Source organism: Gordionus sp. m RMFG-2023, chromosome 3 (genome assembly GCF_954871325.1).
Source record: "Gordionus sp. m RMFG-2023 chromosome 3, tfGorSpeb1-WG-v2, whole genome shotgun sequence".
Taxonomy (NCBI): Eukaryota; Metazoa; Nematomorpha; class Gordioida; order Chordodea; family Parachordodidae; genus Gordionus; species Gordionus sp. m RMFG-2023.
Genome location: NC_088777.1, coordinates 3,927,618 through 3,999,706, shown reverse-complemented (window position 1 = coordinate 3,999,706; position 72,089 = coordinate 3,927,618). Strand labels below are relative to the sequence as shown.

Below are 72,089 nucleotides of genomic sequence, written 5' to 3'. Positions count from 1 at the left end.
ATTTCGATTACAATTACAAAAAATACGATTTGCAGTATGACTACGATGCCGAAGTCTTACACAAATTCGATTGGCGACACGTGTATTACAGGAACGAATTCGAAGATGTAGACGTGATTATAAGAAAATCTAATAGTGAAGGGGATTATTATTTTGACGAGTATGATTATTATGAGATAGATTACGAAATTTAGACTAATACGAATAATTTCCAATTTTCGTTTCTACGAATATGCTGTAAAAAGGAAGGTTTTTTTTATCGTGAAATTTTTTTTTTGGATAAAATCATATAATACAACATTTCGGCTAAAAATCATTGTTTTAGTAGATTATATTCTACGAATGTTTCAATTTTTTATTAAGAGCTTTGTTCCAGTAATTATACTTTTATTCTTCATGTAAATGTTTCAATAAAAAATTTAAGAAAGCTATAAAAAATGTTTAATTATGTTATTAGACTCCTGGTAATTATGGCTATTAGCTGGTGAGGTAGGCTCAACCCCCCTAATAAAATTAATGGTTGAATTTGGTTTATTTTAAATTAGAAAAACTAGGTTAATGTAATTTTAAAAAAGCCATAACAAAGTTGTAAACTAAGAAGGATAGGGAATTAATCAATATGGTAATTAGTAAACCATGCAGGAGAATGGATAACATGAACAGGTATTACTTCGGTCAAAAGTTTATACCAGTTTTATGCGTTAAATTTGTAATATTGAAAATGAAAGCCAATTCATGTGTACAGCATTTCGAAAAACGAATATAGAGAATATTAAAATAGATAGAGAATATCGGAATTCGATTTTAAATTAAGATTTTAGCATGGATGATATTACCTAAACCTCGAGATATCGTTAATAGATGTTCAAACCTTTATAGCATCTATGAAAAAAATCTTCAGGTTTCCGTAATATTTTTTGGTTAAAATATAGAGCTCCTATTGATTGAATATTCATTTGTGAATTAGAAACCTAACTTGTTAAAAATATTTTTTAAATTTAGGTATTTTAGGATATTTTATCGGTTTTGAAAGTAAAGCTTGAGTTTTATTTTACACTTGTGTTAAATATTATATTGTAAATAAATCCAGCCGAAGTATAGGCAAAAGCGACCCGAAAGCCCGCCAAAGGAGACCTAGTCCCTGTAGTAGCTGTTGAAAAAAAGAAGAAATAAATTTAATATAATATATCAAATGTCAGTTATTTTTTGACAGGGGAATTAGTGTTTCCTTGTGGATGGGAGTGAAACGAAATCATCACATGGGTTTTTTTGGTAAAGAACAATAAAAGTTTTATTGTGTGCGGTTTGGAGTGAAGAAGACATTATATTGGATGAAGACGGGATTGATCGGAAAGATTTAGCAATTTAATGATTATCGTTTACGATACTTAGATATTTTTTTTAGATTTTTGTATGAATAAATTGGATTTAGATATTTGTATGAATGAATTGGATTTTTAGACTATATGGGATGAGAACTTGGACTATTTCTAAATGGATTGTTTTGAATTGATAAGTTTTATTTATAGAGGGGATTGAGAGTAATGGGCATTCTTCCATGGTCTCCTGAAAAAAAATATAAATAGAGTCAATAAGTAAATACACATTTTTATAAATAAATTAGCAACTTTTAGGACCACATATTGTAAGAGGCTATCGACGCCCCTGGCAAATTATCTTAAATCTCAGCACCTCATCTTAGATAATAACATATAGTCTGCCGATTCATTCATTTAAATATGTCTGAATAGAAATAAGAAGACGTCACGCCTTTTCCAATTAAACAGTTTAAAGTTTACATTAAGATTTTGTAAAAATATTTCTATATCAGTTTCATTTAAAATAAGAAAATTTATACGGGAAGTCATGGCGTATCATCAGTTGATATTCAGAGACGCCTTATAAATAAAAAATTGAGGATTATATTAAAACCTGTCACTATTGTGTAATATCAATCTTCTTTTTTCGTATATTTAGCCAATAATCTTAATTTTATGAATTTCAAAAATAAATATGCTTAATACAAATTTGTCAAACATAATAATTAAACGTTTGTTAAATCATAAGTTAATAGATTTTAGATGTAAAGAAGATATAAAGGAAAAGCTTATAAATAGCTTATTCATACATGAAGATTTTATATCTACTCTAGAAGAAAAGTCATTGTTTCAAGAAATTGATCCATTTTTGAAAAATTTAATATATGAAAACGATCACTGGGATGATGTAATATAATTTATTGTTTAATTATAATCATAACTAGGCAATAATTGGCTATCGGGAAACAGAGAAAAAAAGCTGGAATAAAAACAATACTAAAATAATAGATAAAATTAAGGATACTGCATTTCTAGATAAAAATATGATTATTCCCTATATCCATATTTTAGATTTGAGTAAAAATGGATATATTAAACCACATGTAGACAGCATTAAGGTAAAATAAAATTTATAGATAATTAATCATATAATAAGTTCTGTGGTAATATAATTGCAACCTTAAGTATATTGTCTGCCTCCATTTTAAGGTTATCTCATATAAATGAAGATGCCATCATAGATGTTTTAATACCTCCAAAATCACTTTATATTATCAAGTAAAATTTGACAATTATTTATATATTTATTTATAATCTTAAGAGATTTTGCAAGATATAATTTTAATCATGAAATATTAGCAACAGGTAATTTATTCAAAGGAAGTACAATAAATAAAGAACGTAGGATTTCTATAATTTGTAGAAATAAAATATAATTTTAAACATTTATTAATCCATTTTTATTGATATTGAACTAAATTCTGATATAAAGCTTTTTGCCTTTTTACTCATAAATGAAGATGTTGAACGATCTGTAAATAATTATAATTTATATTTTTTTAATAAAGTATTTATGAATAAATTACCTGGAATACTCACTAAGTAAAATAAATAACTAGTCAGCTAAGATTAGAGCTAGAAGGCTGCAATGTGGTGATTTTAGCCAACAAGCCCATTCACTCGTATAAATGTTTTTACCCTGCCAACCCACTACATTTTTTGAAATCTTTAAACATGCTTGCCAACTAACCACCCAATGTTTTATATTGTAGAACATCCTACTCAGAGAATGGAAGTTTTAATTTAATTAAAAAATTACTTTTGCACCTAATAAATAATATCTACTCAATCCTTCAGTTATTAAATTCAACAAGATCTCGTGATATGCTGCTTCTTTATTTGTCTTAAAATAATGTATAGTTAAGAAAATCTATATGCTTATAACAAATGTATATCTAATGTTAAACAGCTCAATTTCACTAATTTCAAATAAAGATTTAAGCCTTAAGAATTTTTTAATAGATATCCAAACCTTTCTGCCATCTATGCTTATATATTGTTTAAAATATTGGGTTAAACTATTTTTAAAAATTAAGATGTTTAATGAATTCCGTGCCTATTATTGTATGGACACTTCATCGTATAGTTTTGTCCAATTCTGTGATTGGTCCATTAAAGTGTGGCATAAACAATATTTTAAAATTATTTTAATTTATAATCATATCAATATAAATTAAAATGGAGTCAAACAACATCAAAATTCTTCTTGAGAGAAGAATTAATCTATAATTCAAAGTTAGCAATCTAACTAGATATAATCAATTTAGTGATGGGTAGTTTTCCATGACAAATCAACCATTGATTTGGCTGACCATCTCAAAAATGAATGAAACTTGGCATGTTAGTTATTTATGTAGTAAATGCTAAAAAAATAAAAATTTTAGAGTGCTAGCTCAACCAGATATAAAAATATACGCCTTCAAAGTCGAAAATCGCGAAGTGCTGTTTTTTTTAAAAATACTTAAGATAGAGTTACAAATATTATATCATTTTATAGCCCTTAAAATTTTAAATTGGAAAATATCGAAAAATAATAGAAAATTTAAAGTGTTTTCTTATTTAAGGTAAAAAAAATTACCGTTGTTAGGATGGGATTTTTTTGGGTGTTGATATGCACTAAAAACCTTTATATTAATCGATTTAATAAAAAATCTCGATAACCATTTTTGTTTTTTTAATTTTATCCAAATTTTTATAAATAAAAAAGACAATATAGATGGCGTTATATTAAAACGATTTTATAATATAATATATTTAATAATAATATGTATTATATTGGTATTAAAATTAAATAAATCGATAAAATATAACCAATATGATATCCTGGGACAATAAGTAAGGTGGCAGCTCAGATATATTTTTAAATAAACATATTTATATACAAAAATTATTTTAAAAAACCACTTGTTTTAATCTTATCCCATTTTAAACTCATTAATAGACTTTCCTGATACAATAATTTGTAAGTACGCCCTGTCACTGTTATAGAATTTATAATCGTTATTTGAATAATGGGCAACCATATCTTTTCCTCAATTGTGGGATATAAACATTTTTAGAGAATATCAACACCCAAAAAAATTTCTTCCTAACAATGTTAGTTTTTTTATTTTTCACCGGAATTGAATTTTATAATTTTTTTCGATATTTTCCAATGTAAAATTTTAAGAGTTATAAAATGATATATAATTCGTAACTTTATCTTAAGTATTTTTAAAAGCAAGATTTAATGAAATTACACACTTCGCGATTTTCAACTTTGTAGTAATCTGGATGAGCTAGCACTTTAAATTTTGATTTTATTCACATATACAACACAATTAACTATCATGCCAAGTATCGTTCATTTTAAAGATGGTCGTCCGAAAATCTCGTTTTTTTGGTCGATTTGACGTGAAATGACCCTAATGTAATTTTAAATAACAAAATTACTAATAATACAAAAGATGACATGATATAATGGGAAGTAAAAACACCATTATATTTCATATAATTCATTCAAAAATTAACAGAGAAATGGTTTATAAAACAAATATAAATTATTTAGAATGTAATATACAAATAATAAAAATTATATATCATCAAATACATTTGAATTGTATATTAAATTAATATAAGCCAATTTATCAGCAAATTCCAATTTATTAATGATACAATTATTATAACAGTCAGCTTATCCAAATTTGTTTTTTTAAGAATCATTCCTAAATCTATTTGAACCTTCGTTAGCATGAGGTTCCTTTGATCCAATTGTATAAGCTTTATAAAAGAATAGATATTTGGATGGGATGTTTTACCAACTTATTAAAGAATGAATGCCATCTTTCAAGGCGATTGTGTGCGGGGACCACCCTTTGCATATCTACTCCACATCTATAGAACATTGAATTGTGCCCTACAAAAAAATATAAATATAGTTTTATTTTATCTATCCAGGTTTTACCCATAAATAGAAACAAAGGATTTAGGTCAATATTATTTATACAGGTCAAAGTTATACTGATATCTAGGACATCATCAATATCCTCAAGCTTGAGAAGAGGTAAAATGCACATCCTCCTTACAATTTTTCTGGCTATAAGATTTTCATGGTAGATTTTTTTTATCAGTAGAGAACTATCCTTTCTCCAAGCCCTTTGAATAAAGTGGAAAAAACAGCCTAATTATAAGATAAAAAATGTAAAGAATATTATCAATTAACCTTTGATTTGTGTATTTTTATATATATCATACATGGCATCTATTGCTGCCTGTTCAAAATCTAATTTAACATATTTTGGTATTAGTATAAAGTTATAGTCTTCATATATCTCTTTTATTATTTGGAAGAGTTATATATATGTGGCTTTACTTTTATTTGGCTCTAAAGCATATATGGTACTATATGCTCTTTATAATAAATATGAAAACTATATAATTGTTAGTAAATTTTTGGGGGAATAAAAATTAACATATATCATATATAATTCAATACTCAAGGATTTCTGTATATTTAAAAATTATTCTAGGAATTTTGTCAAAATTTATGGATGTGCAATATTTAGAATCAGATTTAAAAAAAGAACATACATACAAAAAGGAAAAGGATGAATTCTAAAACCTTAAAACAAGAACTAGCCTCAAAGCTGCTATGAAATCGAACCCACTTGAATCAAGAAAGATTATATAACAAAATTTTAACAGAAAGGCTTCTTAGTCCTAGATATTTCCAACTTCCCCAATGCACTTCCACGCTGTGCATTTCAATAAACTATGCTAAATGATTAAGCAGTCACGTTCATCCTTGCCTCAACAACAGATGAGCTAATATTGCCTTTAGAATATACAACGTTTGAGAGCAGCCATTCCTCTTAGCTAATCATAATAATGAGATTCTAATATTCTCTTCATATGATTTTATTAGAATCATTGCAGAGGCTGAAACCATCTACATGGATGGTACCTTTTTTATTCCCCCAAAAATTAACAAACAATTATATACTTTACATATTTATTATAAAGAGCATATGGTATGCTTTATTGCCAAATAAAAGTAAAACCACATATATAAAACTCTTCCAAATGATAAAAGAGATATGTGAGGACTATAACTTTATACTAATACCAAAATATGTTATTAGATTTTGAACAGGCAGACATAGAGGCCTTGTATGATGTATTTATAAATATACAAATCAAAGGTTAATTAATAATATTCATTACATTTTTTATCTTATAATTAGGCTGTTTTTTCCACTTTATTCAAAGGGCTTGGAGAAAGGATAGTTCTCTACTGATAAAAAAAATCTACCATGAAAATCTTATAGCCAGAAAAATTGTAAGGAGGATGTGCATTTTACCTCTTCTCAAGCTTGAGGATATTGATTATGTCCTAGATATAAGTATAACTTAATTCTGTATGAATAATATTGACTTAAATCCTTTGTTTCTATATATTGGAGCCTGGACAGGAAAAATTAATAATATATTTTATTCTTTATGGGCACAATTCAATGTTCGCGATGGAGATGTAGACTAAATATGCAATTGGTGGTCCCCGCACAAACAATCACCTTGAAGGGTGGCATTCGGCCTTAAAAAAAGTAGGTGAAGGCATCCCAACTAAATATTTATTCTTTTATATACAATTGAATCATAGATATCTCAAGCTAAAGAAGGTTCAGATCGATTTAGGAATGACTCTTAAAAAACAAATTTGGATAAACTGACTGCACAATATAATAATTGTATCATTGATAAATTGGAATTTTCTGATAAACCATCGATTTATATTAAATTAATATATAATTCAAATGTGTTTGATAAAATATAATTTTTATTATTTGTATTTTACATTCTAAATAATTTATATCTGTATTTATAAACCATTTCAAACCTGTTAATCTCCATTTTGAACGAATTGGACCAGTTGGACGATAAATACGATAAAGTGTCTTAATATCAAAGGCATGCCTCTAGAACAACACTACTGATATTCATACAAAACCGATCCAATAACTGATGAAGATATTTAAATTGATTTTTATATTAATCTTTGAACAAAATATCTATAAATAAACTCCATGTCAAATGAGCTAGAAAATCAAGAGAGACCCCTTACAATTTCGATAAAGAGGCGGGTTATATATGTTCGCATTAAACCATTAGCAAAATTTTAACATATTAGCAACCATATTATTGGAAAAAATCGGGGTTAAAGTCTCAAAAATCCTCTTTTTTTTTTGCTTTTAACTGATATTAAATAACTAGTTTTTAAAACTGAATGAGATTGAATATTGAATCTAATATTAAAAACTAAGTCAATGATTTTTTTAAGATATGGGCTATCTTATGGTCAGTAGAAAATTTTCGATTAATATTTTGAAATGAATATAATCTCCATTTTTTATATATTTTTTTAAATAATTCCTTCAACAATTAGCGTGGCTTGATATTTATTTTATAAAATATTGCAATTTTTATATTTATGCTATTTATAATAGTTATTAATATAACTAATTAATATAGTTAAAGGCGATTATTTGATCAAAAAATGCATTTTTAAACTATAATAGCAAATATATTATGAGGTGATATTTTTCAGGGTTTAACACTTTTTATTAGGGATCCAAACCGAATCTAAATAGCTAAACCGGTATTTTTTACTGAAGCTGAACTGAACCGCTAAAATAATCGTGAACAGGTAACCTCTTGATTTTGTGCTTATAAAATAGTTTAAAAGATTTTATTAGTATATTGCTAAATTTCTAATTTATATTCGAGTTGTTTAAGGGTTATTATCGTTCGATTTTGACTGATATATGTCAGCCACAATTTTTAATTTTAAAAAATTTTTAAGCTTATAATGCCTAGAGAAAAATTGAATCCAATATTTAAATTATTTATAGATAGTATTATATATGACACATCAAAATATGGTATTACTGATTGTGACACCAATATGAAGGGGCACAACGGAGCAAATCTTGAATGTCACTAGAAAAAAACTAGAACTCGATAAAATCAAAATGCCACATATAAAACATAATTTGAATTTAGATTTGTATAATGTTCAAACCGGTTTTAGATGTTCGAATCGAACCGATATTTTTAATGAACCGTTATTTTTATCAGAATCTAAAACCGCTATTAGTTTCTCTTCGGATCCCTGCCTTGTATATGGCGCATAACTAGTGATGTTAAACGGCTCATAGCCGAATTTTAAAAACGGCCAACTGAATATTTTATCCACAAAAAAAACAATACGCAAGGCTTAAGATAGCTTAGGCAATATTTCCTCGCTAAAAGCCGTTCAATTACACTATGTATAACATTAATTTACAAACAATTTGTTAAATTACAATTTAATAATATTTTTTTAGTTATTTAGAGTTTGACCAATCAAGATAGCCCTTTCTCACTCATTGTGCTAAAATTTTCTACAGGGTTATATCATCATGTAGTTAGACATCATAATAATTATGATAAATATTTTATCTGGTTTTTTGGTTCGATCCAGATTTATTTTACCTGACTCAGTCTATAAAACAATTTAGTTTTCCAGCCCAGCCCATACTAATTTTCAAGGAAATAGTCATATGCCTAATTATCAACTTTAAAAACATTTACTTGTCTTACCTGGCTCATAAAAATTTTTGGTTGTCCTGACCTCAATTTCTTTGCAAAATATATTTTTTTTAAAATCCGATCATCTAAATTCTTAACTCCAAATTTATGAGTTAAATACCCCAGGGTTAAATAGAAAGTTATTTATAAAATTGAATAAACTATAAACATATATATATAATTCTTATATTCATTTTATGGAAATCATGCTATTACTCTGGGCTTGAGATAAAGCAGCAAACAAATGACTAAAAGGTTCAACATAGCTTGTTGTATCGTTTAAATGCACAATATGATGATTGACTATATAATAATAATAAAATATGTTGCTAAGATAGAAAAAAATAACATTATATAAAAATAAATTGCTATAATCATATTCTGAACATAATACATTAGAATCTAGCTATATAATATCTTAATTTTAAGAGTTTGGATTAAACTGTGGTTGTTGCAAATCCATTCACCAATTTGATCCAATATTACACAAACCAATATGCTACTTTTACTTTGAATCAATGGCATAAAAAATAAATATTTTTGATTTTTTTAAAAAAAACCAAGTACCTTTCCTGAATGATTAAATATTTTTTTAATCATTTCAATTAAAAGATGAACAATATTTATGGCGGATTTTTTAAAAATGACTAAATCAGGGATTTTAAAAAAATTTAATTACTTTATCATACAATCTTTCTGCATTATCCGGGTAAAATATCCTATAAGTAATTATTTTTGGCTTAGCCATTTAAAAAATTAACCAAATAAGCTGTTCAACAACATTAGCTAATTGTAACCTGTTCTATATTTTTAAATCCTTTTATTTGTAGAAAAGAAAATATAAACTTAAATGAGGACCGTAAAGTTGAAGGAACGACTTGAAGATCAATTACCGAACCTTATGTCAAAGTTTAGTGCGTTAATTGATCCTTCAGAATCTTTAAACCGGATACCAGCGGAATCAACGGTTCGTGAGTTATAGGCAAATTAGAAAAGTTTTAAAATTAGAGCAATCATTTTGTAGTTAAAGCCAATATTTAGTGCTTTAATTGATCCTCCGCATTCTTCAAACGGTATGTCAAAAAATTAAAAGAAAGTGAGTTATCACATAAATATTTTTAGTGCTCTGTTGATAGCAAGTGTTTTAAAAAGTTTAATAGCTAAAATTAAAATGTAAAAGTAAATAACAAAAAAAATGGCGGTACACCAAAGCAAAATCTAGAGCATCGACGAACATCCTATTTTCGCCATTATTTAGTGATTATAAATTTTAAATGAGCTTAATAAATGTTTCAAGGTCAAATTTTTACTTCAGAAATTATGGATGCACTACCCTTCTAGAAAAATTATATATTATTTAATTTAGCCAAGTATATCGGCTTTTATGGCTTTTGTACTTGTCGCTATATTTTAATCTAAGTCCAAGATTTTTTCTATAATATAATAGTGAAGGAATGATGAATAATAATATGTGCCAATAGCAATAAATTAATCAGATAAGACAACAACAATGTAGCTAATTTGTTATAATCTAGATATATATTTATTATAAGCGCGGGGATGTTGTGTTTTAATTAGTAATTGTTGTTGGAATTTTTCGACTTAAGTATCCTTTGGAATTTTATAGGAGATATGTAAAATTGATTGCGACTTAGTATCATACAATCGTCAGGTTGTAGTTTCTATGGACAGGCCCGAGATCAGGGAGGGGGTGTCTATTGTTTCGCATCCGAAGAGGGATATCTCTTAGTTGGCTTGGTCACTAATGTTGTTGATATGGCTGGTTTCGTTGGCTTTATTCGAAGGTATTTGCAGGTCAAAAAGCGTGAGAACAGACCTATCTCTGATATTATGGATGTTGGAGACCCATATATTTTACGAAATGCCTGAAGTTTGTTCTTTGCTTTGGACGTACCTTAATCATGGTAGATTATAACTTTAAAATACTTGGGTCGTAAATATCTCATTGAAAGCTATCGTTTTCATTTTCAGTATTTATCATAATTTGTATTTTTTTAATTTTTGTTTTTTCCATAATTTTCATTTTTTTTTATTTGTAAACAGTGTTCAGCTTAAAGGTGTTATGGATTAAAAGAATATATACTTATGTGTGAATTATTGATTTAAAATGTTGCATAATTATGGTTATAAAAGACCGCTTACCGTGATAAAATGGAATAAGTGCTAAGTCAGATTTAGTTCGAAACTGATGTGTTGAAAACAAATGAAACCATGAAATATTGAATTCGAAACCAGTAATCTATATTCCTTAAAAGTCATATGAATGTGCAGGCAATTTGTATCAAAATAAAACTATCATTAAATCGGATTACAGTTATATCAATTGATATATCTAAAATAGCACAACTATATTTACCCATTATAATCAATTTTTCCTATATGAGGAATATTTGTATACTATTGGTTACAAGAACATATGATAACTTTAAATAAATATTACCGATATTTAATTAACTATACTTAATACAAATAGATTTCGTATGAACCTTAGTAAAAATAAAATGACCATATGATCAAATAGTAGGAAACTATTGGAGGACATTTATGAAAGAGATAATCAATTTAAAAAATGTAGTAAGTAGTTAAGACCTCGGAGTAAACAACCATAATTCATATGGTATATAAAATCGCATGGTATATGACTTCTTCTTGGCCTATCATTATTCTTACATATAATTGATTTTGCGAGATCATTATATATTTTTAATGTTCCATTAAACCTTTTGGAATAATATATATAATGACCAATCCCTGAAAAAACAGCAGGAGGTATACATACTATAAGAGCTCTTAAAGTATATAAAATATCTCCTAAATTTATAAATCTAGGGAAATTAATTAATTTTAAACTTTCACATCCAGTAGTGTCTATTATAATTTGTTCATGAAATTGGTATTTATAGACTAAAGTTAAAAAATCCGGCATTTTACACGATTTACGGTATGTTAAAAGAGGTAAGGCATCTTGAATTGCAATATCCAAGCTTTTAAAACCTGTATTATTTATTATATCTAAATTTATTGGTAAACATATGATTTCTAAGAAATTCTCCGGTCGTAAACATTCTTTATTATTACATTTAAAAATATCAGTTACACTATATGTATCTTCATAACATTTTTCTATAATATAATATATTGTTGATTTGTAAGACAAACTATACAAACCATTACTAACCTTAGTTTTATAGAATAATTTTAATAATAAATCACACCTTATCTTATATGTATTATTATTAGCCCCATGCGAAACAAAATATTCTATAAACTATTTAATTATATTATTCTCAAAATTGTCAAAAAACGCTTTATATATTGTGCTATCGCAGTAGGTTTTACTGCTACTGCTTGTGATAAACTATCAATAGGACATGTATTACTTATTATATATCTATTAGATCCAAGTTTTAAAGGTCTATTTATTGTGGTAAGATTTCCATTTTTCAACATGCCTATCCTTCAATAACATGTAATATTTCAGGGCAATATGCTCAACGATGGTCATTGGACTAATAATAATACATATAAGATAAGGTGTGATTTATTATTAAAATTATTCGATAAAACTAAGGTTAGTAATGGTTTGTATAGATTGTCTTGCGAATCAACAATATATTATATTATAGAAAAATGTTAAAAAGATACATATAATGTAACGGATATTTTTAAATGTAATAATAAAGAATGTTTACGACCGGAGAATTTCTTGGAAATCATATGTTTACCAATAAATTTAGATATAATAAATAATTCAGGTTTTGAAAGTTTGGATATTACAATTCAAGATGTTTTACCTCTTTTAACATACTGTAAATCGTGTAAAATGCCGGACCCTTTATCTTTAGTCCATAAAACCAATTTCATGAACAATTATAATAGACACTACTGGATGTGAAAGTTATAAATTAATTAATTTACCTATATTTATAAATTTAGGAGATACTTTATATACTTTAAGAGCTCTTATAGTATTTATACCTCGTGCTGCTTCTTCAGGGATTGGTCATATGTTATTCCAAAAGGTTAGATGGAACATGGAAAATATATAATGATCTCTCAAAATCAATTATATGTAAGAATAATGATAGGCAAGAAGAAGTTATATGCCATGCGATTTTATATACCATATGAATTATAGTTTTTTACTCACATGTGTTAACTACTTTATACAATTTCTAAATACCTTATCTCTTTCATAAATGACCTCCAATAGTTTCCTACTGTTTGGTGCTATTTTAGATATATTAATTGATATAACTGTAATCCGATTTAATGATAGTTTTATTTGATACAAATTGCCTGAACATTCATATGACTTTTAAGGAATATAGATTACTGGTTTCGAATTCAATATTTCATGGTTTCATTTGTTTTCAACACATCAGTTTCTAACTAAATCCGACTTAGCACTTATTCCATTTTATCACAGTAAGCGGTCTTTTATAACCATAATTATGCAACATTTTAAAATCAATAATTCACATATAAATTATATATAAAGTATATATTCTTTTAATCCTTAATTCCTCTGAACTGAACACTGTTTACTAATAATGAAAAAACAGAAAATGTAAAATATAGCTTTCTGGATATTATACATGGAATGTGATATTTACGACCCAAGTATTTTAGTTATAATCGACCATGATTTTGGTACGTACCTAGCAAAGTCCTCGAGAAAGTAGGGCTAGCAAACTTTAGAGTCATTTCGCAAAACATCGCCAATCCAGCCGACGAGCCGTCAGGAACTTGGATCGGAAATAGGTCTGCTCTCACGATTTTTGACCTGCAACTACCCTCGTATAACGCCAACGAAACCAGCGATATCAAAAACATTAGTGACCAAGCCCACTAAGAGATATCCATCTTTGGATCCGAAACAATAGACACCCTCTCCCTGATCTCGGGCCTGTCCATAGAGACAACAACCTAACGATTGGATGAAGTCGCAATCAATTCCACATATCTCCTATGAAATACCCAAGACTTAAGCCGAAAAATTCCAACAATTACTAATAAAAATAAAACAGCCCCGCGCTTATAATAAATATATATCTGGATTATAACAAATTACCTTCATTTTTGTTGCCTTATCTGATTAATATATTATTATTGGCAAATATTATTATTCACCATTCCTACACTACTATATTATATAAATCTTGGGTAGGATATACTTGGCGAAATTAAATAATATATAATTTTTCTAGAAGGGCAGTGCATCCATAATTTCTGAGTAAAAATTTAACCGTGAGACATTTATTAAGCTCATTTAAAATTTATAATCACTAAATAATGGCGAAAATTGGATGTTCGTCGCTGCTCTAGATTTTGTTTTGGTGTACCGCCATTTTTTTGTTGTTGTTAACTTTTGCATTTAAATTTTAGTTATTAAACTTTTTAATGCACTTACTCTCAAAGGAGCACTAAAAAATGATAGAAGTTTCATCTTTAATGCGTCCATAATTTGTCAGGTCTAAATTTGACCCCGAAATATTTATTGTTGATAACTCACTTTCCTTTAATTTTTTTGACATTCCGTTTGAAGAAAACGGAGGATCAATTAAAGAACTAAATATTGGCCTTAACTAAAAAATGATTGCTCGGTTCATTCCGCTGGTATCTGGTTTAAAGATTTTTGAGGATCAATTAACGCACTAAATTGATTCACACTTTTTAAAAAATATTCCTCTAACTTCACGCTTTTAAAACGGTTATAATTCTGTTACGGTTAGTGATACCGATATCCGGTTTGGTGATTATTAACCTACATATTGAATACTATGCCAATCAGAACATAATATTTTATATTTTGAGTTTTGGCAAAGTGCCAACACTATCTTATTTTGCTTATAACTCAGTAGCAGTTCATTCCGCTGCTGTCCGGATAGAAGATCAATTACCGGGCTACACAACGGTATAAGTTTCGGTAATTGATCCTCAAATTGTTCCGGCAACTTCATGGACCTCCTTAATGATATCCAATTTTTAGCTACTCTAGCTTATAAAAAAAAATTCTTATTATAAGCAATACACATAAATTATATTTTGGTCATTGCTTTTACTAATATAATATTATTAAGAAATTAAATATAAAATAAAAAAAATTGTATGATTTGATACGCAATAATAAATTAAACAAAATCTTGAATCAGATTGATTTTTTTTTTGGAAAATATCAACACTGATATGGTAGTAGATATATGCAGCTCTAGACTAAATGTATTCACATAAACTACGATACTTACTATATCAAATGAAGAAATAAGTGAAATTATTTTTAATTTTTAAAAAATTTAAAAATTGCAACAATTGTAAATATAATAGAGAAAATTATAATATTATAATAATTGAGGAAAAACATAGTTTATGTCTATGAATTTATGGTAGTTTTGTAATAATAAGTTTTTAACATTTTACCTGTTTTATTTTCAGAATATAGAGCCTAGACTAAAAAAAGTTTAGGTTCTATTTCTGAATATTTTTGAATAAAATTGGTTATAGTCATTAAAATTAGAAAAGTGAGTTTTGATTTTGGTTCTTAGATTAGTGTGCTTCCAAGTAAGTGGGGGTTCTGATTTTGAATTATATTAAAGCAATGAAAAAAATTATAATTATAAAAAAAATTCTAAAATAATCACACAACATTTTGAATGTATAAATCACTATAAATTTTTGTTAGAACTGTTTTCTGTAAATTTTTGTTAGAACTGTTTTTTGGAAATTTCAAAATATGGTACACTATCTATAAATTAAGAGGGGTTCCAACTTTTTATTCTTAATATTTTTTAAGCTTGAATTATCATTTTATAGGCTAAAATTTTTATTTTTTAAACATTAATCAAAATTGTAAGCATGTAAAACTTATTCAAATCTTTTTTTATAATTCTATTTGTTATATTTAATTAATATAATATGTTACATTTTACCTTTATCTTTAAATACCCATAAGGGAATATGGAATGTTTCTCTGTTGGAAGTTAAATTTGCTTGATCTGCGCTTAAAAATGTACCAATAACAGTCATTATTAACTTATACTGTATTTAGAATCATAAATTAATGTTAAAAGTACCTCCTTTTTATTTTTAATGTTTTCTAAATCTTTTTTGACATATTCTAAATTATTATTATTTATACCAATTGATGGTGTTATATCCCTTATAGATGCATTATACACATAAATGATAGCCTTGATGTTGATGTAAAAAAAATATAACATTTTATTTTACATCAGCAAATGATAAATAATATTGAATAAATTGTTCATCCATATTCTCCTAAAAATTTTTGGTATACAATATATTTTAAACAATAAAACTAATCCTCTTGTATCATAAATATGGGTGCGATCTTTATTCCCTTTTTCATACTCAATATAGAATGGATAAATATCATCAATTGTAGGTCGATACTTAAATAATATTAAATTATATAACTATATACATATATGGCAATAAATTACATTTTTAATTTTGTCATCAAAACTGTTATTATAAAATAAGGATTCTATTAATAAAGTTTTTCCAGTTTTAGAACGCCCAAAAACAACAATTTTATAACTTTTACCCATTATAGTAGGGCATGAATGATATGATATATGGCCTAACACATGTATTTAATGAGAGCCATTTAAGATATAGTATTTTCTAAACTACGCCCGGTTTTATTAAAATGTTTTATGATATGTTTTTAGTATGTATTATCAGATGAGTTTCATAACAATCACCACCATCACGACTATCGTTACAACTATCACCAAAAAAATTATTTAGGCAACGGTTTCCTAAGATTTTTTCCAAAATATAAGCACGGAGATTTAAGATGCAATCTAATATTGAATTACAATGTGCGATACAATCAACAAAAACTATGATAGCAACACAATCCAAATCTTATAATAACAGAAGCCAAGCTCGATATTCTAACAAATCGTGAGTATTGAAGAAATTACGGATGATGGTAATGAATAAGCTTCTAAGAAGAAATTCAACTTATTGAGTTTAGACATAAACAATGTGCATGATGGCATTGACAATCACAACGCCTATAAAATTACAGTGAACAATAACAACACCAGTAGTTATGAAGATCGACCGAGGCATTAGATTTTCTATCTTACTAAGATACATAGAGTTAAAACTGGCATTAGAGTAACAAAAGAAACTGCTAAAAAGTTGGGATATGATGGCAACACGATTAAAATTATAGGTAGCTCAAGTTAAAGTAAGCTATAAAATTAACTCAAATCATGAAGGCAATCCCAATGACATATAATAATACCTAGACTGACGATTCATTCATTAAAGTACGTATGAATGCAAATCAGCTGGAGACGCCATTGACGCCATGTTGGTTACATCGATGATAAAATTTATAATATAAAAAAAATATAATGAATATCAATTAAAATATCCTTTCAAATATTCTGGATAAATTATGATTTTACAATAATATTTATAATATAAAAATATATGCTTAGCTTCAGATATATTCTTAATAATATAACATTTTTTTTTACATATAAATAAATATGTAGTATTTATTAAAGTATTATAGTATTTGTTTAATCTTCTTAAAGTCCAATTCAAAATGATTTTTATATTATTCATAATATTTATTATGATTAAAGAAATGAAATACTTATGAATTTAATATTTTAAGGAGTTATTGAATCTTATTAACTATTTAACATTTAGCAACCATACCGCAGTTATGGAGAAAATTTAAACCATTTTTACTTTTATTAGGATATCCTTACCCATGTAAAATCTTGATCTCTTGGTATTTATTTTTTCCAATTAGTTTTATTTTATTTATTATTTTTAATAAGTTTTTATCATTCCTTTTTGTAATATTCAATTTTTTATGTTTATTATATTTATTATTGATTTACTATATTTCTTAGGATAAATTCTGTATTGCAAACAAGAGATATATCGCATACAACTTGTTCTTCCTTACATTATATTATGCAGTTTATTTTATCAATAAAACAATTATCATTAATATATTTTTTTTTCAAACAGATAAAATAAAGATTAATAAAAATAAAATATGTTAAGACCTCATTTATAAAAAATGACCTTAATTTTAGATCAATTTAGCTTATTACTCTTATCTCTTTATTTTTAGAAGAATGGACATATTAATTATATGATGAAAATCAATAATTTTTCAAGATACTAAAGCCTCTAATAAGATTACATGTTGTATCATTACAAGAAATAGTTTATTATAAATTAGAAAATAGATATAATGTACCATAAATTACGAAATTCATTAATATAGCATCCATATTTTATTATAAATTAGAAAATAGATATAATGTACGATAAATTACAAAATTCATTAATATATAGCATCCATATTTAAATATATACAGTCATAATATGAATTAAAAAAGATCATGTGCCAATATATTTATTGTCCTGCGAATAGAATGGTTTTCGTCAACTTCTTATTAGCAGCCCTTAGCTTTCGTTATCCTGTAAATTGTGAAGATTTTTTATATATTTCCAATTTATTATCTATTTGTAAAAATAACATTTAGGAAATATTTTAAAAGTAATTACAGCTCCATTATTATTATTGATTAAAATTTTTTTATCACCGAGCAGATTTCTAAGTAGCTTCATCATATGGCATACATCCAATATAACATACACTTTTGGATAACTGGTAGATGTTTTCTTAAATAAAATATTATTTGTATTGTATAATAAAAAAAATATATTGCTATCCATAAAATCAAAACATATCACTGATGTATATAGTAATGTAATAAATATGGCTCACTGGGCTATTATCTCTAACAGGCTCTTCCAAGCCTTCCACTTCTAGAGTATTAATAGGTATTTCTAATTTTTTCTTAAATATTAATATTAAAATTTTTATTGATCTTTTATAAAGTAATAATATTTTACCTTTTTAGCTAAAGAGTAAATATTAGTAGCATAAGTATGATCATTTTTTTCTACATAGTTAAAACTTGTAGGAGTATTATTTGTATTCGATGGAATATTTGTTATCTTAAAAAAATATAATATTTAAAATAAATATATATTCAATATTTATACATCCTGAAGGGGTCTGGAATTAAAAATGGATGGTACAGATCCTTCCTATAGAATAGCATTCCCTGAATGTGAGGGCATAAAACATTCAGGTTTGAAATGGGCTCCACAAAGCTTTGAAAACTTATTAGGAGTGAAATTTTCCTTATTCATTGCCTTTAGCCATTTTGATAATAAAATTTCATTCATGATAGGAAATCTTAAAAAAAATAATATTAATGTCTTAAATTAAGAAAAGAATCTTATAAAATAATAAATTAAAATATATAACCTATGAAAAGAAATTTTTTTATTAGAAGTTAAGCTTGTATTCTTGCATGAAGTACAGCGACTCATATCAATCTATCTTTAAATAAAAAACGATAATTATTAATTGAAGATATATACAATTAAGGTTAATTTTAGATGTAATTTTATCAAATAAAGGTAGGGCTGGCCAATTAGATAAATATATATGGGTAGACTAGACAGATAGATAAAGTATAAATATATTATTATTTTTTTATAGTTATATTTATTTTCTTATATAATGTTAAATAAAAAAATAAAAATAATAGATATAAATTAACTATTATTATATGATATGATGAATGATAATTATCAAAAATTATATAATTTTATTTTATATTTTTATATAATTTTATTCCTTATTTAATATAAAATTATAAACTTGGGTAACCATTTCATAAAATTTTTTGTCAGCCTGGACATTTTTAAAATTTCTAAGGGAGCTGAGCAGATGTTTTCGCCACATTACACTGATGGGGACAGTGACCCGGATCCTACAATAGATAACAATCATACCCCTGTGTGCAATAACCCCAACGTTAGCCCTCAGTCAGAATCGGATATCCCTTCCTTCCTATCTGAAGACTCTGGTATACCCGAATGGTGGACAACAAGCCCCCTTTCTGACTCGCTACCATCAAGTAGCTCTGCGGACAATAGCGAAGCCCAGTCAATCATCACGGCGTTACAAGACTCTGTCTATAGCACCGATGACGAACCTGGTATGCCCCAGGAAGGAGCCTCTAACACACCTAACGTACCTGGTATCCTCGATGGTATCGTCGTCGGGGGTCCTAGAAGCACCTTTTCCGATGAACAGTTCGCCACCCGTCCTAGCCTCAACATCAGCAATGCAAGACTCACCGTAGGACCACTTATGTCGCCCTTCACTAGGAGAGTCGCTGAAAGAGGTTTTCGCCCGCGCATTGACCACCTAAAAATAAACAACAACAACAACAACATATACTTTAAACACAATATTCGCGCGGGCGTGCATAACAAATATCATGACATTGTCAGACAACTCATCGTTGCCGACGTCATAGAGCCTGCCGACGAGGATCAAATATGCTCACCATTATTCGTGATCCCAAAGGGAAACGGCGCACCACGGGTTATTAGTGATTTCTCAGAAGTATCGAAAAACTTCTTACACTACCCCTTACGGCTCAAATCAATTCCACTGATGTCAGTTAAACTCGAACAAGCGTCATACGCCTGTAAAATCGACATCAGGTCAGCCTTTTTCTCCATCCCTCTGTCCAGCAGTGTAAGGAAGTTCTTCGGCTTCAAATTTGATAACAGTAACTTCCGATACAAAGTCCTCCCCATGGGGGCATCCTTTAGTCCTTACTGCCTCCAATCCATCATCTTGGACGCCTGCGCCAAAACGGTTAGAAAGGCCAATTATAATGTCTACCTTGATGATATCCTAATCTATGGGCCCAACGAAAACGACGTTAAATGGTCGACACGATAACTATGCTGCACCCTCGAGGGATGGGGTTTACAAATAGCACCCGAAAAATCAGTTCTGGATTCTACACCTCACATTACCTTAGGAGTCCCCATCGATCTGATTAACAAAACAGTATCAGCAGATACAGGTACGAGAAGAAGACTCCACGAATGCTTGGAAGTTTTCCGGCGACACTCCTACCAACATCTGGAAATAGGGGTACAATTGGCAGATAGAGTCCTAGGGGTTGTGAACCACTATGCCTACACCAGGCATGTCCAGACTCTTTTCCCCTTACTACGTTACAATGAACAACAGACAACTAGCACCTATAGTGGACACTTTCTTAGCCTTTACCAAAGCACGATTAATTATCGACGCACTAGCTACCCCGTTACCCTTACATTACTATGCCAACTCACCTGTTTACGTCGATGCATCAAATTCCCATATGGGAATTAACTTCTGGGAACCCGACAATCTTTCAGTGGCATAAGGCCTGTCTACTATTCAATATCCCTATTCACGCGATATCCCATAGAATGGGAGCCATCATGGCCATCCACCGCAACAATGAGCATCCTATGATATTCACGGACTCTTCGGTGGCCTACTATACCTTCAAGAAAGGAGGATTACGATCGCCCTCACTGGAGATAATCATTACGCAGATCATGATCAAACTAGGATTACCTAACTTCACCGCTATATCGCAAAACATACAATGGATTCCTACAGAGGACAACCCAGCCGACCTTCCGTCAAGAACTTGGATGGCAGCCAGGGAGCAACTCAGTCTTTTCGAGGGACCTATTCACAACAAGATGATAAATCCTTATTTGTACACCAATTCAGTCGAAACACGCCATCGCTTATTTCCGGTCTCTCAGCACCCGAAGATGACGCAACTACTATATCGTATAATTGGGACCAACTATCCATCGATTCCCAAGAATTGGCCTGAAAAACTCTCAATCAAAAATCTACACAGAATAAACAAAATTAACTAAGAACGAGTCATCCCGCAATATTTATTTTATATAAATACTTATTATAACGTTAATTATATCATTGTTTATTTTTCTATTGTTTGTACTGTACATTTTTGATTGAAAATAAAGGCCTTGGGATATTGAAGCCATAAAGGCCAAGATGTCCGGTTATTTCCATGTTTTGCCTGAAAGGGCAAAACATAGCAAGGAACGGTGTCGCTGGTGGTTCGAGTTGTACCGGAGGCGGCGGTAGAGGTGCTTCTGGTACCGGCCGAAGCCTACGATAGACTAATGAAAGTTTAGGCAGGCCTCCAGCAAGATCTCCTCGAGCCCAGATGCAAGGCTAATGACAGAGACCGTCATGAGATCAAAATCGCTGAAGTGATAGAGATTCTGTCGCCGGAATCCGACATCAGAATGCTAAAGATTCAAGCCAAAAGGATTCGAGTACTAGCTTTAGCCATTCACTGGAACTGGAAAACCGCAAGGAATAACAATGCTTCCTACCAGGAGAAATTTTTATGCGGAGAAAACATCACTGTTTATCAAGACCCCGCGCCCTTTCGAGATAGGGGCCGAACAGGCACCTCCACTTCCGGTTACCGCAAACGCCCTGAAAGGAAGGACGCGGCCCCCGCCAGGGGTAAGAAAAGGAAATAAGGAACCTGTCATACCTCCGAACCCGTCTCTTTCGTCTTCCTCTTCGTTTATGGCGTCTCCAGCTGATTTGCATTTATACGTGCTTAAAAAGGCATTTTAATGAATGAATCGTCAGTCTAGGTATTATTATATGTCATTGGGCAATCCTAGTATTTAGCTAAAAGATTACCCTCTTCCTTCTATTAAAAACATCTCAATTTTTTTTTTAGTAAATATCAAAAATCCCGTTATAAAAATCAGTATCATATCATATTTAAGACAAGACTCAACAAAATTAATACGGCAAATAGTGCTCGAAACAGATAAAATAGTGAATGTTTTGACGCTTTATAAATATTTAAACTACTAAATTTGGTAACTTGAATCAAAATTCGCTATCATATATGATTATCAGCCTAATTCTTATAGGGCTGATACTAATAATTTAATTCAATTTCAAAATGATTCATTTATGAGAAATTCTTTCATGAAGGGAAGTGTTGAAATTTTTAGATCGCCATTATTGAATTTGTTAGGTATTTTAATATACATTATTCAATTTTATTTTTTAATCATAATTTCAATTAATATTTTCCTTTTATTTCGTAAAAAAATCATAATGTTGTTTGACATGAGTATAAGTTTGCTGAGAATAATAATAGCACAAAGTTTTATTTGGAAAATTATGTCTATGATTGTTTGCAATATATAGTTTCGGTTGATGATCAGCAATATCATTGTATTATAAATGTCTAAAATAATTTTTTTTATTTTTACAGCAATATATTTTATCATATTTCATCTCAAAATTAAATGGATTAGCCCCCAATAAATTTATCCTACCGCCATAAAGGCGCAGACCCCCTATTACCCTAAATAAAAGGATACAAATTGTTCCTACCCTCCTCTCCGATCATATAGGCTGCTTAAAAAAATAAACGCGTTACTTGTCACATCAGAAAAAAGAAAAGCGTTACCGTTACTCACTACCTTGTAAAAAAGTAAGGTGCGTTGCTGACTATCAAAAAATTAACGGGTCACTCGTTACTTAAAAAAGTTATATATTATATACAAAAAAATTTTTTTTACCCCTATATATATATTTTTTTTTTGTATATAATTTATAATACAAAAATAATATAGGATAAAATATTTTTGTAATAATTTTTAACAATTTTAAAATAAGCAAGAGTGCTTAGTGCAACACAGCTTTCGCTGTTCTATTCTAATCCAAATAATTGACCTCGGATTTTATACATAGGATAAGGAACTGGAGATTTGATTTAGATAATTTTATATTTTCAATTTATTTTGTTTTGGAATCCATCTGTTTTTTTTTAATATTATCATAAATTAATGTGTTTCTAAAATAATAGATATAATATTTGTTATGTATAAAAACAAGCTTGTTTTGCTAGGCTTAGTATTAGCGTTTATTATATTGTGCTTTAATTTACTCAGCATTAACAAATAAAGAAAAGAAGAGCAAAAAGAAATGTTTTTTTTTAACAGTTATTGTATAACAGCAATAGCCTTGATAAAATTCGTATACAGAAACAACTTTTAAGTACTCAGCTTATATTAGACGAGATTGACGTTATGGTCTCATCCGACTGTCCAGCCCTTTAATAACTAAAACTCTTTAAAATGAATCCCTAGACGACACAATATTCTAAAAATATATCATACCTGCAGAGGTCACATTTGCACAGCCCAGATTTTTTTAAATTTTTATATCTAATAATAACGTTTTAAATATATAGCCCATTCCAGGTATTTAAAAAATAAGTTTTAGGCCCTGCCGCCAGGGTATATTCAAAAAATTAAAATACAGCCCAGCTCGTGTACCCAGGTTTTGGGCTTGGCCTGCAGGTCTCTGATATATATAACGCCTTGCATTTTCTTTAAGAATCTATTCCAGAAATTTCAAAATGGGTTTTACTTCCTGTTCCAAATAAATTTTAAAAGGCAAATAATTTCCAAATATGTCCGTTCCGAGGGACAATTCTAGTAAAATACACAAAAAATGGATGCAGTTTTATTATATTTTATATCACGAGAAAAATATATTATAATGCATGTAAAAAATTTATATAATATTTAATTATTAAATCCCAAACCATAAAGGTATATTGGGCTTGTTCTGAATTTTCTTCTGGATATTTGAATCAAATTTTTTCAACTCTTCTTCAACTTCCTTTTGACCTTCTAATTCTTTAGGCTGAGTTTTATCTTTATCTTCGATTTTGGGAAACTGGAAGGTTTGATTAAGTCCCTAAAAAACATATTATTAAGATTAACTAATTAAAATCTTATAAAATCAAATTTTCCAGTTGATAAAATAAAATTGGCCAAAGTTTGCTTCAAATTTATAATTTTTTAGCCAATATATAAGTTTTGAAACAGTCTTTTTATAATTTACCTACCAGCTCAAAGTATATTTTGCGATCTAATAATAAATAATCATAAACTATGAGCTGGGCAAATATTTTAATAATGTCAGGCAAAGCTTGAGCCAGTGGTTCATTTTTACAATTAGTTTTAGTAAAACACTTAAAATATAATTTAAATTTCTATCCCTCACAAAGAAAATAAAGATTAAATATGTCTTTATCAGAAGTTAGCTTCAGATCTTAAATTTTAAATGTTACAGAATGAGATAATTTGAATTTCTCTGGAATTAGGTAAGAGCAATTTGTGGTTTTTATATGGGCTCCTAAGGATTAAAAAAATTATTAAAATTTCAGGTTAGACTGAAAAATTGAATTTGTAGTTCCTGATAGTTTTACTAATTTTTTTAAAAATATATAGAAATAAAGTAAAATGACATCCAATTATCTAAAATAATTTGACCCTATGTCTTAAATTTTGGGAAGAAATTTTATAAAATAATTTATAAAGTAAAAGATTTTAAGTGCTTTATATTCATAAATAGAATATAATTAGTAACATAAAATTTTCATATTGTAAAAAATAATAATTATTTACTAAAGTTATATAGGCAAATTTGATGTCAGGTCTACGAACTGGATTGCCATTGTATAGTTGCCCATACCCACCTTAAATGTATGATAAGCCAATGGACGTTTTTAACAATGATAATTTAAATCATATAATAATTATGAATAAAATAATACTCAACATTTGGATATGAAGCTGATCCCAGGTTTTAAGAAAAAAGCAAAATAAAGTAATAGTACTTTTAAAATTCTGATAATCTGCTTCTAATGAAATCTTTAAAATATAAATTACTCCTTATAGGTATTCATAAATTATCTATACTTTTGAAAAAAAAGTGGTGATTTCTAGTTATAATTATTTTTTTTATAAAAGCTAATTAAAAAGTTAAATTACAATATTTTCTAAATGATATTTATGATTAAATCTTAAAATATGTTTTTACCATCCTTTATCCTTGTACATATGCAAGCAACAGGAACATTGTAAATTTTTTCAAGATAATTTTTTATATCAAATTTACTCATGCTACAATCTAAATTTATAACAATCATATCTAAATATTACTTTAAATGAACTTCAAATTTAACAACATTTGGAGGATGTCTATAGTCTTCATGCTTTACTAATTTCATCCAGAAATTTGGTAAAAACTCATATCTTTGAGAGTCACCTTTTATAAATATACCCGCACTACATAGGAAATGTAATTAAAGTCATATTAAAATATTTACTATCTACTTGACATTTTAGGAGCGTGAGTTTGAATATTCACTGAATTTCATTCGTTCATTTGGGAAGATATTTTGACTAACGCTACAAGAGTGCACTGTATTTTCATGATTTTTATTAATTACCAAGCCCGTCAGAAATGCCATATGATAAATAATAAAAAAAATTTATGTTTTAATTCATATATCGTCTGTAGCTTAGTCAATGATTGCGTTGATCATGATTCCGATAGGCCTGTGTTCCAGCAAGGTAGTGATAAATTTTGAATTTACCGATCCGGGTGGCAATAACTTGACTAAATAATTTTACAAGTCCGTTGTTTTTGGTAAAATAATTGTAGAAAGATAAGCGATTGTGATCTTTATGTAATTTAACATTCCATGTATAAAATCCATAATCACCAGCCAGCTATCATTCTACTAGAACTTTACTCAATTTCCAATCACATGATCCAACTTAATAATTCTTGTATATCAATCCCCATGTGAGGAAGCTAATCACTACATCTCTCCCCCAACTTCTTTATCCAATCCAAAACATCCTCGTGCAGTGGCAAACCTTTGGTCGCAATGGTGTTTTGAACGGTCCTCGAGGATCCCGTTATCTCTTGGACGGCATCTCAATCATCATAATCAAATCATCGTATAATTACATATAATTAGCCTGAATATACTTCATACTTCTACATTTTCATTTAAGTTATTAGATTTAATCTTAATGGACATTTTAATTTATTCATTCCAATTTTTTTTTGTCAGGAATTATAATAAATCATTCAATATCAGAACCATTACATAATAATTCATTCATTACAACATAATTTCTTCATTGTCTAAATTCCTATCCACAATTTTATTTCAATAGTCGATTCATTAATATATTTCATTTGTTCAGGTTAATCCCATCCTCGTTGCCAATGTGTAGACATTCATGTAATCTTTAATGCAGTAAAATAAACTATTTATGTAAATAATATTGAACACATATAACCCGATAGCATTTTAACAATCCCGGATTTTTCTTTGTCTACATTCGTGACTTTGATAAATTAAAAATATTATCATACGCAAAGGATGCATGCAACTATTTTTATTTTTCCGCCAGTAAAAATTTCTTATTTTTATCAATTGAAATTCATCAACAAATTGATAAATATTATTTTTAATTATAATTTATATTTTATAAAATAAAAGCATTCATAAAATAATTTTATTATATAAATCAAATTTATCTAAAAATTAAAATTGTCTAAAAGTAGTTCCATAAATTTATAATATGTAAAGAACAGATATATTATATAGTAAATTTAATATACATTAGAGTTTTGCATTGGGCGGGGCAGGATTTTGGACCAAAAGCCCGCCCATCCAATGTTTTAAAAAAGTTTTAACCCGCTCCCCAGCCCGCCTATAGTTTCAAAAAAATATATAACCGCAAATCCCACCCATTAGTCTAAAATTTTTTACCTCCTCCCCCCCCCGCCCATTATTTATAAAAAAATTTGGCTAATAAAATTTAATTATGACCATTCTTTCAATTTTTTAAGCATCTAATAAAAATATTTCAGCATTACACCTCTACAAAAAGTTTATAATTTAGGAAATTAATTAGAATAAAAAAAATATTCAATTTAAATTATGGACAATTTACAAAATAGAATATTTATGAAATGAATATAAATATAAAATTGATATTATATGTAATTATAATGCAAAAATAACAATGAATCGACATTTTCTGGATACAAACACGTTCTTCTTTGTTCTAAAAATCTTCCAGCAATGCTAAATCCTCGTTCAGAAGAAGCACTAGTTGCAGGAATTGACAAAAATTTTTTTGCTAATCGTGATGACTTTGGCTAATCTCTTGTCGTTTCCACCAAAGTAGGATATCCGTTTGAAATATATCCTCTTCCTCAAGGAGATCCGGATGTCATGTATGCAATATATGTAACTTTTTTGAAGTGAGTTAAAAATGATAATCTGTCATTCCAAAATAAAATACCGAGCTATTTTTGTACTTGCCTTCATGCCATTCGGAATAGTAACAGAACAAAACACTATACAGTTTTATAAACGGACCTCGAGTTATTAGAAACAGATGCATATAACCAAGGATTTGGAGGTGTACTCATGCAAAAATATGATAATAGTAACGAATTTTCAATAGCTTACACCTCAAGAACTTTACAAGACGCTGAAAAGAATTATTCTACAATAGACAAAGAAGCAAAAGCAATAATAAACGGCGTAGAAAAATTTCATAACTATATGATTATGATATAATGTATAAGAATGGCTCTAACAATATAATTGCAGATGCTTTATCGCGAAATCCAATTGAGAAAAAGGATGATAGAATAACAAGCGAAAATAAAACAGTGAAATATATAAGAAATCTTACTTATGACACATTAACTCTACCAAGAAAAGAACTTAGAGAGGAAACCGCGAAAGATCCAATTTTAAGAAGAGTAAAAATATTAATAAATGGTACAAATATACAAAATCAAGCACCAGAATTATAAGCTTCTAGAATAAGAATAAATGAAATATAAAATGATGTCGGTATTTTATTTTGGAATGGCATATTATCATTCCGTACTCACTTTAGTGAAGAGTTTTACATATATTGCATAGGGGACATCCGGGTATCACATCAATGAAATCCATTCGAGACATTATATATGGTGGGAACAATTAGATAAAGATGTCGAACAACTAGTAAAGTGTTCTTCACTTAAAAAAAAACGATTGGTACAATAAAAATTGTTCTTGATCATATAATTAATTATGATTTTTCTTTAGTTTGTTTTTGAACAAAAATTTTAAATTTCCTTAACCCGCTAGCCCATTGTTTAAATTTCTTAACCTGCCCACCCACCCACCTACCCATAGTTTCAATTTTTTAACCCGCCCGCCAGCCCATTTTCGAAAATTTTTTTACCCGCCCACCCGCCCGCCTACTTAGATGGGCGGGCGTGGGCGGGCTGGCCGAAACCCCGCCCAATGCAGACCTCTAATACACATGATAAAATTTAAAAATCACAAATAAATTTCCGTTAGATGGCGTAATAGATTTAAAAATTAGATTTTAATTAAAAATACTATGTATTATAGGAGCATACTTTGCTCTGGATTAATTTATTTGGCACAAACTTATATAATCATAAAATAAAAAAATCTGAAGCTTCCATCATTATTATTGGAGTTATGATGTCCATTCTCAGTTTTGCAATTTTTTTTAGACTTCATAAAATATATTATATTTTTGACTCATTTAAATAAATGCAATGATTTATAATTGTTATTGAATCGGAAAACTAGTTTGCTTCAAATTAAATTTAGGGGCCCTTAAAAGGGCCTTTTGGTATTCAGGTCTTAAAAAAAGGCCGTTGGATATTTATGTCTAAAAAAGACGTTCGTCATAAATGTAAATAAAGATTTGATAATAAATAATAATAAAATGTTTAAACCAATTAGAAATAGCAATATTTGACAAATCTTATCAATTATAAATAAATTTATGGCCTTATTGTTTTCGTTCTTTCTGCTTTGGCTTTTGGCTCTTAGATTTTTTATACTAAAGGTTTCACTATAGCTAATTGACCACATGTTAAGGCAACTAGTTTTCTATAACTATTATATTTAAATATTTTCAACAGAATTGCCTTATGTTCAGCATCTGTCATCTCAGCCCAGCTCTGATGCATGGATGATATATCTAATACCTTTGTTAGATTATAAGGGGCCAACCAATGCAACTCACATAAGGCTCTTTCGAAATCTTTTTTCTGTATTAAAACAATATCATTTATTTTATTTATAATTATATGTAAAAAAGTTTTTATTTCCAATCAAAGATTGTTTTTAATACTTGATTTATACTTTCACAATTATTGTTGGTGTAGAGTGATAAAATCATTTTATTTTTTAAAGGTAAATACCTGCAATTTGAAAATTTTGACCTGGCAACCCTGTTCATGAAGATAAATAATTGTGAAATTAATAAAAATATTTGTTATTTGAAATTGGATCGATAATTACTATTATTTTTTAAGTATATTGTCATATTCTTTTAATAGGTATTATTTGTTTTTTTTATCAATATTATAATTTAGTCAATATTATTTCTTTTAATCGATATTATTTGTTTTTTTTATCAATATTATAATTTAGTCAATATTATTTCTTTTAATAAATATTATTTGTTTTTTATCAATATTTTTTTTTATTATTATTTATGTGGGTTATAAAAACCCTGAAAAAGAAGAATTTATTATTATTATTATTATTTTGATTATATTATATTTTCTTTATGGAAATAAAGTAAGTACATTATATCAATATCTAAGAAATTTCGAAAAATATTAAAATTTATAAAAATAAAAAATATATTATTATCGATTCTGATAATTTAGTTTCTTTTTTCCCAATAATATAATATGATTTTATAATTTCCTTCTTTTAAGAATATTGTTATCGATTCGGAGAATTCATTTTTCTTTAATATAAAAGTAAAGAATTATTATAAATAAAAATTATCTAAATAAATAAATAAAATTTAATATGGAAGAAAAAGTAATCGATAAATTTATTATAGGTAAAATATAACGCTCATAATAAAATATTAAAATTATAAATAAATTTCCGTTAGATGGCGTAATAAAAATTTAGTTTTTAATTAAAAATAATATGAATTATAGGAACATAATTTTTTGCTCTGGATTAATTAAAAAAAATTTGAAATTTCCATCATTATTTTTGGAGTTATGATGTCTATTCCCCCATTCTTAATTTAGTAATTTTTTTAAAAGATTTTTAAATAATATATAATTTTTTAAACTTCTTTTGTGTAAAATAACTTATATAAACATATAACAAAAAGAAATTTAAAGTTTCCACCATTATTTTTGAGTTATGATGTCCATTTTCCCATTCTTAGTTTATCTTTTGTGTAAAATAACTTATATAAACATAAAAAAAAAGAAATTTGAAGTTTCCACCAGTATTTTTGAAGTTATAATGTCCATTTTCCCATTCTTAGTTTAGTCATTTTTTTTTTGGGGGGGTTTAAAAAAAATACATTATTTTTTTTAACTTCTTTTGTGTGAACAAACTTATATAAACAAATAATAATAAAAATTTTAAATTTCCATCATTATTTTTGGAGTTAAAATGTCCATTCTCAGGTTAGTCATTTTTTTTTAGATTTTTGGATTAAAAAAAAATTTTTTTTTGACTCATTTTCTGTAAACTAACTATAAAACGAAATTTTTTTTTCAAGTTTCCATCATTATTTTTAGAATTATGATGTACATTCTTTGATTTTTATACTTCATAAAATATATTATATTTTTGACTCATTTAAAATAAATGCAATGATTTATAATTGATATTAAATCGGAAAACAAGTTTTCTTCAAATATAATTTAGGGGGGCTTAAAAGGGCCCTTGGGTATTCATTGTCATTGGTCTTAAAAAAAGGCCGTTCGGTATTAATGTCTTAAAAAAATAAGTTCGTTATATAAATAAAGATATAATAAAATGTTTAAACCAGTTAGGAATAGCAATATTTCACAAATCTTATCAATTATAATTTTATAAAAAAGAATTAAAATGAATAGAAACTCATTATAAAGTTTCATAACAAGATAAGAATTAATCTTAATATGAATTATTTGTAAAAGCTAGGGGGATCGATAATTGTTAAAAATATAAATTATTTTTTATAAATATAAGGAAAATTATTTAATTAATTATTGGGTGTATTAACTGTTGGAAATTAAATATTTACAATAAAAAAAACAAATATATTTATTGCCTTATTGTTTTCGTCATTTCCTCTTTGGCTTGATTATATTGATCCTAGATTTCACTATAGCTAATTGACCACATGTTGAGGTAATTAATTTTCCATCACTATTTTCTTTAAGTATTTTCAAAAGAATTGCCTTATGTTCAACATCTGTCATCTCAGCCAAGCTCTGATGTATGGATGATATATCTAATACCTTTATTAGATACCCCCCCCCCCTATATGGTTCTTTCGAAATCTTTTTTCTGTATTAAAACAATATCATTTATTTTATTTATAATTATATGTATAAAAGTTTTTTTCCAAATCAAAGATTTTTTAATACTTGATTTATACTTTCACAATTATTGTTGGTGTAGAGTGATAAAATTATATTATTTTTTTAAGGTATACCATATTATATAATTTATCTATTAAATGATTATCCAAATATTTTTTACAAATTTTGTATAATTTTTATTTAGCGAAATTGTTTTAAATTAGCAATATTTTTTTTAAAGATCTCATCGGTTAATGAAAATATTATTCATTCCATCTCTATTGAAAATAAAATTTAAAATAATTTTTCCAATTATTATTTCAACTCCTTTATTATTTAAAAAATATATTAAATTTTCTTTTTATGTGTTTAGTGTATAAAAGATGTGTTGAATTTATACAATTTCTACGCAAGGCCGATACCATCCCCAATTCTCCGTCACTCCCATAAATTAAATTTCTAATGAGTATACGATTGCAAAGAATTATGCTCCTATAATTCATAGAATTTTTAATTTAAAAATAAATCGTTTGCGCCATCTAACGGAAATTTAATTATGATTTTATAATTTTATTATACGTGTTAATATTTTTTTATATAATATATCTATTCTATACATATTATAAATTTATTGACTACTTTTTTCTTCCATATTGTATTTTTATTTATTTAGAATTTTTATTGTAATATTCAGTTACAAAAAAATCTATTATTCAAATTGTGATAATATAGAGGTGGGCGCGGGTCATGAAATAACGCGTGACACATCCTCTGTGAATAAATTTTAGGCGTGAAGGACCTTCCCAGTGAACATAAATTTCCCGTGAATCACGGAAATTTAAATTTTTAAAATTGTTTCTTTATAAATTTGCAATTTTATTAGATATAGTATATATTTTCTAATTTAATTTAATTCCTCTTTTAAAAAAGAATAATTTTTGAAAACAAAAAATCTTCCGCATTTTGTAAACAACATCCGGTAATCGTGCCACATTTTCTTTTTATGTTTAGGTGTTTTATCGCGAGACTTTTTGCTAAATTTTGCTTAAACTTTTTACAGAAAAGTCAGTTATATTTTATTTAAAAATAGATATACTCGTGATTCGGAAAACTCTCATGAATACTATAGCTCCAAAAATATACGATGAAATTAAGATTAAAAGCATGATCAATAATAATTACTTGTCCATAACCACTGATTTTTGGAAGAATGATTATAAAAATCGAAGTTTTTTAATCATTACAGGACATATTATCATTAAGGATTTTGAATTAAAAACATTTATTTTGGCCATAAGGGAAATGAAAACTGGCGACAATATTAAAAGTTAGTCAATTCAATTTTAGAAGAATACAGAGAAGTAGAAAATTATTTATGTATAGTTGTGCGACTGATAACAGAGCAAAAAGTGTATTCAAAGATGAGGAAACGCTAACATGTACATGCTATATACTAAATAATATTATGCATTATATTTTTAATAATTGTTTAACTGAAATAGCCTTAAAAATAAATGGTGCAAAAAAATAGTACAATATTTCAAACAATCTACAGCTAATAGCAAGCTAAGCCACAACCTTAAACAAGATGTAACTCTGTATATATCATGATACAGAGTTTCTTAAAATCATATTTTGAAATACAGATGTACTTGTTTAGCAAGCAAGAATTAAATAGATTAGCTTCAATTGATATCAACATCATGCGAGTTAGATAAATTTTTATCAATATTTAAAGAATGCTCGGATAATCTGAGAGCAAATTCTCGTCCCTTAATAAATGAAGTTTGTAAATTTTTGATAATTTTCTGAACGTGTTACAATAATAATCAAAACTTTAAAATACAGAACAAGATTTCGTTGAAAAGATTATTATGCAGCCCCTACATAAGGTAGGCTTAATTGATCCGAATTTCAAAAGACTTAAGTTTTTAATAAAAGATAAAAAAAGATGATATATAAAACAATCTTAAAAATGCTAAATGATATAAAATTAGATGATATGCATAAATCGATGCCAACTATCATTTATAACTTTCCTAACTTATCCTAAACTCAAAGACCGTATATTCTAAATGAAAAATTTAGAGAATTCTAGATGATTCTAAAGCATCTGAGGATGAACTTAAAATATTCATATAAGATAAATAACAAGACAATATTTTGAAGTTTTGGAAGCAAGAATATTCATCCTTTTTTGAGAAAATTAGCGAGAACAATTTTGTCAGCTCCTGCAAGTTCGGCTTCTAGTGAAAGGTTACTTTTGTAGCCAATCTCTTACTAAAGGAAAGGTGTACACAATTGAAATAAAAAAAGATACATTCTTCTTTTTCTAAATAAATTTCGATTTATAGATTGTATTAATTTTTTATTATGAAATTAGAGAAATAAATAGAATGAATTTAAAAAAGTGTAAAATTAGAGCAATAATTTTGAAAAATTTAAAACACCGTGAATTTTCGGGAATGATGGGCGTGAATCAAAATATTGCTTTTCATGAGAGGGCGGGTCGAAATTTTTTTAGTGGTAAGCATGAATGGGCGTGAATTTTTTTATAGCCACCGCGAGCAGGGGGTCGTGAATGTAAAATTAGGCCCGCGTCTACCTCTAATTGCAACAACATTAATCTGCGTGTTAAAATGATTGACCAATTATAATAAACATATGAAATCATTAATAATCCATATTTTGAAAAAATAAAGAACACTTATGGGAGAGTCCTAGTAAAAACCAATAAATTATTGATCTTTCATCGTTCGTAAATATTAATGTGGAACTGGTAATCTTAACTCGAATCGATATTCTAAGATGAAAGTATTTTTAACCAAATTTACGTATGTTATTTATCAAGATTTTTCTTAAAAAATAGATACATCATGACTGGCCATGATGCCTTAGGACTTATTTCGATTTTTAGATTTAAATATTATGGTTAACTTTAAATCGATAACCTTTCGTAAATGAGGTTTAAATAATCGTAACTATAATGGAATTTTTATTCAATAACGATTTTGTTATAAATGTAATATTTTATAGTAAAGTAAGGGTATTTTTATATTAATCGTGGTTTTTATTGAGCAATATCAATAATTTTATTAAATCAATATGAACAATAATATCAAATAAGTTTATTCATCCTCCATTGAATTTATCTCCTCATTACCAACATCGTTGTCTTCATCGCATTTATCAATTTGGAACTCCTTGCTCCAGCCTTGAACTATTATAGCGCATTCGTTATTAAGAATTCCCTCATCTTTGGGGATAAGTGGAACTGGAGTGGAATACTTAATTTTACCCCTAAATTAAAATATTATTTTATGGTTAAAACAAAATTTTGTAAAAATAAAAAACATTCTTAATAAAATTTTTCCTCAAACATTCATAAACTAGAGTTGTCAAAGGGCTAACCCTATATTTTAGCCTCGCAATCCTTGGAGATTTTGCTCATAGGTGGTAGAAAAGTTAGGACATCTATTAACGAAATCACGAGGTTTGCGTAGTTTTGGCTAAAATCTTTATCTAAAATGTGCTAAATATAGCCTTTTAACAACACCACCAGTAAATATAGAATGTCGGCCAATTCGGTTCAATCTACTGCTGGAGAAAATCCTTTAACATTAACGATTTATATTAGTTTCTTTCAAATATGAGCTGCGATTATTTTTAAGAAAAACCTCGAGAGGCTAAAAAAAATACTCGGTTTAGCAAGCCAAAAAACCAGGTTTATCCGGCTAAAAATATAGTAATTACTAGTGTTGTTAAACGGCTTGTTTTGAGCCGATTTTTAAAAACGGCTAACTCAATATTTCATCCAGAATAGTATTACGCAAGTCTGAAGATTTTGTTTACAGAAGGAACAAAGGTTTGGAAATCTATTAGCGAAATCTCGAGGCTTGGGCAATATTTTTATGGCTAAAATATTGAGTTAGCAGTTTTAAAAAATCGGCTCAAAACGAGCCGGCTAAAAATATAGTAATTACACAACTATGCTACTATTAAACAATAGAAATGCCCGTCACTCTTTCTTTTATAGCGAAAAGAAAGGTTAAACAGAATTTAGGGTTGAGAAAATCTAAAACAAAAAAAATATAACTATTTTGACCTCTTCTACATTTGAATTAATTTTATTTTTTATTTTTAAACTTTATTTTCCTAAATAAATAATTGAAGACCAATTGTTATTAATTGTCAAAGATTAACCTTGGATTTTTTAAAAAATAAATAATAGCAATGCATTAGATTTGAATGTACTCCAAAAAATTTTTTCTTATTTTCCCAACCCTATCAAGAACATTGAAATCGATAGAGGGTATATGAAAAATCAGGATTCTACGAATTCAGATCATGATTTTTTGATCCCTAAAAATCAAAGAAAAAAATGAATGTCATTTTTAGTTTATAATAAAAAGTAAGAAATTTTGATCAAATTCTGCCCAAAATTCTAAATCATCTTATGTAATTCTTCTCCATAAAAATATCTTACGATGGAATGGCAAAATTTTTTTTGCTCGAAAAATTGGGTGAAAAAAATCTTCGTTTTATTAAACCCTTAAAAACGCTGTCTTTATCCTCAGAGATAGTGTAAGGTTAAAAAAAGGAGTATTTAAAGTGGGGGCAGCTGAGCAAGACGAGTAAACCTGGATCAATGTCAACGAATGGGCAAGTAATTTGCCAATTTTCTAAACATCGAAATAAGGGAAATTTATTAAGTCATAAATATTTGTTCACTCGGAATGAGTGTAAGAGAACCCCCAAAAAAAGTTACCGAAAGAATATATTATTAAAAAAATATATCGTATTGAGCTAGCAAACTGGTTCCATTCTCTCAGTACGTGTTTGGCAGTCGATTCGAAGTCGGGAACACCACCTTTACCAATTTTACCGAGCCTTTTAGACAATTCCGTCAAAAATTCGTCTGCATTCTCAAAATTCGGGATATTGTATTTCATGGTAAGCTTTATTTTTCATATTTTAAAAATAAATATAAAAATTAGTAAAATTTTATTTAAAATGATGAATGAAATATTCGTAAATCAGGGTTTAATCAAAAACTATTTTCTAAAAGAGGACCGAACCCGCCCCGGGTTTATCACCCCGGGTTCGATAAGTTGGTTTGGTCTGCGGTATTAAAATGCTCAACTAAACAATTTTTAATTTCTAGACCCGAATTGGGATATAGATACCCTGTCCCAAATATATATCTTTCTAAATAGCTCCAATATATGGTCATTTATTGAAAGTGATATAGCTTAAACATTTGAGTTATCCTTCTCGAGAAAGCTAAGCTAAAAATGATTTGTCTATAGGATCATATGAGCTCTAAATTTTTAAGAAATGATCATTTAATTTAAAATTGAGGCAAAAGATTTCCTTTTATAAAGAAAACGGATACTTATATTTTTATATATATTTTATATCAAATTAAATTTATCAGGTTAAATCCTAAAATGCCTTCCCAGTAAAAACTTCTTCCAAAAAAAAAATATTTTTTAAAGCCCCGGGCCAGCCAGATTTTCTTTAAATAAATTAAAATTATTATAATAAATGTTAGGAAAAAATCAATTAATTAATCGTTTAAAAAATTCATTTACTGCTGACATTTTAAATTTGTAAAAACTAATTAAAAATAGTGAAATTTAATCGCCCAAAAATATTCGTCCTCCACTAATACTTAGTTTTTTTTGCAAATATCACTTCCTGATTATTTTGTTTTTTTTTCACTCCATTCTCACTCAATTTATTCCGGTGAACGGAGCCTATAAAAAAAAACCCATTTAAAATAATTTGCGAGAATTTTAAAAAGCGAAAAAGAGGAAACCGTTACAAATTTCTATTCGCCCTTCTTTCGGCGAACTCCATGTAAGCCTGGCATGGATTTTTAAAAAATTTTTGGCTGAAAAAAGAACGCGTTTAAATTCGAGGAAGGGAGGGTGGTGGTTAACTTTTCTTGAAATTCAGGGCCGAGCTAAAAATTTTGACTTATTAAAGATCTGAAAATAAATAGACTGATAAATATACTTGTTTCTTATCACATTTTGCCAGGATTTGATCAACACATCCGATGGCATCCACTTGATCAAACTAATAAAAATAAAAATGATCAATTTTAATTAATCTAATTTTTTTCTAAATCTGAAAAAAATATATATGCTTGTGGGAATATTGTATATTTCTATAAGATTATCTCTATCACAGAGTTTGAAAAAAATCTTTAGGTTTTTTTATGTGTTAAAAAAAAAATTTGATTTCAATTTGAATACTTTAAGGCTATGTTCTATATTTTTTTTAAAAAACTTTAAAACTTTATAAATTTTCGCAAATGAATAAGGTTATGATATATGCCCAAAATCTTCGATTAAATTTTTTTATAAAAATTTTTGTAAAATCAAGATATTCAAAAGTATTCGATTATGAATGATAAATATATTATGCGACGCAAATATATTATAGTAGAATGTCGATGATTTATAATAAATTAATTATTTAAATGTACGTATGTAAAGGTAAGGGATGTTGCTGGAAAAAAAATAATTTAGCAAAATTATAGTTTAAAGGATAGCAAATTTTTCTAAGGGGAGAGACTGACCCTCAAATACCATCTCTAGTTGACCATAAACACGATTGAATAAATATAAATATAAAGATTTATAAGAATATCAATTATCCTTAAGAAATTACTTTCAAAATATTCTTCAAAAACATGGAATTTGATTGGGCGTCATTGTTATCATCATCGTTGTCGTTATTTGCGTCAGAATTTTGATCATCGCCATTAAACACGACTCCAGGTGTATCGATCAAACTGATATTACTTTGTATTTTGACCGTCTTCAAACACCTTAGAAATTTTAAAAAGAAAGGAGTTTTTAAGTGTTTCTCACAAATTTTTTTTTTATAATATGGCGGTAGTTTTAATACAAATTAGACGCTTTTTTTCTATTTTATCAAATAGGCCTTAAATTTTCAAATTAAAAATAAATTTTTTTTAATATTAGAAATTTAAATAAACCAAAAAATTCAAATTCCCATACACGTAATTAGATTGTTTTGTTTATTATATTATTAGACCTATGGTTTTGTTAATCAAATTAATATATAAATAAAATATATTTCTTCTTTCTTTATATTGTTTTTCTTTCCAATATCGGAAGAAAAAATGGCTCTCGATATGAACCCCTAAGAAACCCTATTCTAACTGCATTTGACAATCTATAACCTTAAGAATGGTATTTTTTTCCCTCAATCACGAAATCAATTTTTATGGTTATAGACTAATTTAATCGAATGCGTTACTTACCTTCTCATCCCTTTAAAGCCTTTAAGATTATATTTGTTTAGATCGGATAACTTTATAAAATAATTTGAAAACCATAATGTACATTTCTTTATCTTCCAAGTTCTGACAAATGATTTCAAATTTTAGTCATATTAATTTCTCCCTTATCATTTATTATTTATAGTATATAAATTAATCAAAATTAATATCTAATTCAAATAAAATAAAAAATAAAATATGATATTAAAACTTGGTAATCCCTGGAACAGAACCAAATTCGCAAACCTTTTTCCTTTTCAAGCTATTTATCACGCTACTTTTCCCGACATTAGGCATACCTTAATAATAAACAGATATAGAAAATATACATTTTTATAATATTAAGTATTATAATAATATTAAACAAAAACAGCCGATTGAACATGTTTCTGCAAGAATTTTGTTCTGAATGATTGTCCATGCTTCTGCAAATTTAAAAAAAAAGAATTTTAGTTCTTATATTTGACTCTTACGAGAACTCAGGGTTCGATTCCCAAATTCTATTAATAACTAATTTAAAAAGCTTTTTATTATAAATGATGACTTTTTTTGAGTGCTCTTCACCTAAAATTCCAAATATTTTTTTTATGAATCCTTGAATGTAAATCTTTTGTAAATTTTATGCATAAAAAATATCTCTAATTTTTTTTGCTAAATATCTTTATAAAAGTTTCGATTTCTAGGAAGTTTACGGGAAGTTCTAAATCAGGTTCTTATAAATTCTAGAAATTTTCGTTTTGGTAGGTATATTCATCCTAGTTCCAAGGTTCCTATTACCGTTACCAAACACTACGTTTCTCAAGTTAAATTCGGAAAACAACAAATGATCACTTATTTATGGCAACAGTTTTTTTATAGATATCACCAAGTTATAATGAACATCTCCTAGTGATCCCTACAAAGAAATGCTCATTCTAAAGATGTGATCATTGATATAGTTAATATTTTTTAATTTTTAATATAACGTTTCATTAAATTTAATGATCATTAATATCGTAATTTAAATTAATCAATAGATAATAACAAATTTTATTATAACTTTAAAATTTTTAAAAAATTTGTTTATTATTATTTTGATCATCATTTCCTTACCAAATAATTTTTCTTAAAAGGTTTCAGAGTTTGAGCATGGTATGCATTCGGTAAAATGTCCTTGAAACCATGGTTTTTTAAAAATAAAATATTTCAAGGTCTCATTTAGCGTTAGCAAGTCTCTAAATATCAATGACAACACACGCTCCAAAAACAAAAAACAATGGCAAATAAAAAATGGCTTATGATTTTTTTTTATAATTATAATTGCGTATACCCACGACTCCTATAACTAGAGAGTTCTTGCCAGCTTTATAATCCTTATTCCGGCAATAATTGGCAAAAAGTTTTACCAAACGTTGTCGACCAAAGGTGGAGCTCAATTGAGGGTTGCACGAATTATCTCCCTGTTGTTTGTGCGTGAATAAATTAATTTTTTGAAGGTTAAATTTAATGATTTTAAAACTTATATTTTATTTATTTCGTATGTATTTTGTATATATGTTAGCGTCAATGTGAATTTTCCGGCAATGTATACCGTGCCGTAATTTTTTCGGCAATATGATGTAGTTGTAGGCAGGATGAATGTGAGATTTCGGCAATGTATTCTATTTTACAAATTAATACATTTATTATTTATTAGAGATTAATTTATTATTTATTTGAGATTAATTTATTATATTATCTTTTTAAATAAATTTTTTGATTGATATTTTTTTTAAAATTTTTTAGATTATATTTTTAATTTGTTATATTATTTTTTTATATATTTTTTGATTGATATTTTTTTTTATTATAATAATTTTTTATGTATTTATTTTTCACGTAAATTTTTTCTTGATATATTTTTTGGTAGCTAAATTTTTTTTTATTTTTTGTGTTATATTATTTTTTTAAATATATTTTTTGATTGATATTTTTTTTAATATATTTTTTAGATTATATTTTTATTTGTTATATTATTTTTTTATATATTTTTTGAGGTATTTTTTTAAAAATATATTTTAGATTATATTTTAATTTGTTATATTATTTTTTTATATATTTTTTGATTGATATTTTTTTTTATTATAATAATTTTTTATGTATTTATTTTTCACGTGAATTTTTTCTTGATATATTTTTTGGTAGCTAAATTTTTTTTTATTTTTTGTGTTATATTATTTTTTTAAATATATTTTTTGATTGATATTTTTATTTGTTATATTATTTTTTTATATATTTTTTGAGGTATTTTTTTAAAAATATATTTTAGATTATATTTTAATTTGTTATATTATTTTTTTATATATTTTTTGATTGATATTTTTTTTTATTTTAATGATTTTTTATGTATTTATTTTTCACGTAAATTTTTTCTTGATATATTTTTTGATAGCTAAATTTTTTTTATTTTTTGTGTTATATTATTTTTTTAAATATATTTTTTGATTGATATTTTTTTTAATATATTTTTTAGATTATATTTTTATTTGTTATATTATTTTTTTATAAATTTTTTGAGGTATTTTTTTAAAAATATATTTTAGATTATATTTTAATTTGTTATATTATTTTTTTATATATTTTTTGATTGATATTTTTTTTTATTTTAATGATTTTTTTATGTATTTATTTTTCACGTAAATTTTTTCTTGATATATTTTTTGATAGCTAAATTTTTTTTTATTTTTTGTGTTATATTATTTTTTTAAATATATTTTTTGATTGATATTTTTTTAAAGATTTTTATATAATTTATTTTTAACGTAAGTTTTTCTATTTTATATCTTTTGATTGCTAATTTTTTAAATGACAAATAGTATAATCGTAATTTTTGAACTTTTTTAAGTAAATTTAAGTGAAGATGTACTATAGAAAAGTTACAATTGTCATAATCGTTATTCTTTTTTGATTTTTTTTAAAGTAACAAAGTAAATATATGTTTAGTAAATGTGTTAAATTAATATTTCAGTGAAGATGTACTATGGAAAAGTGACAATTGTCATAATCGTTATTTTTGAACTTTTTTTGTTTTTTTAAAGTAAATAGGTAAAAATATGTTTAGTAAACGTGTTAAATTAAAATTTTAGTTTAGATATATTTTATATTTTATAGACACTAACAGGAATATTAACAATAAAATTCCTAAATTCGCTATTATTTATATATTGAAAATTAAAGATGAATTATTTTTCTGTAAATCGTCAATGCCTTGATTTGATTAATCTCGAGATTTTATCATGAATACATTAATGACCTCAAATGATAAAAAATTCAACTATCATGATTAAACCTTAATCTTCATAGCCGCCGGAAATGTTTTTTAACATAATTTATAATAGTAGACCGTTGTATAAATAAAAATTTTTAAGATTAATTTATTTTTTTCTAAAATATTAACTGTGAAATATTTAAATATAGAATCCTGCATCGGTTATTTGTATATCAACTAACTATAATATCTTTGACTTATTTATTTCAATTCTGTGAGTAAATATATTTTAAATATTTATTCACTTAAGTGAACTATCTAAAATTACAAGTTAGAGCTATTGAAATGTATATCTATCACTAAATACATTTTCATGAATATATTTATAAACGAAATAAATTTTAGCATTTAACTATGTTGCAATATAGCGTACATTAAATACTATTAGCCCTTATATTTATTACTAAGATTATGAGTCAAACATTATAAGTTCATCTAAGATTTTTTCGAGAAATAAAGGCCTTTGAGTAACTTTTTTTAAACTACATTTTATTGATAAATGCTAGGCTCTCTGTTTGAAGGCCTTTGGCCAGTTATTGTTTTAAATTTTCTTTAGGTTTATACTCTTTTTTTTAAAAAAAATTTCTCACAAATTTTATAAGGTCGTTATTTTTAATATTTTTGTGACATAGTGGTATATTCTTAATTATTTTTAAATAATATTTACCAAATCAGACATATCTGGTAAAATGGGTGGGAATTTTTTTACTTCCCCCTCCCCCCAACTTTATACGCAACTTAATATTATGTTAAAATACATTTTTACGCCATATTATTAATGGATATATAGTAGCAAGCCTTCCCTATAAGAAAAGATTTTATATCTTCATAATAGAAAAAACAATATTTACAATACACATTTTTTATTACTATATAATTCTATATAAATATAAATGAATCATTTATTTTGACATAAATTATTTTTTGTATGACAATGTGAATTGCAGGACACATTAGATGCCTTGCATTTGCATCTATTGGTCCTACAATTTTGTTTGCAATGGCAACGTTTAAAACCTTGCCCAGAGCCTATTGAAGACATGCCAACCATTGTTCTAAAGGTATGACAACTTGGTGGCACATCTCCAACGTTAATAAAGTTTTTTTTTGTTAGGTCAAATTGTGACCTAGCATAATGACCAGATAAATGGCCACGACTTGTTCCTAATTTATAAAATCCATCCGTGCATTTATCCGTAATTACTCCCAATAGCATTTTATGATCCAGTCTCCCCTGATCGACTGGTGGAATTGGCAATAATACGGAATCACCATTTCTCCACGGATAAATGCACGGATGGATTTTATAAATTAGGAACAAGTCGTGGCCATTTATCTGGTCATTATGCTAGGTCACAATTTGACCTAACAAAAAAAAACTTTATTAACGTTGGAGATGTGCCACCAAGTTGTCATACCTTTAGAACAATGGTTGGCATGTCTTCAATAGGCTCTGGGCAAGGTTTTAAACGTTGCCATTGCAAACAAAATTGTAGGACCAATAGATGCAAATGCAAGGCATCTAATGTGTCCTGCAATTCACATTGTCATACAAAAAATAATTTATGTCAAAATAAATGATTCATTTATATTTATATAGAATTATATAGTAATAAAAAATGTGTATTGTAAATATTGTTTTTTCTATTATGAAGATATAAAATCTTTTCTTATAGGGAAGGCTTGCTACTATATATCCATTAATAATATGGCGTAAAAATGTATTTTAACATAATATTAAGTTGCGTATAAAGTTGGGGGGAGGGGGAAGTAAAAAAATTCCCACCCATTTTACCAGATATGTCTGATTTGGTAAATATTATTTAAAAATAATTAAGAATATACCACTATGTCACAAAAATATTAAAAATAACGACCTTATAAAATTTGTGAGAAATTTTTTTTAAAAAAAAGAGTATAAACCTAAAGAAAATTTAAAACAATAACTGGCCAAAGGCCTTCAAACAGAGAGCCTAGCATTTATCAATAAAATGTAGTTTAAAAAAAGTTACTCAAAGGCCTTTATTTCTCGAAAAAATCTTAGATGAACTTATAATGTTTGACGCATAATCTTAGTAATAAATATAAGGGCTAATAGTATTTAATGTACGCTATATTGCAACATAGTTAAATGCTAAAATTTATTTCGTTTATAAATATATTCATGAAAATGTATTTAGTGATAGATATACATTTCAATAGCTCTAACTTGTAATTTTAGATAGTTCACTTAAGTGAATAAATATTTAAAATATATTTACTCACAGAATTGAAATAAATAAGTCAAAGATATTATAGTTAGTTGATATACAAATAACCGATGCAGGATTCTATATTTAAATATTTCACAGTTAATATTTTAGAAAAAAATAAATTAATCTTAAAAATTTTTATTTATACAACGGTCTACTATTATAAATTATGTTAAAAAACATTTCCGGCGGCTATGAAGATTAAGGTTTAATCATGATAGTTGAATTTTTTATCATTTGAGGTCATTAATGTATTCATGATAAAATCTCGAGATTAATCAAATCAAGGCATTGACGATTTACAGAAAAATAATTCATCTTTAATTTTCAATATATAAATAATAGCGAATTTAGGAATTTTATTGTTAATATTCCTGTTAGTGTCTATAAAATATAAAATATATCTAAACTAAAATTTTAATTTAACACGTTTACTAAACATATTTTTACCTATTTACTTAAAAAAAACAAAAAAAAGTTCAAAAATAACGATTATGACAATTGTCACTTTGCCATAGTACATTTTCACTGAAATATTAATTTAACACGTCTACAAAACATATTTTTACCTATTTACTTTAAAAAACTAAAAAATGTTCAAAAATAACATTATGACTATTGTCACTTTTCCATAGTACATCTTCACTGAAATATTAATTTAACACGTTTACTAAACATATATTTACTTTGTTACTTTAAAAAAACTCAAAAAAGAATAACGATTATGACAATTGTAACTTTTCTATAGTACATCTTCACTTAAATTTACTTAAAAAAGTTCAAAAATTACGATTATACCATTTGTCACTTTTACCTAAAAAATTAGCAATCAAAAGATATAAAATAGAAAAAATTACGTTAAAAATAAATTATATAAAAATCATTTAAAAAAATATCAATCAAAAAATATATTTAAAAAAATTATGACAAATTAAAATATACTATCTCTAAAAAAAATATCAATCAAAAAATATATTTAAATAAATAATATAACACAAATAAAAAAAAATTTAGCTATCAAAATATATATCAAGAAAAAATTTACGTGAAAAATAAATACATAAAAAATAAATACATAAAAATCATTATATTTAAAAAAAATATCAATCAAAAAATATATTTCATAAAACAATATAACAAATTAAAATAAAATCTAAAAAATATTTAAAAAAAATATCAATCAAAAAATATATTTAAAAAAATAATATAAGATAAAAAATAAAAATAAATTTAGCTATCAAAAAATATATCAAGAAAAAATTTACGTGAAAAATAAATTCTATTTCATAAAATAATATAACAAATTAAAATATAATCTAAAAAATATTTAATAAAAAATATCAATCAAAAAATATATTTAAAAAAATATATCAAGAAAAAATTTAGCTGTCAAATATATCAAGAAAAAATTTACGTGAAAAATAAATACATAAAAATCATATCAAAAAATATATTTCATAAAATAATATAACAAATTAAAATAATATAACTAATTAAAATATAATCTAAAAATATTTTTAAAAAAAATATCAATCAAAATATATTTAAAAAAATAATATAACACAATAAATAAAAAAAAATTTAGCTATCAAAAAATATATCAAGAAAAATTTACACGAAAAATAAATATATAAAAAATCATTATATTAAAAAAAAATATCAATCAAAAAATATATTTCAAAAAATAATATAACAAATTAAAATATATTATCTAAAAAATATATTTAAAAAAAATATCAATCAAAAAATATATATAAATAACAAATTAAAATATATTACCTCTAAAAATTTATTTAATATATAACACAAAAAATAAAAAAAAATTTAACTATCAAATGATATATCAAGAAAAAATCTACGTAAAAAATAAATATATAAAAAAATTATCATATTAAAAAAAATATCAATCAAAAATGAAAAATTAAAATATCAGAAAAAAAATACATATACAAAAAATGATCCTATAAAATATTATATTTTAAAAATATCATATTAAATCTAAAAAATAATGTTATAAATTATAAAGAAAAATATTAATCTTAAAAAATTATTAATAATAAAGACAAAATTATTAATAATATAATATTACAAAAATAACACATTGCCTAATTTAACCAGGCAATGTTCACATTGCCGAAATCTCACATTCATCCTGCCTACAACTACATCATATTGCCGAAAAAATTACGGCAATGTATACATTGCCGGAAAATTCACATTGACGCTAACATATATATATATGAATATATAAAAGTGATTATATTCCTGCAATACAGAGATTTTCAAAAAAAAACCTAATCTACATTAAACAACATCCAATTATTATTTTAAATGAGATAAAATCCATTCATTTTTTAAAAAAAATATATACTTATTAGTGAAATCGTGTAGTCCCCTCCGATCTACTATATATATCTCCCCTTCCCAGGAAGAAACTAACAAGTTGGTTCCTGAAAAAAAAATATATATGATCCTTGCTAGATTCGAATCCAGAACCTTTGCGTTGAAAAAAAGGGGCTTTTATCGACTAAGCCACAGTCACTTTCCAAAAATTATGACTCTTGAAATATATATATTACAAGGAAATTGTGGCAGTCTCTATCATAGACCAAAAAAAAATGAAGGTCCAATAGTCGTGTTGTTTTTAAATAAATATTGCATATATTAAATTAAATCGATAAGTATCCTACCAATCTATCATTTTGCGTTTGCGTAGAGGCTTTGAAGGGTATCGTGGGAGCGAGCGTTTTGAGGTATTTGACCCAATCATCGCTTAAATCTCGAGAAATCAAATCTAAAATTCGAATGATAATAACAAAGATTAAGTCATTTGAGTTAATTAAGCTTGTTTTTTGTGGTTGTAAAAAATTTTAAAGCATAAAAAAAAACAAAGTAGAAAACGTAAGAAAATGAAGAATATTTTTACTGGACTTGAATAATAAGATTTATTAATTAATTGTAGTAAATTTAATACAACTAAAAATAATTATAATATTGATAATGTAGGGATTTTAAGGATCGAGTTAGATAAAAAAAAATAAAGATTATAATGATGGTAAGAAGCAGTTTGTAAATGTTAAATAGAAGTTACGATAAAGTAAAGTGAGGGTAACAAATTTGTTTATTGATAAGAAGAAGGCCCAAATTGAGATTAGGAGTAGCTGATAACTTTTCATAGTGATATTTCAAATTGAATAAAACTAATATTAGCACATTGTTAAAGTGAATTATTCTAACAGATGTATAATCAGTGGAAGTATAATTAGGTAAATATAAAAATTTTAATTAGTTGATTGAGATATTTCAAAATACTTCTTTTTTTTTAAATTATTTTTTTTAAAGATTTTATATTATATTTTCTAATTTAAATATCATAATTTTAATAAATGGATGATAATATAAAAAATAGCATAGTTGTTTTTTACAGCCTTACTTTAATTTATAAATTATAACACATTGAGGTATTATTAAGCCAACAAAATTCTCATAATCAATGAAACTTATATTCATCATTTATATTATTGCATGTTTAACTTTGTAATGAGGCTAATTTCTAAACAAAATTATAGAAATGGAGATAAAAAAATAAAATTTATGTTATTTTTAAATAAACTTATGTTTTTTAACAGTGCATCTCACAAATTCTATTTGACTAAAATATAATTAGGCATGTACTGATACTATTTGCTGGAGGCCAATCCGATATTAATTTGATATTGGCCATAGTCATTTAAATATATTATAAGGATTAGTTATAGTTTTATAAAACATTTTTATTATAAATTACTTATTGTATAATAAATTTTTTAAAAATTGAGACCACATGTTATTGGATCGGATAGGGAAATTTTATTACATTGGTTCATAACAAATATTTAAAAAAAGATGAAATATTAGCCCAACCAGAACTGATAAAAAATATTGGTATATCCCTGAATATAATATTTTAAAAATACAATATTTGCAAATCAAAAAGTAAAATTAATTAGGAGCTAACTCATGGAATAAATATAGAAATAGAGATGAATATGTATAAATATTTGATAGCTAAGAAAAAGAATTGGTGAATACTGATTTTTTTTATTGGGTAAAATAAATGATTACCTATTTTATTAAGTAATATTATCAAACGTTTGTTTTCACGTTGAAATTCAGGTATAACATTTTTTAAATCAAAACAACAAGTGCCCATTGGATCTCTGGCATCCAAAACCAATAATAAAACATTCGCTTCTCCTATAACCTGAATATATGATGGTTTAATTTTTACCATAAAATAAGCTTATAATAAAATTATTGTAATAAGTTATGAAACATAAATAATATTTTGAAACAAATGGAAATATTTGACTTGCCTGTTTTAATATTCCTCTAAAATTTTTAAAATTGGTTGAACATTTTTTAAAATTAATGTTTTCAACAAAAATTTCCTTTTCTGTGTTAGCCCCTTGATAATCATTTACATGTTTTGAATGCTTTGCTAATTTTTTTTCTTTCATTTTTTGTTTCTTTTCCAATAATTTCTGAAATCAAATAAGTAATACAATAATAAAAACTGTATAAACTTGATTTTTTAATTCAATGGCATGGTTTAGGAGTTCATTTTTAAATGGAAATGAATTTGGAATATTAAAGGTTTCTTTTCTTTTATCTAATCATTTAATAAAAAAAAATATAAATAATAACTTTATATATCACTTGATTTTGAAGTTTTATTTTTTTGCAATTTTTTAATTTTTTTATTATGTTCGCTAACCTTTAATAAATGATTTCATTTAGTTTTACATAAATATAATTTGCCTTATGACGAATTTTATATTTGGTACTACAAGAGACTCTTTTACTTTGCTTTCCTAGAATTGTAAAATTAGTATTTTATTTTAGTATAATTAATAATACTAAAAAACTTCTTGACCATTGCTAATATATATAAAAAATAACGAGATTACTAATAAGTGTTTAGATTTAATCGAATGTCAATCATAATAAAATAAATAAATTTATACGAGGGGACATAATTTTAGAAAAAAAATTGATGTATTCATTAGCAAATTTCTTCGATTTCTATCATTTTGTTAATTGAAAAAACTATAATTGTGGATTTATAAGGATTGTAAAAAAAAGAACGAACAACCCTTACTCTCAACCCTGTCAATACTTAATCTGAAAGTAAATTACAGTTGTTTCCTTTGTCGTATTTTTTATTAATAATTTTCAATACTTCCAAAAATATTAAAAAGACTATACGATAATTTCATAATAATATTTCTCTTATAAAAAAAAATCATAATTTTTAAATTAATATTTATTTTCCGAAATAATTTAATAATTTTTTCTTCATTAAAAATTTAAAAAAAAAAAATCATTGAAAATTTTTCATAATCAAAATAATGGCGTTCTTTACAATTCTGTTTTACAAAAAAAAAAAATATAAACGTCACGTGTTATTCAAAATTAAATGCTATCCAATCAACCTTATTTAAATCAGTTGATTGGCATTATGTAATATTAATATATTAATATATGTAAAAATAAGACAAGGATAAAATATAATTTTACTTTAACAGAATGAAAAGATCAAACAATAATTTAACTTTAACAATAATATGTTTATATCTTCATCGAAATTATATTTACAATCAATTATCATAAATTGTATCCTTAAACAAAATATAATTTATTTAAAGTTAATACATTACAGCTAGAGTTGTATTTACATTATGTTTTATATTGTCCAAATCTTTCATTATTGCTATGGGTATTTCCTTAGCTTGTAGATATGTATCCCTCAGTTAGTCGGCATGCTTATATTTTACAATACCCTCAGACTCAACATCATGCATTATCACACTTTACTGTTGAACCACTTCCCCTTCATGCCATTCCGCAGTCATACCCGAAAATCAAATGGGTTTGCTGAGCGCTATATGATAAAGACGCATTTCTATGATATGAGGCTCCGGACCATTTAAATTTAGCAAATGTATTAATTAGTCACCGAAATACTCCAAATTCAACTACTGGTAAATCGATAATGATGTTTAGAGGGCCGCTCAGGATGACATTAGATCAATGGAAGGAAACTATTTACGAGTGAAATGACTAAAAACGCATTATGGAAGCTAAAATATATAATAAGAACTTTGAGTCCCATGAATTTAAAGATAAGCAAATGTTTTGGGTAGAAAACGAAATAAGGGTCTGATCTAAAATGTTTTTAAAAAGACACATGAATTCAGATCCAAAAAATTGAGTATTATCTGAAACAATGTAACGAGGTAACCCATATCTATCAAAATAATTACACAGATTATTTATTACACTGGTCGAATTAATATGTGTTAAAATTGCAACTTCAACCCGGTGTGTAAGTGTGTCTACGCAAACAATACTTTCCAAATATGCGGTCTGATAAATCAATGTGCGTTCATTCACAAGGTCAGGTAATGTTCAGATTGTACAACAGCAATTCAATGACTCCCAGTCTTCCTTCCTAACAACTCTAGCAGTATTTAACGAAATCTTCAACATAACTATCAAAATTTACCAAACAATAGTATCTACATAATGATTTTATCTCCGCTATCCCAAGATGTCCCTGATACATTCAAGACCTCTTTGTTAGATTATCTGTTAATAATCCCATCATTATAAAATAATAATCCTTCTTCGAATATTATTTTTAATTATAATAATTTTTTTTTAACTCCGAATAATTATCAATACACCAATGATTTTTAATTAATTTAATTTGAGATTGAAACCTTTGATCGTTTCACTTAAGACTTTATTACGTGTGAAAGCTAAATCTTCTATTAAATTAATTTTTAATTCTCTGATATCATCTCCGAATTTTTTTGTAACCTCATTGGTTTTGGCTCTATTAACCTCAAACGGGACAGAAAGTCGGCACCTTTGTTTTAAATACTAGGTCTATTAATTATCTCATAGTCGTAATTTAATAGCTTCGTCGCACACCTTTAAACGGTTATTTGTTATTTTGGCCTCTTTTATAATTTAAGATATATTTTAAAAGTTTGTGATCTGTAACCAAAATAAAATATCTTCCATAAATATATAGATGGAACATTTCAAAAACGAACATGTTCGCCGAAGCTTCCCGATCAATGGTGGCGTTGATATGTAAGTAAAGAATGATGGGGTATGCAGTTAGTTTTTAAAATCAATTTTTTTTTTATAGATCAAAAAATTTAATAATGTTTTTATATTTTAAAAATAGTATATATATTTATATATATATTTACTAAATAAAATTAGAATAATATAATAAAATTACAAGGTTTTTATATACGCAAATATGGATATTCAAAATAGTGCGAATGCATGATATTTAATTTATAATACTATTTAATGATCAAATATATACACAATATTTTAATTTGTATATAATAGCAAGCAATAGGTTTCTCCTGATTAGTGTTGTATGATACAACTTACATTATGTATTTAAAGTGGTGTTTTTAATTACATTTACGTTTTATTTTACTTTTTGACAAATGTTTCACTTAAGGCGAAAAGAAGATATATTTAGATTGTAATAATATATTAAAGGTTGTTAATTGTATAACGTGATTGGAAACAATTGATTTACGAAATATATAAAGAATGATTATTTTTGATATATACACAGATAAAATTTATTCATTTTATTTCATTCTTGATAAATACGTTAAATAAAGACGATATTTCCTCTTATATTTAAATTATTCAAATTGAACAATGTTAGTAAGAAATCGGTGTGCAATAATAGGTCCTAGACCAACTTCGGAAACCACAAGAAATCACGACAGGAATATCGGCTGAATAATGAATTATTGTATCCACTTTTGATAATATATTTTTAATCTTAATAAATATTTCATTTTCTTGTGGTGACTACTAGTATATACGACTCATGGTAATTCACCATGAATTCCTAATTCGTCGACTTTTCTATAATAAATTTTAACGGTCGTCGTTGTCAGTCATGCCTTATCAAATTTTCTTAATATTTCTTCTAAATTAACTACCTGATCAAAACTATTGCCAGCAATTATTAAATCGTTTATCAAAACACTAACCATAGGAATTCCCTTTAATAGGTTTTACATAAAGTGCTGAAATATTATCGCAGTGCTCGCTCCTAAAAGATATTTTTAGGTATCGGTAATAACCGACATTAGTCGAAGTTACTAAAAGGCCACTACATTCTGGACTAACTTCGATTTTGATATTGTTCACTAGTTAATATGCAAGCGATATTGATAATCTGCCATCCAGGCAACTTTATCTATCACATTACACGCATCATCGGTATCAAATTCCATCGTAAACTGCAAACCATTTATCTTCAAATCAATGGTAGCTTTATTAGGAAACGACAAGCGAGGTGTCCATGGTGGAATCACCTGTATTGCATGAGCTCATCTTTTGCTGTGTGGTTTGCCTTGCCATATCAAAAGCATATACTTATTTTGGTATGAAGCTAGGTTTAGAACTAGATTTATTTAGGAATATGATTATTATAATTAATTTGAAAACGGGTATCCGGGTATGAATCAATGTTGTCAAGATCTAACATGTCTGATGTTAAATCTATTGTACTTAGACATTTTTTTGATCTTCCTCGAATTCAAATTCAACCTCTGCAGTTTTATATCTTAGAGTAATAATTTATTCAACCTCTGCAGTTTTATATCTTAGAACAGTAATAATTTCTCTAATTCTTTTGTAAAAAAATTTCTAGACTATGGATTTTTAATTATCCAGAGTTAGGATACTAAAATTATTTATAGAATTATTAAATGTAGATACATCCATTTTAAAAATATGTAAAATTATGCTAACTTTTAAAATTTTAGATTTTTGATTGATTGAATTCTATAATGACGTCAATATAGTTATGATTTTAAAATTGTAGAAAATAAAAATTCATCAAAATCCTGATTGACATTAAAAAAAATTACAAAAGTGATGTTGACCAATTATTAGAATAAAAAGGTATGAAATATGAAAGAAATTTCTGAGCCGGCCGTGCGCCGCGATATGAAAATCGGCAGCGCGCCGGCGTGATTTTCTTAAACGGCGGCATTTTCGGCCTAACTAAAAAAGGTCGGCTGCTAGCCAACGGCCGGCCGGCGCACAGGTCTATAGCATTATGTCATTTGAAAGTTTGGAAAAATAATATAACTTATAAATAATGTTAATGACTTTAAGCCCCATTGGATAACATTTTCGAAGGCTAGCCTTGGATTATTTTTAAAGAGCAATCTGGGTTCAAAAAAGGTCAGATTAAGATTTTAGCCAAAAATAATATTATGAGCCTGGAGATTTAGCAAGGATTAAGGTTTATTTGCCGAATCTCGAGGCTTACATAATTTTGTATTGGCCTAATATCTTACACGGGTGGTTTTTATCTACCTAAATAGGAATATTTATCAACGCTGGTTTATTTAAGTCCATCCATATTTGTTTAAGGCATTTGATTTGTACGAAAATGAAAAGGAAGTTCTCAAAATTGCGACTAACCAAAATTTTCTTATCGGCTACCATGCCTGTTTCGAAACACCCAATAAGTATATTTAATTTTTTGTTAATTATTAAATTATTTAGGATATAAATTTATGAGGATGAGACAGGAATAGATAAGGCATTTTTTTTAAATTAGTTTTAACAAAATTAATACTTAAAATTTTATCGTAAATTGTAATATTGTAGTTACATCATAGCTATGGATTACGCATGCGGTGGAGATTTGGATAATCTTATAAAATATTTGGGTAGAATTCCAGAAGAGTCCGTTAAATTCTATGTAGCGGAGTTGGTTGGGGTATCATTCCTACATTCCAAAGGTTTTACATTTTCGGGAAGATATGTATTTAATTTTAAATTGCCAGTTTATATAAATTCTTGATTAAATCATTTTTTTTTAGCAAATAAAAATGTTGGCTTCATATACATACCAACAAAATTTGTATTATATTTTTATTTTATATTTCAGGGATCTTCCATAGAGACCTCAAACCAGAGAATGTAATGCTAGATAAGGATGGCCATATACGAATAACAGATTACGGTCTTTGCAAAGTAACTTTTTCTTACATGAATTTATGAGTTTTACCAAAAAATGCAACAATTTAAGTTCATAACGAACAAAATCTCATGATACAAACTCAAAGCATAGTTTTATACAGAATTAACTTATCGGAAATATATTCCTTCTTGCAAGCACTAATATTGTGAAAATTAAAATTACAATGAGATTTATTTAACAAAATAACTACGTTCTTTACTTTTACATATATATAATTTTTGGATAATTACTTAATCTAGAGAGATTTAAGTTACGGCGAAAAAACCAAAGAGAGGGTGGGTACACTGGACTATGTAGCGCCTGAAATCTGGCGGGGTAAAAGTTATGGTAAATATTTTTTGATTTTTTATCTCCCATAATTCAATAAATATTTTATATCGTTTTTTTAATATTACTTTACAAATAATGTTACATATTTAACATAATAGAGGGATGTATAATTTTTTTTTTGTTATTCTTAATATAACTGTTTCTTGTGTTTATTTTCCTTTATAATATAGTCAATATTTCTAATATACCTAATCGAACGTTTTCTTGATTATCGTAGGCAGACCTATGATTGTTTCGACATAGTAAATTAGAGCACTTTGTATAGAGATACATATTTATTTCCAAGATTTTTTTACATGATATGTAGAAATTCAAATTAAGATATAGCGATTTGTGTGTATAAAATTAAGGAAAGTGTAAATCCTATATTTTTAATATGACAATTTTTTTTAAAAATTATAAAGCATATTGGTAAATGCAATTTAAAAGGCATATTTATAAAAATGATAGGATGTTTTATTGGTGTTTATTTCGTGAAACTATAATATGAGAAAGATTTGACTTTTGAAATTTTTAATTTTTATAACAATAATAAAGGGATTTATTACTTTTGAAAAAAAATACGTAAATAATTTAATTTTGGAGAGAGTGGTGAGGATTCAATCACTTCACAATGTGTGGAAAAGGTAATCATCATAATAAAATAGCTGGAACTTTAATTCCCACCCCTAATACACCACTCCACATCAAAAGGTACATTTGGACCAAGAATCAATTTTTCTACAAATTAATTTAGAATTTATAAACTAATAATTATTTTAAGTAGCTTATACTTTGGAATTCATATTTTATCCATATAAGTTCAATATATAGAATTTATTCAGATTTGAACAAAAATTGTCTCTGAACTACTTACGTCTCCTAAACATATTCAAAATGATCGCAATGTATATTATATATTTAAATAATAAAAAAAACATGAAAGATTTTAGGGTTGATATCTGGGCTCTTGGAGTAACTATGTATAAAATGCTTACAGGACGAAAGCCTTTCAATTTGCCTCTAAAGCAAAATCCTTGGCAAAGTATCAGTTTGTTTTCTACTAACACTTTATTTCTTATAAATAATGGGAACAAAATTTTTAATGGTCTACTTAACACCCTAAGAGAGCATATAAGTGCAAAATATTCTATAAACTGGATGGTAAGGCTGAATTTATAAATTAATATTAATTTCAAAAAATAGTTCCCATTTTAAAAGATTTTATAAAACTCGATCAGCTGTTAAGTCCATTTATGTCAACTAAAGAAAATTAAGTAATAAATTTTAAAAAAATTTATCTTATTTATCATTTTAAAATCATATTTACAAAAAATCAATGCAAAAGCTTTTAAATAAGATATTGTTAGACCGGGGTTACATGGTCAATATTTCAAATTGGGGTAGAAATTAAAGTTTTTGTTTTGAAGGAGGAATTTTAAAATTACAGATGATTTTTAATTACGGGAGTTTTGCTTAAGGGAGGTCTGTGCGTGTTTTCCAAAAAATCGCGGAAGTCTCCCGCTGATAGAGAGAGCCTTGGCCACCCAAATTTTTGTCGTTAATTTAAATACAACCTTAATAAATTTTATCCAATTTACCATTATTATAATTTATAAAATTTAAAACAAAACTTTTTTTTTATAATAGGATTAATAGGTAAAAAAGCAATAGTCCGTATTCCAGATTCAATATCTGATGAGGCTTGCCAAGTTTTGCAGAAATTTCTAGCCAAACTTTGATATAATGAATATAATAATTATGCATGCATTTTTTTAAATATAAATATATTACATTCATTATAGAAAATGGAGAACAGGCTGGGATCCAATCCCAGCACCACCATCCATTCCATTGCCTCCCTGCGCTTCTTCAGTTCTATCGATTGGAAATTGGTAACAAAAATATCTCTAAACTCTTTTAAATAGAATTTCTTTTACAGTTACTTCTATTTATGCATCAAACATTTCTGGAAGATTTAAATTGACAAAATAACCTATTCCATTTTATATTATAGCTCGAAGCCAGGAGAGTGCAACCACCTTACAAACCTATACTTCCACCCTAAGACCGGCCTTCGTCCACGCTAGTTAGAGTGATGACCAGAAAACTCGAGTAAATCTATATTAAGAAAATTTGAGAAATTCAGTTATATTTATATGCGTAGTTTTAATGACAAAGGTTATAATAAACATTTCATGAGAAATTTTATACATCCGATAATTATTTATAAGTATTGAAATAATTTGTAGTGTATCGCAAAATTTATTGGTATGATTTGTTTTAACAAAGTAAACTATTAATGTTAATTTCAGAATTACTTTAAAAATTTTCTAGGAGATCTAAGCACATTTTTTTGGTTTTCGCTATATCCAACTTTTCACCAAATATTGATCATCGCAATCATATAAGATGACGAATTATCTTCATAGTTCACGGTGTCTTTTTTAAGAGTATCTTTCAAAAGAAAGCATATATATTAAAGACTTGCGGATGAGTCGAGAATGGGATAAAAATGGTAAGATTTTTAAAAAAATCCTGTTTAGAGTTAAAGATTTAAAAATTCTGGATGGACCGTTATAAATTAATTATGCCAATTAATAAGTATGTTGGATAAAAACACTTGTACAATGGAGTGTTTAATATTCATATATTTTTCATTTTCAATTCTTCGAAACAGTCTACAAAACGGTGCCAAAATTATACTAATATTTTTAAAAAAATGAAATGATAAAAAATAATTAGGGGAGACTGGGGATAGTGTGTTCTCAGGGCAGTTATTTTCCTTATCAAATAATTTAAAAAATATAAACTTTGAAATTTAGGCAAAATTATATATTTTAATAAGGTGCTTAAGTATTAGGTCTAAAGATATTTTGGACAATATTGTTCATAAAAAATTTTAAATAAAAATTTAAATTTTTACATACCAAAAAGTATATTTTTTTAAATTTTAAATTTTCGCTAATAAATTTTTTTAGAAATTTTAAATGATAAAAAAAAATCTCCATTATATCATATATTAAAATTCTGACAAATATTTATGATAATTAAGACCTGGAGCAGGTTTGGGTTACAATATGTTCTTCTGGGGGATATGTATAATAAAGGTGAACTTAATTAAATTTAACATATTTGACAATTTATTCTTATTTATTTACTTAGAATTAGTAATATTATTTAAAGAATTTCTTAAAATCTACAGTTAAAGAAACGCGACATGCAACGCAAAAGGATAATAGGTACTCCCGATGTTTTTCATAATTCTTAAATTTTTATTTTTTTAAAAAAATTCTTATTAATTACTAAAAGATTTTTTTATTTAATAGTAATATCTAACGTAGAAATCTATGTATAAAACTATGTTTAAACATTTTGGGAAATTTGTTTCTTAAATTTTTTATAGCACTTCAATTTTTTATGGATAAAATAACCATGGTCTCCTTAAGTAATTTTTTTCCTTATAAATTAAAGTGACTTCTAATTTTATTTTTAAATTATAACTCATAACACTCCTACTTTATCATTTTATCATTATATATATATAATAATAATAAACGATAATAAATGGATTATAAATCTAGTTAAGATGTGCCATGATTGACCATGTTTTTGCTCTTTTTACATAAAAGCATTGAGTTTATTTAACAAACAAATTATATATTAATTTTTAGCTCAATTCTTAATCTTTAAAATAAAATTTGAATTAAAGCTCAAACTTTAATAGTTTATGAGCTAAATGAAATCATATGTTCAGGCCAGTCAAAATATGATATGTAAAGACTGAACATATAATAAGTGTTAACCAGCCCTGATAATTCATTATTTAATAATTCTATTATAAATATGAAATATTACAAAAGAAATACTTGTGAAAGACCTATGTTAATATTTCATCATTTTTAGGTTTATAAAAAATTAATTATTATTAACATGTCAATTTATCATTATCTTTTTAATGATAATATTAATTGAAATATCAATAAATAAAAAATAATATTGAGAGAATGAAGGTCAAAATTTTCCTCCAGCTCATATTTAAAAAAATATATATACATCAGTTTGCATTTCTTGATATTCTTATTAGGCTCGTACTTTATATTCTTTTAATCATTCTTTTAAAGAAAGAAACTGAAACATGTATTTTAATTATAAGTCTGTAAATCTGTAAATTATTAAAATATATGAAGGTCTTATAAAGAAATGTTCAGGTTTTAAGGGCCTCAATAATTTTGAACCAATCAATGATGAGATATCATCCGTTTTTTTTAAAATTATTTTATACTAATTTCAAAAGCATGTTCTAATTTGTTTGGTAAATAAAATATATTTAGAAAATAATTTTAAAAAATAATACTATTAACTTTAAAGCGACTTTATTTATGCATTTTATGGATATCATTTATATTTGTGTTGTATCTATAACTTTTAAAAATAAAATGTTATTATCTACTAATAGCTGTAACTTTAATGTCAAAGTTGGATGTAAAGTTATAAAGATCCACAATTTCCTCAGTCCAGGAGCTCTGGATAGAAATTCTGAAGTTGGGGGAAGACAATTGTTAGAATTATGCCGTAAGCTAATCTTCGTGTATCTAGTACCTTCTTCGAACATCTGGACTTCAGAGAAATATACTCTTAATATAGCCCATCATATAACAATTGACTATTTCAACTGTACTAGGTCGATAATTGATTAGATCAAAAATATTTAAGTTCTTTATCTGGTAGTGTTTAACTCAGACCACAAACTCCTTTCTTGTTATATGGTGATCGATCCGAAGGTATAAGAAGAAAATAATACTGGCAAGTGTAATGGAAAGAAATGCAAATTACATATTAATGCTCTATGAGATCAAAACATAAAGGATGAATTCATTAAATATATAAGAGAAAATTTCCTAAGTATAAAGGACTCAGTTGACACTCAATCCTCTACTTAATTTGGTAAAATACTTGCGATATTTTTACAGAGGCGGTGACCGTTTCCTTGCCAAGAAAAGGTGGATTCCCTGAGTGGATTTCTACCGAATCAAGGAATCTGATTGTTAGTCTCGTGGGATCAGGATATTACAAGAAAAATAGAGCGAAGTACATATTAGATGATATTAGTCACAAACATTTAAGAGATACGAGGATTCAAATGACACTTATAAAGTTTCAAACTATTAAAATCATTTACCTTCAAGAAGGTCATTATTATAATATCAGGCATGATAACAAAACGATTATTGATCTTATTTCTATAGCAAATAATTTTGACGAAAATAAGAAATACATAGGTTATTTTACTGGGGTATTTTTTCCCAGTATTAATTTGAACTTCAGCATTTTATATTGTTTATGCATTTTTTATGGAAGGGTATATTAGTAATCTTTAAATAATGAATTGGGGCCTAAAGAAATTTAGCTGATTAATTTGTTATATTTTTATAATATTCTTTTCTAAAATACTAATTTATCAATACATTATATCTAATTTTTTAAATCATATATTTTTTCATAAAGGTATTTCACGGACATCTCAACTCATTCCATAAATCTATCAAAAATAGCTTACGTTATCTCTATATTATTAAAAATCACGAAATGCCACCCTATATAAATTAATTGGTGCTAATAGTTAGATTACATTTTGTAAACTATATATGGATCTGATTAAACAAATAAGAATTAGTTTCTCGAGATTATAATCTCTGATTATCTTATTTAAAATTTGGTAAGAGTAATTGTCCTTTTTATTTTCGCATCACTATTTACGTAGGTTTGCCCTATCCTTAAACCCCCTCCCTTCACTATCCCTGTGGATTTGGTCATACCTACATTCGTCTATTTTTATGTTTTTTAAACCTTTTATAAATCGTATTTTATTTTATATAATTCTATCTATTATTATAATTTTATCCACATGTAATATAAAACAACCCTAAAAGCGTACATTATTAGGTAAAATAAATTCATCATATTATATTATTAGTCGTAGTAATGTTACGGCAAAGAGGGCATATTCCACCTTCTATCTTTTATTGGCACAGTATATTTCACTTCCTTCACGATCTCTTCGATCAACTAGTAATTGACTAGCAACTAATTGTGGATCTGCACTCCCTATGATCAAATATAAAGGTGTTTGTAAAAGTATATAATATTTTTAATGACAAATTTAAATTTTTTTTATATTATACAATTAAATTTTCTACAACTCAATGTATATTTTTATTATAAATCTTTGATCATATGTTTAGAATCTTTCTAAATTTTTTGTTAAAAAAGTAAATGTATTTGTTAAATTTTTAACTATTCTATATTTTTCCTGAACTTTTACTTTAGTTTTTTTATTCATTTCATTAATCGCTTCTATACCTTTTGGATATTGAATAACAACTTACAATTTTTAGGATCTTGTTAAAATTCATAGATTCCCAAGTGTAAAAAAAAATGAGTTCTTGGTAATATTATTTTTTTTTTAAATTTTATGTAATCTTAAAAACTATTAATAATTTTATAACAATTTAAACCTTCCAATTACCTTTAGAATTAAAAATTTTCAATTATCTTAACAAATTTTATATTCAGATTAACTGTTTATTTTTAAAATTATAAATAACTTTTCTTTTTCGATACACGTATTTGACACTATGGATTCCATATCCCAACATGATGACATGTATAATAAAAAAGGAAACTAAGAATTGAAAATTATTGAAAAGTTAATTGTTAAGGTGATTTTTTTTTGCCATATTTGTACGCAACCGACATATACCATTTTCTCTGTCAAAATTTGTAATTTAAGATGAAAAAATCTGACGATTTAGGCTGAAAAAATATTTCAATCATCCATCGTAAAATTATACTTCATTTTATAAAAATAACCCATTTATTTGACCTTGTATACAGAATCGACATCTACGTTTTTAGGGGTCAGGATTGCATTTTGAGCAAATGATATTCGGTTAAATATTGTCTTTGTCTACATCGTAACAAAAGCAATAAAATCCTCGATATCATTGGAAGCTATACAACAATCTTCAGGAATTTATATTTTATCCCTGGAGCCATCAAATGTTTCATAGCTTTCACCAACTCTTAAAAGAAATTTTGAGTATTTATTATTAATAAGATAATCATTTGCTTCGTTAAATTGTAGAAGTCTCATATTAATACCTAACCTTAATGGCACTATATGCGACCATAAATAGGATCGTTTTAAGGTTGACATTACAATGTCGCATCTTCCACCACGTTTAATAACAGGAGACAACGATCTAAAAAGGGAACCTGGTTATGTCTGTTTTCTATCTCATTTTTACTATCATGTATATATAATTGGGCAAATTTAGGTGTTTCCCCTAATGTTGGTAGGAGTGAACCAATGCGATGATGAACCTGTCCATTAATTTGAAAGGTATAATTACCATATTCGCGAATTAAATAAATTATTATTTTTATTAACTCCTAGTGAAGTGAATGACAGTGCGGAATTATATGCTCTTATGTTTTAATAAGTGGGATGATGAACAATGATCCCCGGTAAATAAACGTAATAAATTTGGTGGTAATTGGGAATTTTAAATAAAATTAACTTCCCATTCAGGCAACATGTAGAAAACTGAATATTTCTACATGAGTTTGAATATTTTTCTCCATTCCACATTTTAACATTGTAAAACGCGCATGTTTCTGTCATGTCCGTATCTAATATAGGTGAGTGATGGCCATCAAATATATGTCGAATGCATGGTAGAGGTGCCATACGGAATGTGGTATTGATTGTAGTTGAAGATATCTGGGTGAATATAAAATAAACCTATATATTAAACATTAAAAATCTGCAGGGGAGTTAATATCAGGCTTAAGTCCTTATTATCCTGCATACCTGTAATTCTAGAACGGGTAAGGCGTTTGTTGAGTCGCCATTTTTTTTTGCTTATCCTTAATAGAAATATCATGTTTTTTAGCTATGTGAGGGATCAAGTTTGGGTTAACCTAAAAAAATAAGGAAATCAGGCAAAAATATAAAACATTATTATTGAAATAAAACGAACATTAAAATACTGTACTGAACCTGTAAAGGGGTCAATATATACATATTTTAGTAGTTGGGAGGCTATCATCAAAAAATAAAATTTGTCTAGTTAAGACTTATCAAGACTATGTTTTTCTGAACATTTATTTTGTATTTGTTGATTATTAATGGTAGATATATCAATTTTTAAACAATTATAAGGAGGAAATAAAGCAGGGTTTGTTATAAAATAAAAACAAATAAAATATTTAAAATAAATGAATGCGTTAAATTTGCAAAGGAGTCAAGATTAGGATTAACTCCCTAGAAATAGGAATATCATCAGAAGCTAAAATGGATGTATTCTAAAAATAAAAAAATATAAAACATTTATGCCTTTTTAGTGTATATATATATATATATATACACTAACTTTATTATGTATTGTTAGTATATTTTGCTGGGATTGACAATCCCTATAGCTATTCTTTTGTTGATTGACCTGCCATCTTTTTCTTTCATTCATGACGGATAAATCACCATCTGTACAATAAATGAGGTTAAGACAGGGTTTGTTATCTAAAAACATATAAATAATTTAAAAAATATAAATGCATTGAACCTGAAGAGAAGTCAATATAAGGTTCAACTCCCTAGAAATAGTGGGAATATCATCAGAAGCTAAAATAGATTTATTCTAAAATATTAAAAAATATAAGAACATTTATGCATTTTTATATATATATATAAGGCTAACTTTATTTTGCGTTCTTTGTAGATTTTGTAAGGTCTCACGATCAGTGCGTTTCATTTTTTGATTGACCTGCCATCTTTTTCTTTTATTAATGACGGATAAATCACCACCTGTAAAATCAATAAGTAAGGTTAAGACAGGGCTTGTTATCTAAAATAAAAACAAAATAATAATTTTAAAAAATAAATACATTGAACTTGATGAGGAGTCAATGTACCACCTGTACAATCATTAAGTGAGGGTAAGACAGGGCTTGTTATCTAAAATAAAAACAAAGAATTCAACTCCCTAGAAATAGTGGGAACATTATCAGAAGCTAAAATAGATGTATTATATAATACAAAAGAATATAAAAAAAATATATATATAAGGCTAACTTTATTTTGCGTTGTTAGTAGATTTTGTAGGGCCTCGCTATCCAGCGTCTACATGACAGAATTTTCACTGGATGCAAACCCCCTTCAAAATCCTTTGCCTATCCCCCTAAAAAATTTAACACCTGCCAAATATCAATATTTTGTAAATATAATGGATTTATTTTTTATATATAAAGGATTTATTTTGTAAATACAAAGGATTTATTTTGTAAATACAAAGGATTTATTTTATAAATAGAAAGGATTTATTTTTTAAATAGAAAGGATTTATTTTGTAAATTTAAAGGATTTATTTTGTATAAATATAAAGGATTTATTTTGTAATTATAAAGGATTTATTTTTTAAATAAATTCAATTAAAACCTCGATTATTTACAGAATTCATTATTATAGCATTATGAGCTTGCTAAAATATCTAAACCTTTTAAATTTCATTTAAAAGGAAAATAGAATTTGGAAAACAATGCATATGATTGTTTGCAATATATATATTTGGTCGATGAATTGTATTATAATAGTTCTATAATAAAAGTATTAATTTCCTATTTCATCTCAAATTTAATAGATAACCCCCAAAAAAATTTATCCTACCCCCATTAAAGCCGCCTACCTCTACTCTCCTCAAAAAAATAGGATGCAAACTGTTCCTACCCCTCCCGCTCATGTAGACGCTGTCGCTATCCCTAGTGCGTTTCTTTTTTTGATTGACCTGCCATCTTTTTCTTTTATTAATGACGGATAAATCACCACCTGTACAATCATTAACTGAGGTTAAGACATGGCTTGTTATCTAAAATAAAAACAAAAGAATAAATAAAAAAAAATGCATTGAACCTGATGAGGAGTCAATATACCACCTGTACAATCATTAAGTGAGGTTAGGACATGGCTTGTTATCTAAAATAAAAACAAAAGAATAAATAAAAACGTATTAATGTATTAAACCTGAAGAGGAGTCAATATTAGGTTAACCTCTCTAGAAATAGTGGGAATATCATCCATCAGAAACTAAAATTAAAATGAAAAGTATAAGCATTTATAGTATATATAGATGAATAACTTTATTTTGCATTTGGTAGATTTTATAAGGCTTCACCAGTATAATTTTTTTGCTTGAATATGAGTTGAATTAAGAATTGAATGATATTTATTTTTGGATAAACCCAGCTTTCGGGCTGGAGTGTGTATCCTGAGGTAGGGAAATAAGAGAAAATTAAATGGAAAGAAAATAGGGAAATTAAAAGGGAAAGGAAGGTAAAGATAAAGAAAATTAGTGAAGATGGGAAAGGGAAATGATGAGAAAGGGGAAGATAATAAAAGAAATTATAAGGTAAAGGAAGGAAAAGAGAATTTTAGGATTTTTTATATTTTGATTTTTCCTATATTATTTGAGACTGTTGTTAATATAATGAATGTTAGTGATATCTTTAGTAGGGATACATATGTTGTCGGCATAGCATAATCAGTATACATTTTGTATGTTACTGAAAACTATTCTTTGAGTTAAAATATGTATCTTTATATAAATATTAACAAATTGCTAAAAGTAATCTCTAAAAATTGGTAGGATGATCTGTTTGTATAAAATAAATAAAAAAAATAAAAATAAATACGTACCGATGACATAACGAGCGATAACATGACGTCACGATGACGTAGTGAGGACATAGGAAAATTTTTTCCTCCACTCTTCATTTCAGTCAAAATATACTAAATAATTTTTATTTGCCTGTCTAATGGTGGAAGATTAGATTTCTGGTATTTTTTTAAGGAGTTTAATAAACATTTTTATTTATTCTCCTTATCTATCAGCCTACATTCACTAAAACTAAAATTGTAGCGATTTTTGATATTGTTCTTAGTAAAATATGAGGACATATAAAATTTATTTATAGCCATGAAACATCACCTAACATATATATAATTGATAGAAGAAAGATTAGTGTTTCATAGGTTTTATATGATGATTAATTAAAAATAACATTGTCATTTTTTACACTATTTTAATAGAAATATATTTACTTAGTAATTTATGTTTTATATATTTTTTTGAACTTTATTTAAATATTAATTTATATTATAATAATAATATAAATGTGTAATTAATATCAGCCCCAAAAACGAATAATTTTCAAAACAACCCTAAAAATGAATAAGTCAAAAATATTCATATTATTGCAAAAAAGACAATTTTGACAATAAATGAGACAAAAGGCTCTTATTTCAAAAATTTTTTTTTAATTCAATTTAATAATATATCATTTTCTATTACCATCTCGATAGAGTTATTTCATTATTGTTGATTTAGACGTTAAAGTTGTTGAAATCGTTTATATCTTGTTTTACTATTCAGTAATTATGCGTCAGCACCCTATGATCAAATATTAATTTATTCAAATCATGTATTGTAAACTCTTTTTTAAATCAGAAATAACTCTTATGTATGAATGACATCATAGAATAAGAGTATATTTTCTTATAGGGAGAAAGGGTAGAAGCATAAAGCACTATTAGTTGTTTTTTCCTCTATAAATATTGGCATTTTATATTTTTATAAAAATATTATTTTGGTTTTCACTTCCTTTTCGAAGTCGTTATTTTAAAATATTGTTAACTTTTACTTATTTACTTTTTAGGATTATTGTTTTAAGTAATACAATGTGTACATTTTTTGAGGAAAGGGAAGCGGGGGATGTGTAGGAGGAAATATGTTATCAGCTTAAAATTATATTTATGAGAACAGGCAAATTTATTGGTCGCGTTTAAATTGAGGAGCTTTTTGAAATTAATAGATTCTAATGGTTAAAAAAGGAACATTATTATATTTAATGATAAAATGCCGAAATAATATGAAATAAATAAATTATATTAAAGATTGGTACAAATCTATGTATCCTAGTAACCTCTCTTGTTTATAATACCCCCGAAAAAAAAGAGTAAAATTGATCTGCTTAGATTACAAAAAATTAATGATTATTTTAAACTATAAATATACTAAAAATTTGTATAAAAAAGAGGTTATTTCTTCTTTAAAAAAAATATAAATCAAAATATAAATTTGAACTCAATTAAAATATGCGTTGTGGCTAGAATTTTGTTAAAATAAAATTTAAAGTTAGTAAACATCTTGTAGGTTGAACTCCATTAATATCCTATTATTTTTTAATGAAATTAATTTACAAATCAAATATAAAAAAAATAACTAACATATTAACCCATGAGTTTTTAAATCATACATATAATTTTTATTTTTGATCCATTTTAAGGGATTATGTTTTACCGGACATAACTTTGCAGTATTTTCATGTTTTTATAAATTATATCGTTCTAGAATATTCTTAATTCATTAAAAATAATAATAAGCTCATTATACTTAATAATTTTTTATTGGCGATCTGTCAATTTATGTTATATATATACTTCTAAGAATCTTCTTCAGTTTAGGATTTTGAACACAATTTGTTGATTAGAGATTTATTTTTTAATATCAACAGAACGCTGGAACAAATAGCAAGACTAGTAATAGACCAGATAGAAGAAAATAAAATATTATAATCATATTATTCCAATAAATTTTTTTTCTTAATAATCTGTTCAAACGCCTGCTCGTCGATTACTTTAAAAAATTTAACCATCTCACCCCCCCCCTCCATCCCTCGTTATTTTTTAAATTCATCCGTTTGCCCATTTATCTAAATATCTTGTCGCCTGCCTAATGTTCCAAAATTATGGTTGGTTTTGTTCCTTGTTTATTTTATTTTCATATATAAACTTATAAAATAGGCAATATTATGAAAATTAAAAAAAAATGATTGTTATTAAATATAAGTCTTTTCTATTCATTTCGTTCCAAAGATATTTAATAATTAAAAGAATTTTCTTAACCCACTCCTGCACCCATCCAATGTTTAAAATTATCTAGAAAGTCCCAGAAGATATCTTGTGGTTGTTATTTTTATGGAATTATCGTTTTTATTTATTATAAATAAAGATTGTAATTTAGTTGGTATATTATGAATTAAATATAACACTATCGAAATAAACTTGCATTTTCTTTTAAATTTTTAGAAAAATCGTGACTCCGGGCCTCTTTTTTTTTGTAAAAACGGCAGGATTTACCACCCCACTCCTTCATAAAGCATGAGAGAAATGTCTCAGCAATTAATTAGGCTGAAATCTTGAAATTAAACAATTAAGACATCGTTAATTTAATCATTTTCCCAATTCTCTTGATATTTTTGGTGAGGAATTCCTTAAATTTAACATTATTAAAAATAGATTAAGATAAATGGCGATCGTAAAAATGCCTTCTATTTCAAATATGCCATTACGATGGCTATTCATCAAAATAGTTGCATGCTATTCATCGTTCCATATTGCAATGCAAGTAAAATGATTTCTTAATTGTTTTTTTTTAAATTTAATTTCTAACAAGTTGTTTGTTTTAAATTTTTTCTTATCAGGTCATGCTGTTTCAAATTTCTTAACCATAATAAAAGGATTTTTAATAACATATGCGAAAAATGTGGAATATAATTTTTTTTATTTGAAAAAATTTACAATTTTAACAACTTTAAGAGTGTTGTAAATAGAGAGCTGCAATCTCTGCCGGGTTCTATTTTTAAAAGAAATTTTTATTGAGTTCCTACCTGATATCTTTTTTAGAAAAAAAAACTTATTCAATTTAGTGAAATAAATTAATATGTTAAGATTTTTTTGCAAGGAACAAGGCGCCATATTTTCTATTTTGTAGAATATTATATTTAAATGATTAAAATATTAAATTTTTCGATATTTAAATGAATTCGGGCCGGGAGGATAAATAATTTTATTTTAATTTCGGTTCGGGCTCTTCGGGATATATAAATAAACATTTTGTTAAGAATTAGACCGGACCGGGTTTTAAAATTTAGATCCGATGCAGTTAATAATTGTAAAGACAGGTTTTGGTAATAAATCTTAACAGAATGATGGTTAGAGAATCATAAATATAATTTTTGGTCGAATTTAAGGGGAGATTAGATACCGGAAATTATAACATTATATTTATTTTGAATATTAACTCAATTCATTAAAAATAATAATGATAAACTCATTATTCTTAAATAATTTTATTATTGGAGATCTGTCACATCATATTTATGTTATATTTATACTTTTAAGAATCTTCATGGACTAAGGATTTTACACACAATTTGTTAATAAGGATCTAAAATATCAAAAGAGCGCTAAAATAATTAGCAAGACTAGTAATATATCAGAGAGAAAAAGATGAAATATTATAAAAATAGGTTCAAAATATGATGGTATATTTTATTACTCCCATATTATTCAATTCAATTTTTATTAATTACCTATTCTATTATTTAAAGGCTGCTTTTATTATAAGACAATGATATTTAGAACAATTTTTACTAATATTCTCACTCTATTTTTTGATCATAAATTAAAAATTTAGATAGAGAATCTAATTTTTTTTTAAAATTGAACCCTGTATTATGGTTAAGAAATTAGGATTGAGCACCAGTAAAATATTTATCTTCGGGCAGGGATTATAATATAAAATATTGAATTAAAATGTTGTTTAATTTTATTTTATTTGAAAAATAATTTCATTGAAAAATATAGGATATAAATAAGGGTTTGGGATTACAACCTACAAAGTACACTAAGTTTTAACCTTTAGCCTTTAAGTTTTAATTTTTTAATAAAAATTAAAATAGTAGCCAAGCAATGCAATTTTTTATATTTTATTAAGAGCAAATTTATTTTTAAATATAATAATATATATTATTACTAATATTAAAAAAAAATTTAAACCTAGTTTTTAATTTATCTTTTCACATAAAAAATATATTAAAAATTTTTCTATCTTATATACACATTTTAAAACTTTTACCTAATTTATCTTTTAAAGGGAAAATGCTGGCTACTTATTTAATAATTTTCTTATTAGCAACTTTATATTCAAGCGATAGAGGTAATTAGTTTCATATATTAAATATCTTGTAATATATTTTTAAATGGATATTAATTTAGAACTCAAATTAATATGAGACCTCGTAATGATTGATAAGAGTAGTGATCCCTATGATAAGATAGCGTAGCTTATTGACGTGTCCATTTAATTCTTTTAATTTTTATAAAGAAAATTAAAAATTTCTATTAGTTAGATTAGTTATTATTCTATAAATTTTTTTGAACTTATTATTGAAGAATAAAAATATAATAGATATCAGTTGCGCACAAACATAACAAGAAAAAATAAACTTAACTATTAAATATTTCTCAATTTTTAATTCATTTTTTATTTTATATATGTCATCATATTGGGAATATGGAATTCATGGATATTAGAAATCTGTGGATTTTAAATCATTTACTCACGACGATTTTTGAATCTTAAATATCTAAGTTGACCGGATATATGTATTTCAGAATCCATATAATACCCACACTAGGGTAGTACTACGGCTTGATTTGAGTCGATTTTAAAACATGGGAAAACTCAATATTTTCGCAAGAAAAATATTGACTAAGACTGGAGATTTCGCTAATAGATGCCAAACCTTTGTGCCACTTATAAGCAAAATCTTTAGATTTGCGGAATATTTTCCAGGATAAAATATTGAGTTCGCTGTTTTAAAAATCGGCTCAAATCGAGCCGTTTAACAACACTAACCCATAATTTGTTAATCAACTTTGCTGCGAACTTTAGAAACTACTCTCAATTTATTTATGAATTTTTCATATAAATTAAGAAATAGACAAAATGTTTATGTAGTGATCTCAAATAATTAGTAATTACAGTTAAATCAAAATTTTTAAAAAATCTTGAATTCATGGGGGTTCGAAATCTTTCAATATCAAATAGTTATTTGAGGACGATTTTTAAGATTTGCAACCATTGAATTTGATCGGAAATATGTTCCAGCATGTGGAGAGTACAAACTGTGATGAAAAATTAATTAAAAAAAATAAGAGTTGCTCAAAAGTCTATGGGAATCTCAAATTCACAATTTAGGATTCTTTAATAGGTCTTTTGTAAATTTTAGTTATTTGGACATTTTATAGAACAGTAAAAGATGTAATGTGTTGATTTTCTATAGTTATATAATGGTGCAATAGGCAATTTAAAATAATTTGATATAATTAGGACTACATGTTCAAATTAGAAGATATATTCAAAAGCCTTATCCAAGAGCGATATAACCATTTTTAACTGGGTAAACTATTAATAGAGTGAAATTTTCGTCATTGATGTGTAGCAGTAAATTGCTCGCCAAGGTATTCTTTGTCATTTCATCATATTAAAAAAAATTTGTATACAGTCTTGTTTTGTACTAGATAGTTTTTGACTTTCGGCTAAGGTTTATTGTGGTGTGTACCACTAATATCTGCTAAACCAAGTATATAATTTGTTTTAGCGTTTCATCAGATTTGAATTATTATCATATTTTTTTTGATAGTTA

The 72,089-nt window shown here is 26.3% G+C and overlaps 5 protein-coding genes and 1 long non-coding RNA gene across 10 annotated transcripts; 2 read left to right on the top strand and 4 right to left on the bottom strand.

Moving 5' to 3' along the window:
• Window positions 1-1,994: 1,994 nt before the first annotated feature.
• LOC135927135 (alpha-ketoglutarate-dependent dioxygenase alkB homolog 7, mitochondrial-like) lies at window positions 1,995-2,845 on the top strand. Its single transcript, XM_065463079.1, has 4 exons — window positions 1,995-2,226; window positions 2,264-2,437; window positions 2,476-2,597; window positions 2,641-2,845. Exons 1-4 carry the CDS (start codon window positions 2,014-2,016, stop codon window positions 2,753-2,755), a joined length of 624 nt encoding a protein of 207 aa, XP_065319151.1. The 5' UTR covers window positions 1,995-2,013; the 3' UTR covers window positions 2,756-2,845.
• Window positions 2,846-15,934: 13,089 nt separating this feature from the next.
• LOC135927295 (NF-kappa-B inhibitor-interacting Ras-like protein 2) lies at window positions 15,935-16,602 on the bottom strand. Its single transcript, XM_065463260.1, has 5 exons — window positions 16,469-16,602; window positions 16,325-16,417; window positions 16,236-16,283; window positions 16,079-16,195; window positions 15,935-16,000 (listed from the first exon to the last, which is right to left on the bottom strand). The coding sequence occupies exons 1-5, from the start codon at window positions 16,574-16,576 to the stop codon at window positions 15,986-15,988; spliced, it is 381 nt and encodes a 126-aa protein (XP_065319332.1). The 5' UTR covers window positions 16,577-16,602; the 3' UTR covers window positions 15,935-15,985.
• A 1,738-nt stretch (window positions 16,603-18,340) lies between these two features.
• On the bottom strand, window positions 18,341-19,425 carry LOC135926612 (uncharacterized). Of its 3 annotated transcripts, none has more exons than XR_010571928.1 (6): window positions 19,351-19,425; window positions 19,083-19,278; window positions 18,930-19,034; window positions 18,743-18,873; window positions 18,579-18,695; window positions 18,341-18,533 (listed from the first exon to the last, which is right to left on the bottom strand). It is a non-coding gene; the product is annotated as an uncharacterized LOC135926612 (long non-coding RNA). The 3 variants fall into 3 exon arrangements; XR_010571927.1 differs by having other exon boundaries at window positions 18,802-18,873; XR_010571929.1 differs by having other exon boundaries at window positions 18,802-18,873; window positions 18,930-18,979.
• Window positions 19,426-24,494: 5,069 nt separating this feature from the next.
• Window positions 24,495-26,222, bottom strand: LOC135926690 (large ribosomal subunit protein uL23m-like). 2 transcript variants are annotated; one of them, XM_065462620.1, is made up of 5 exons: window positions 26,150-26,222; window positions 25,983-26,108; window positions 25,861-25,943; window positions 25,446-25,516; window positions 24,495-24,732 (listed from the first exon to the last, which is right to left on the bottom strand). In XM_065462620.1, the coding sequence occupies exons 1-5, from the start codon at window positions 26,161-26,163 to the stop codon at window positions 24,565-24,567; spliced, it is 462 nt and encodes a 153-aa protein (XP_065318692.1). In that variant the 5' UTR covers window positions 26,164-26,222; the 3' UTR covers window positions 24,495-24,564. The 2 variants fall into 2 exon arrangements, with proteins under 2 accessions (XP_065318692.1, XP_065318694.1); XM_065462622.1 differs by having other exon boundaries at window positions 24,496-24,732; window positions 26,157-26,217.
• Window positions 26,223-35,257: 9,035 nt separating this feature from the next.
• Window positions 35,258-50,012, bottom strand: LOC135926195 (guanine nucleotide-binding protein-like 3 homolog). 2 transcript variants are annotated; one of them, XM_065461951.1, is made up of 13 exons: window positions 49,979-50,012; window positions 49,880-49,932; window positions 49,778-49,835; window positions 49,645-49,730; window positions 49,435-49,602; window positions 49,184-49,322; window positions 47,770-47,873; window positions 40,851-40,980; window positions 39,753-39,840; window positions 38,905-39,064; window positions 38,245-38,307; window positions 37,039-37,181; window positions 35,258-35,523 (listed from the first exon to the last, which is right to left on the bottom strand). In XM_065461951.1, the coding sequence occupies exons 1-13, from the start codon at window positions 49,995-49,997 to the stop codon at window positions 35,352-35,354; spliced, it is 1,383 nt and encodes a 460-aa protein (XP_065318023.1). In that variant the 5' UTR covers window positions 49,998-50,012; the 3' UTR covers window positions 35,258-35,351. The 2 variants fall into 2 exon arrangements, with proteins under 2 accessions (XP_065318023.1, XP_065318024.1); XM_065461952.1 differs by lacking the exons at window positions 49,778-49,835; window positions 49,880-49,932; window positions 49,979-50,012 and adding an exon at window positions 49,836-49,869.
• A 1,468-nt stretch (window positions 50,013-51,480) lies between these two features.
• LOC135926097 (atypical protein kinase C-like) lies at window positions 51,481-57,549 on the top strand. Its single transcript, XM_065461781.1, has 8 exons — window positions 51,481-51,522; window positions 54,557-54,654; window positions 54,797-54,930; window positions 55,080-55,165; window positions 55,412-55,499; window positions 57,132-57,193; window positions 57,287-57,376; window positions 57,499-57,549. The coding sequence occupies exons 1-8, from the start codon at window positions 51,481-51,483 to the stop codon at window positions 57,547-57,549; spliced, it is 651 nt and encodes a 216-aa protein (XP_065317853.1).
• The last annotated feature ends 14,540 nt before the right edge of the window (window positions 57,550-72,089 follow it).

What these genes read in the sequence shown, in the direction of transcription:
- LOC135927135 (XM_065463079.1), top strand. Translation starts at nt 2,014, where the DNA reads ATGCTTAATACAAATTTGTCAAACATAATAATTAAACGTTTGTTAAAT. An exon ending in CACATGTAGACAGCATTAAG is followed by an intron (nt 2,438 to 2,475) that starts GTAAAATAAAAT and finishes TCATATAATAAG; the next exon opens with TTCTGTGGTAATATAATTGC. An exon ending in AAATCACTTTATATTATCAA is followed by an intron (nt 2,598 to 2,640) that starts GTAAAATTTGAC and finishes TATAATCTTAAG; the next exon opens with AGATTTTGCAAGATATAATT.
- LOC135927295 (XM_065463260.1), bottom strand. Translation starts at nt 16,576, where the DNA reads ATGGGTAAAAGTTATAAAATTGTTGTTTTTGGGCGTTCTAAAACTGGA. An exon ending in TTGATGACAAAATTAAAAAT is followed by an intron (nt 16,418 to 16,468) that starts GTAATTTATTGC and finishes ATATTATTTAAG; the next exon opens with TATCGACCTACAATTGATGA. An exon ending in TTTATGATACAAGAGGATTA is followed by an intron (nt 16,284 to 16,324) that starts GTTTTATTGTTT and finishes AAAAATTTTTAG; the next exon opens with GAGAATATGGATGAACAATT.
- LOC135926690 (XM_065462620.1), bottom strand. An exon ending in AAATTTGAAGTTCATTTAAA is followed by an intron (nt 25,944 to 25,982) that starts GTAATATTTAGA and finishes TTTAGATTGTAG; the next exon opens with CATGAGTAAATTTGATATAA. An exon ending in ATGTACAAGGATAAAGGATG is followed by an intron (nt 25,517 to 25,860) that starts GTAAAAACATAT and finishes CATACATTTAAG; the next exon opens with GTGGGTATGGGCAACTATAC.
- LOC135926195 (XM_065461951.1), bottom strand. An exon ending in CCATTGAATTAAAAAATCAA is followed by an intron (nt 49,603 to 49,644) that starts GTTTATACAGTT and finishes ATTTGATTTCAG; the next exon opens with AAATTATTGGAAAAGAAACA. An exon ending in CAAAATGTGATAAGAAACAA is followed by an intron (nt 37,182 to 38,244) that starts GTATATTTATCA and finishes TGAAAAATAAAG; the next exon opens with CTTACCATGAAATACAATAT.
- LOC135926097 (XM_065461781.1), top strand. Translation starts at nt 51,481, where the DNA reads ATGCGGTCTGATAAATCAATGTGCGTTCATTCACAAGGTCAG. An exon ending in TGTTTCGAAACACCCAATAA is followed by an intron (nt 54,655 to 54,796) that starts GTATATTTAATT and finishes GTAATATTGTAG; the next exon opens with TTACATCATAGCTATGGATT. An exon ending in ATCATTCCTACATTCCAAAG is followed by an intron (nt 54,931 to 55,079) that starts GTTTTACATTTT and finishes TTTATATTTCAG; the next exon opens with GGATCTTCCATAGAGACCTC.